The following is a 69,775-nucleotide window of genomic DNA, read 5'->3' on the forward strand; positions in this document are numbered from 1 at the left end:
AACTAGGTAAATTACCATATCGATAATATAATAGGTTACTCATTTTGTGGCGTATACAACGAAAGAGGATGAGACATAAGAGCAGAGGCAATGCGATACGAATCTATTGTGCATATTTACTTATGCTGCTTGCTCTTATTTGAGGTAGTACTTTTGAGCAAGTTGGGACATATACACAACACGTGTTAGATATGATTATTTAATTCTTGAATTAGTTTTAAGTCTCAGATGTAAATGAGCTGCGTGTGAATGAATTTGTTTTGAAAGACGTACCCTACATGGAAATCATAGTGTGCTAAAATACTTTTATTTTCGTGCAGTGCTTGAAGGGAAACAATTTGAATCGTTGTCATAATTTTATTACTTTTGTGTGCAAGGAGAGAGACTGTTCCGAGATTTCTGTTGGATGGAGACGAACCTATAGCAGCATTGATGAAAAGGTCGCAACGGATGGGCGGAGAAACAATGATCCCTGTTGTATGTCTGGACATTCATTTCTCATTATGGACTTAGTTTGCATCCCTTTATGTTTGGTCTCAATAAACAAGCTCGAGTATGTTGGTTAACTATCAAACAAACTCTTAAGCTAAGTTCGAGTGATGAGTGTTGGATGCGTTTATTATCGAAACATTGTGTTTGGATTGGCTACTTTCGGCAGAAAGTTGAACTTTGTGGACCTATATTCACTGGTATGTCAAATGGTTTGGTGGTATAGTTCTTAATCTTGAATGTTAACTAATTACAGGTTAAGTTGACAGAAATCAGGTACTCACTACCCGTCATCCGGGCTTTTGGGGGTAAGCAAGTTTCACATAAATTTCTACTAAAATTTTATGTTCTTACCATCAATCGCTTCGTTGTTGAGGTTATTTTTTAAAAACTTAGTTTGATTAAAGTTACTTTTCAAAATTTCAAATTAAACTTATATTGAAACAACCCCCGAGTAATTACGAGCGCTCGAATATGAAAGTTACTCATCATCTGCATCAAATTCTATGAAGTAACTCATATCTTTTTACACAGTTAATTTAATATTTTTCGTCATTATCTCTTTGGAATAGGAAAAGTAAAAATTAGTTGGTTTCGAGTGTGAAATAATTTGTTGAAACTTGCTGGCGTTTATGATTACATATAAATTAGACGGGTGGGAAAAGTTTTACGTGTTTACATAAAATAAGCCGATTCTTTTCTCCTCTCATTTTTTTCCCCAAAATGTGAAGGGGAATAATTATAAAACAAAGAATGGAACTAAAAAAAAAAATTACTAAAGTTTAGTACAACATGTTCGACCATAGAAGTGTTGGTAAAAAAAAAAATCGAACTCGTGACTATTTTGGTCTCTCGCTTACCTAAACCACCAACTTGAACCTCCCGAGAACAATAAATTATTGGTTTTAAAGAAATAGGTGATTGTTATATTAATTAGAATCGACCCTCAAGTGGATCTTTATTTTTGGTATCTATATATTGAAATACAAGGATTCAACTGAACCCAGAAATTCACATTTTTGCTTTAAGAAGTTAAATGTTAACCCCTTGAAAATAAAATTGGAGGTGAAAAGGAAGAAATGGGGATCCACCACCAAATAAGAGAAGTGTGGTAATGATAGAAAATTGGAAGAGATTTAAAGGGTTGATTTGATATTGAAAGGAAGCATTCATTATTATTGCATGGAATTCAGCACATACTTACATACATACCCCCATTTGCTTCAACTTGCAATATCTATTGCTCTTTTGAAATTTTAATGAATAATCATGAGATTGTCGGATCCGTAGGTAAACTTCTTTTTCCAATGCCACCAAGATTTATTCAAAGTGGAGCTTCATGTCCCATTTTTAATACGTAATTACATCGTAATAAATATAATTCACACGCAATATTAATTATGACGAATGATAATATTTCGTAAAAAATGGGGTTTCGACTTATAATTCGTAAATAATAACACAAAAATTATCAAGATCAATATATAGTGTTAGGACGAAATGATAGTTAAATCACATATGCAAGGATATTGTGCAAACGAGTCAAACTATTTGTGTACTCGATCAGAACTTGACTCAACTTGATTTAATCGAGCTCGAATAGATAAACTCTTCAGTGCAGTATAACACAAAAGTAACTTTTATTGATACAAGGATTTTGTAATGCTATGTAACCAGTGTTGCTACGGGTGAGGCAAGATAATTAAAAAAAATTTGATCTTTTAAACAAAAATAGTGTTCCGAACATATAATAAATAAATAAATAAATTCTAAAATTGATCATCGCACCATTTTAATAACAAATATTTATTGTGTGGATCTATGGTTCTCCTGCATTCATACATAATCAAACTTGTAAAATGGTATAAACTTTTGCTAAAAGACACACTATTTTAAGTGAAAGACTTAGACTCTTAACACTAACAAAATTTGATACCTACGTGACACGATTTGATTTTTAAGAAAATACACACCATCTTAAAAAAATAATATATTTTCATTTAATATATGCTTTCAAAAATGTATTCACACGTTGTTTGGAGTGTCAATTCGAGTGGGTTCGGATCATGTTGAAGCAAGAGAACTAAAAAAAATTCTCAATCTAAACTCGAACAATCCTAAAACTATGAACTCGAAACTAACCAACCCAACCTAATTTGGTTACTATGCAACGTTACTTTTTTTATTCTTTAACAAAATATTTGAATAAAAATTCAAAACATATAATAATACTATTTTAATTTAAACATGTAATAACAAAACTCGCCCACCGAATCCACCCTACCCACTCGAATCCACCCTACCCACTCGATATTTTTCGTGTCGAGTTGCCAGGTCAGGTTAATTTTTGACATTTCTACACATTTTCTCATACAAATTATGTGTTTAATATAGTTGCATCATTATTGTCTAAATAATAATTAACTATAACAAAATAATCACAAATCCTATATTAAAAAAGGATTTTTTAAAAATTTAATTTATCTTCAAATTAGTCTATTTACAAAAAATAAAAGTTGGAGGTCAAATTTATTAATTTAAAAAATAAATAGATCGACACGCATACATAACTTCTTTCATTTTTTTGAAAACTAAATCAACGTATATATAAGATATGTATCCAAATTCAATAAAAATAATAATAATGAGAAATAATAAAATAAAAAAACAGAAGCAGCGGAAGCTGCAATTTGCATTGTCCTCTTCTATTAGTGGCGGACGTTGCAAAATGTTCGTCAGGTGATGTTTTGCCTTAATTATGCAAAACTCTACCATCTACTTTATTTTTATAATTAATTTTTTTAAAAAAAATAATTATAGAAAAACACCTAAAAAATCAATTGTGTGCACAAAAGCACTAGTGTGTGTGTATAAAATTTGTCATTTCTATATTTTTCTTTCAGAACTTTATTTTTAATGTTTATTGAACCACCGCCTGCGTGTTACACACAGCACCATACGTATTTGGAACAGTTTGGAGTGGATAAACTTTTTTCTAACAATCNTTTCGATCATTTTATAGCTATTTTATTAGCAACGAACATAATTATATCCATATATTATTTCCTCGTTGCTAATAAAATAGCTATAAAATGATCGAAACGATCGAATTTGTGTTGATAAACACAAAAATTATATAGTAAGGTTCTTAAATCGTACATTACCAAAAAATTAAAAATTAATATTGCATTTTGATAGATTCATGTTTATTTTTAATTTATAAGTATCGTGCCCATTCAGATCAGGGAATTATTATTTTTATTTATTGCTTTTGTTGCAGATGATAATAATTATTTTCTAGCTTTTTTTAAAAAAAAATTTCAAAATGTATTACAATACCCACACTCTTTGGTGGCTTTGACGGTGTCAGAAATGTCATGTAATGGATGAAACCAAATGATTTTTAGAAAAAATAAAGAACAGTGTAATAATAGATTAAAGAAATAGAAAAACTTGGGTATGTCTAAATGATAAAGCATTGGCAGATTAAAATTTATATATATATATATACACTTTGAATTATATTTTTTGTGGGGATCACTTGGGGTTAATTTTTTTATTTTTTTTAATGTAAATGTAATTTCATTATCAAAATAATACGTCTACACGTACAACTATTGTAAAAAATAATGAAATCGTGTTACGAGAAACTAATTAAATTTCTCCTAAACTGAATACATCTATGAGCCATAGCATTCGCGACTTGGTCGGCGGTTCTTGAGCGATATTGAATTTTGATCTCCCGTTGGTTGGAGCGTCGGATTTTGATATCCTAAGGTCAAAACATTCTTCCAAAGAGAAAAGAGCTGAAGTGTGTATAGCCTGAACGACGGTAAGTGCATCTGATTCCGATGATCAAATTGATGCATGTGTTGGGACTGGATGGATGCCTCAATTGGCACCCTACTTACTTGGGAATATATTCTTTTACTCAAAAAACCTTTGTTCAGGCTATATATTTCTCGAGAATAGGGATAAGTAAAAATTCAAATTTATTGTGATGTTATAGCTAATGATTAATCCTCACATATTCCCTGAATATTTGTACTGATGGACTGAAAGTTGTTCCATTTTTATCAACTTTTTCAGTTGAAATTTTGACTGAATTTAAGAATAAAAAATACTTTGATGTTTTTAAACATGTATATGTTGGATCTCAGTTTTCTACGTGCCCAAACGCAGCGGAAGTTTAAAATTTTTATTTTATTTTGAAAACAAAATAATTCTTTTGGACACTCGTATGGTTTTCAGGAATTAAACATGCATAGGATGTTTAAAGAATTATACCTTTGTGAATTAAATCACTGGACTCCAACTAATCCGGTATAAACGGATTAGCTCTTGTTGATTCCCTACGAACTTTCTTCGATGAAATCCTCCTATCAAGTCCACGACTGGATGGTATGTTCCTCTTCCAAATTGCACTAGAAAATTTGGAAGAGATTTTACGTTGGAGACTAAAACGAGAGGCGGCTCAACCTTGGAAAGAAAAACCAAAGAGGCCAATTTTTGCCTTTTGAAAGTGGGAGTCTCGAAGGGGTGGTAGGTGGTGGTGTAGGGTTTTTCCTTTTTTTGTATTATTTATAATTAACTTAAACCCTAACTACATAATTAACATTAATGGGCTTGATTTAATTAATTGGGCTAGTCCAACTAGTTTAATTAATTTAATCAAAGTCCATTAAAACTTTAATTATTTAATATGTTGGACTTGTACCCCTACAAGCCTATTAAACACATTATCCACCATATTTAATTTATTAATTAATCAACTCAATTTTTGAGCTTAATAAATTAAATACATTATAAATTCAACATTTGAATTTATTATTTAAATTATAAATTCAACTCCTTGAATTTTTATCACCTCCAAAATTTAATATTTAATAAACCCAACATTTGAGTTTAATAAATTAAATTCTCAAATTTTATAAATTCAACTACTTGAATTTATTCTCTCAAAATTTAATTATCATAAATTCAACTCCTTGAATTTACTATATAACATAAATTCAACTTCTTGAATTTATTCTCTCAACGGGAACAAACGATCCAGTACTTGTGTGACCCTCAATGGTTCAGGTATACAGCTAGCCGTGGGTTCACAACTCTTTGTGATTCAGAATAACATTTATTCTTATTCGGGTTTACCCTAGTTAACCCCATTCTTTTCATCGACCCTTTGATCAAGAATGTCAGAACTCATTTCTGATTGCACCCATCGGATCATGGTAAGAGCGTCGAGTAGCATCGCCCCATGATCCCCTAGGTATCACTGATAGTGCCTGCAAGAACCCGTCGATTATGATTAACGTACAGTACGGTCCCTTCATCTCATATATCCCGATCGAATCTGCAACCATTGGTACATCGAGGGTTGCATATTAATTCGATAACTATGTGATAACTATAATAGTGGCAGCGCGTGTACTATTGGAGAACTCCTTCTTCAACGTACATCTCATACTCTGGCCAGAGATTCCATGCACTATTATTACATTAGATCACATAGGATATCCACACCCGTAGGTGAGCGGTGAATCCCCGACTACAATGCACTGGCTCCTATATGTGTCGCAACTATACCCAACCTCGCCACCTGATGACTCTCCTGGAGTCGGTAAACGAGTCAAAGCACAGCCCTAGCATATAGAGCCTCAGTGTTGTCCCGGGTCGTAAGGACTAATGGTGTACAATCATAACCACGGACTTATCCTCTCGATGAATGATAACCACTTGGAAAGTCCGAGGGAGGGTTGTTCGGTATAATCATCATATGACTACCCATCTGTATGTTTGGACATCTCTATGCCCTTACCAAGAAACGCAGTGCACAACATCACAGATGCTAGTCTCGAGCTCAAGCGACCTTTATCCATGTTTTAGGCGGTTGAATCGACTAGGAACGAATTTAGATCATACAGTGTTTACAAATGAGTTTCAACATCGAATTACGATTCATTTGTATTAAAGTATAATCAAGGTCTTTATCTATGTTTGAAATCATGGGTATACAGATAAAGAAATAACAAACCATGAAATAATGAATTATATTAAAATAAAGATTGTTCTTTACAACTGAGTCAATAAAATCTCTAGTCAACAGTTGACTTGCAGGGCATCTACTCTAACAGTATATACGGATTCAAGTCTGTCTCAAAATTAACATTAGATTTTTAGGACACATGCGTTGTTATAGGTCAAGAGCCCAGACGTTCGAGCTCAGTAGCCTGAGCCTAAAATTCAGACTGAATTCCTCAACATTGTTCCCCAGAAGACCGAACCTATCATGGTCGGGAAGTCCGAGCTCCAGTACAATTAGGCAATCGGAACACTTCTGACAAATCCTAGATTTGATCAAATATTATCAAGATAATACGAGAGTCCGCTGTCATGTAAGGGTCCTAGTACAATGGTCACTGAGTCTTATCACGTTAAGTTTCTTGCCTCATGCAGAGTTTTACCTTGACAAAAACTATACTCTTATAAAGTAATTATCCCTCCTATCTCTATAAATATAAGATATTGGTTGTGATTTTATACACTCACGTTCTCTTGTTCACTTGCTACTATCATATATCCCCTCTTAAATTTGTTCTCCCGAATGACTTAAACATCATAGAGATCACGTCTGAAAACTCTCAAACACCTCGTAACCTTATTTCTATCTATACAGTATCTCGAGTTCGACCCGATCTACTCAACTACAAAAATTTAAAGACTCTTTCTCCTTGTCGAACTGGAGTTAAAATTTTGATATCACTAAAATTGATTTATTGAATATTTTAATTGTATATTACGCTGTTGGTACATATAATATGAAAATATAGATAGTTTATTATTACCAAGGTGCACGCAAGGAGTGGTTGATATATAAACATGATTACTAAATTGTCAGAATTTCTATCAGTAACCCAATCACTTTCTGCGGACAGAATCTTCATTTCATGATTTTTAGTATTGAATTTATTTATGTAATAATTTACGAGAAAATAATTAATTTATACAGTATGATGTTTGATGATTCTAAATTAAATTTATTTAAAAATAAATTGATTTGGGTGACATGATTGGATATACATTGTCCTTCCATCACATCTCATATACGCAGCAAAAAGATTATATAATTTGGATTTTCATTATTGCTCGTTGAATTACAATACAATCATTAAAAATATATGTGAGAAGGTGTGATTAAAAGAACAAAAGACCAAGATAATGTTTTTTTTTAAAGGAAAACAACATATTTTGTCTCCTAACTTTTCTAAAAAATTTATGTTATATATAAGTCAATTTAGAGTTTTACTATATTGATTTGCACATTCTTTTCAATTTTAATCATTTTTTATCGTAATGCTAACATATAGTCAATATCTCATATCATCATTTTTCAATGTCATATTATTATTTTTTCGTTACCGCCAGGGGCGGACGTACAGCCCCTTGTACCCGGTATTAGTCCAGGTAGATCAATTTAAAATATTAAAGGATGTTAGAGTTTAAAATATTAAAGGATGTTAGAGTTTAATTTTGGATAAATTTGATATTAGCCCAGGTAGATCAATTTAAAATATTAAAGGATGTTAGAGTTTAAAATTCTAGCCCGGGTAGCGCCAGATTCCTGGCTCCGCCACTGGTTTACCGCGTCAGTATTCCGATGAAAAATTACCACAAATGAAAACAATATCTCATGTCATTATTTTTCAATGTCATATTATTATTTTTTCGCTACCGCGTCAATATTCCGATGAAAAATGACCACTAATGAAAACAATATGCAAGTTAGTGGATTAANTATATTGTGTACTGAAAGCAAACTAACACAAGCCTTATTCCATTAAAGGGAGGTCAATTTTTTAATACGTAAAAATTTAAAGTTATAATATCTGATTTTTTTATATATAAACAAATTAGAGTACTGTTGGTCTGTCGTATTCCTCAGAATCTAGTCGTGCTCGCCCTAATTTATGCTACTCTATGTAGCAAATCTTTTCAAAACAAAAAGGTAGATTTCTTTTTTATTTTGGGGGAAATTATTTTCAAATATTACTGCCTAAAGCATGATCCAATAGGCACCATGGCTTTGCGTACATCAATATTTAATAGGGAAAATTGATTTTTGGTGGTATATATTTATATTTTTGCGATTTTGATTATTTACGATATCAAATTTTAGTTTTAGTTTTGTATTTTTAAATTTTTGATAATTTTAGATTTTTCTTCTAAAGTGTTGTGTGACACTGCACACATCAACGTCACATCGCTGACACGTCGACGGCATATCAGAAAAATGAATAAAATCACAAATAAATAAAAATGACGAATTAAAATTGAAATTTTTCAACGTAAATGAGAGCGCGAAAAAATAAAAATATAACTTTTCCATATCTCATATTTGAAGCTTTTTTCCCCCCAAATTGAAGCAGAAGATTCTTAGGAAATAAATTGACAAACTATTTATGGTTTAAGAACAATGGTGTGGGTTCGTACCTAAGTTTACTGATCACAAGATTATACTGGGATATTGTGCCTTGTACTTGTATCGAATATATATAAATTTTCTTGACTCCTAAATATAAAATTAAAAAGCGCCCCGCGCGCGCGCACACATATATATATATATAACGTGGGTTTATCTCTAAAATGGACACAACTATAATAATATCATAGTATATAAATTTTAATATGATATCAAGCTCAATGTTGTTAAAAGCAAGACTAGGATTTTGTGATTGGAACATGAAATTTATGATTAAATTGAAGATAATAAATTATATTATTTTAAAATAATCACATTTATATTTGTTCATGGATCGAATTAAATGTTATAGCATGTAAAAAATTTAAGGGGAGATTCGCTAAAAAAAATAATAATGGTTTTAAATTCTTGAATTTCATTATTTTTTTTGTATATGATGATCAGTGTCAGGAGAGAGTGAACTTCTTTGCAATAAGATTAATCAAATATTGGAATAATTTGATTCATGGAATTTTTTATTTTTAGATTAATGAAAATAAATATATTTAATTTTTTTTTTATCTATATTCAACTTTTTAAAGTGTATTTATCACCCATATATATTTTTTTTATATTTTAAATATATATTTAGAGTATCATGCTGCACAACTTTCTGACTGCAAATTTGCGTTATCGATCTTATATAAAATTACAATTTTTTAGCTAATCTTATGAAGTCGAATATTCCATTAGTATTGATTTCATCGATTATAAAATATATATACGTATTTGTGTGTGTATATAGATATACATAGATATGCAAAGCCGATTTTTAACAATTTTTGGGCACGAGTAACTTTAAAAAAACTCTCTTAAATCATTATATGTGTTCATATTCTTTTAGTTCTATAACAACTTTTTAAAATTATATCAATACATTAAAGAGAATATAAGTAATCAAACAATACACAATAGTCAAAGTATTTCTATTTTAATTAAATAATATTAAGATCAAATATGTCCAAAATGATCACTAAAAAGCAACTCGCGTCTTTCAGTTTTAAAGCTAAAAATACGAATTCATTCTGTATAATCATGTTGTTCAGTAATTTTTTCAATCGATAACATTTTCAATCAATTCAATATTTATTATGACATGATTGATTGAAGAAAAGTTTTGATGAACTTTATATTCTATATTCAAAAGGATTTTATAAACAATGTGACCATCTGAGAACATCTAAACACTTTCTTAAGGTAATAAACTACATCAATTACATGTACGTGTGTGTGTAAGTTTTTTCCGTAACATGATTAGAATGATAATATAGTAATATAGTAATTATATCTTCATTAGACTGCATATTTTTGTATCGATTCGAATGATAATATAGTAATTATAACTTCATTAGACGGCATATTTTTGTATCGATTCGAATGATAATATAGTAACTATAACTTCATTAGACTGCATATTTTTTGGTTTTGTATAGAAGAAAATCACGACGAAATACATTGTTATGGTACTATAATTGTCTCTGTTGAGATAGCGATCAGACCGTGTCGCTTGGACTGTTATATAATTTAAAAGATTTGAGTTGTCTCATTACTACTAGCTATATCTTTTAGTAAAGCTGAAAACGCTTGATCATACAATTGGTATTGTAACTAAGGTCAAGTGTTCGATTCTTATTAATTGCAAAGAGTGCAATTACTGAGAGAGAGATTCTTGGGCTCAATAATAGTCCTTTCTGAGAGAGAGAGAAATCAAACCTTGATTTTAGCTATTGAGTAGGTCTCTTGTGAGACGGTCTCACGAATTTTTATGTGAGACGGGTCAACCCTACCGATATTCACAATAAAAAGTAATACTCTTAGCATAAAAAGTAATAATTTTTCATGGATGACCCAAATAAAAGATCTGTCTCACAAAATACGACCCGTGAGACCATCTCACACAAGTTTTTGCCCTAGCTGTTATATAATTTAAAATATTTAATTGCATCGTTATCACCGATTATATCTTTTGGTAAAACAACAAACATTTGATTCTACATTTATAATTCGTCTATTTTTTTCCCAGATAATACAATACATTTCTTTATTAACTATACCTAATAATATAGTATTGACATATCAATTTTCATAACATATAGGGTAATATTTAAGATTTCAAAAATATTATTTATACATTGGATTATAATATAAAGTAATGATCGAGTTTTTTTTTTTGAGCTGTGGAAGGTTTTGTTACAACAATTTTTAGAACTCAAGACCTCTCGTTTAAAATTTGGAATTTTCGTATCAAATGAGTTATAAATCATCGACAAAAATAATAGGTTTTAACAGAGTGATGATCAAGCAATACACGATTGCTACACAAATTAAAGGATTTATGGGCTGCAAATGATCGATCCAAATATACCACAGCTACGATTGAAGGCATGAAGCTGATTGTTTGTTCACGATTATAAGTAACAATAATCTCAAAATCCACTGCACAATATTCCATCCAGCGTTTACAAGTTGACCAAAAGAAAACAAAACACACCACCCCATTGAAGAAGCACAAATATAAGTATTACGCCCCCACACGTTTGTACTGTGAACATGCAATAATATCCCGCATTCCACTAGCAAATACAGCAGGGGAAAAAGGAAGAAGGAAAGAAGAGCAGCACAGAGAAATTGATTATTTTTTCTTCAACTGATCATCAATATTTTCTTTGAAAAAATAGCTAAGAAAAAGATCCAAATAATGGAAGGAGAAAGAGGGCTGTCTCCCATTTATGATCAGCTACAAGTTCCCTTTTCTGCGCCTCATCAAGAAATGGGGTTTGTACAGTTCGAAGATCATAATCAGGTCGTGAGCTTTTTAACGCCTCCGTCGTCGTCGCTGCAGTCTCCCTTAAACGGCGGCAGAGGCGGCAAAATTGCCGCTGAAACCGATAATGGTTCCTTAAGGTTCAATCATACTGACCAACTTGCCAACAGACCCTCATGGAATAACGATCAGGTAGTTGGATTCTTGTACTCATTTAGCTTTGGAAATCTTGGATACACTTTTAGGTTTTAAGTTGCTGTCATTACTTTTAGATTATTCGTTGCTTCAAGTCCAAGATCTTTTGTTATCTCTGAATTAAAAGAAAAATGTTTCTTTCTGAAATTTTACTAAATGGAGAAAATCTATATTACAGGTAGGAGCTCTGGATCCCAAAACCTTTAACTATCAAAATTGCAGTGCAAACAACAATGAAGGTGGCAATTCATGGTATCTTATTATTTTCTTGAATCCCTTGTCTTTTTCGTTGTTTTCGCACGAAATTGGTTCCACTTACTTCACCAAGAAAAGACTTGCATCTTCAAGTTCAACTCAGACATGGCTTCTTACTATTTAAGTGCAAGATCTGGGAGTTTCTCTTATCATGATCAAATTCCAATTATCGTGCGTTCATATTCTTTTTAGTGGGGATCAAAAGGGATCTGAATCACGTACGTACGTACACATTCATGTGAATGTCTTACAGTGAAACCCTACGGAGTTTTTTCATCAAGATCAGGCCGATATATACAATATTTGGGGGTGTTTGTAATTTTCAGATTCTCGTAACATATCAAATATAATATTTCAAACATTGAAGCTAGCTAGGTTTGTCGTTTACATTTTTACTGTACGTAATAATACAAGACAAGTGTCATTATATACATGTTCCGAAATAAAGAATTTTGGTCGGAAAAAAGCTCAGGCGTAAATAAATAAATATGAAAAATATGTTTAAAATATCGGGTTCGGATCGAATAAATACAGAATCGTTGTGATTTTTAAGGGGTCAATTCGCTTATATTTGGTTAGTGAAAGATCTTAATATATCGTAGAAATCCCGCGAAAGAATACTTTTTTGTCTCAATGATGCCTGCCAATGTTAATGTGATGAATGAATGAATGAATATATTCAGTGAAATCTGAGGAGGACAAGTGCTACTTCCACTATATATATATGCATCTATGTACACTCAGTGTTTGATTTTTATAATATTAGATATTGAATCTTGATCTAGATTTTTACAAGTCTATGAAAAATTATTCGATAAAATCGTGGGAGTTGCATAATATGTTTTGCAGGTGGAGGAATTGTTCATCGGATAAAAACAAAGTCAAGGTGAGGAGAAAACTAAGGGAACCAAGATTTTGTTTTCAGACAAGGAGTGACATAGATGTTCTCGATGATGGTTACAAATGGAGGAAATATGGACAGAAAGTTGTTAAGAACAGCCTTCATCCGAGGTACATGCACACTTAATATTAATTGCACCAAAACTCAAGAATCTTTTAATTAGTAATTTATTGTTTTAATTTTTTTACTTACAATCTAAAGAACTACACACACACACACACATATATATCTGTGTGTGTGTGTGTGTACACACACACATTACCTTACATTATATTTACATATGCAATAATGCAAATTAAGACTATAGTTTTGTGTCAAGCTTTCTAAATTAAGACTATAGTTTTGTGTCTAGATTACTCGCGTACATTGTCACACATCTAGGCTATACGTAATGCGTATAAGAAATATATCGGCAAATATTATTATTGGGTTTTATTGATGAAGATTATAATAAATATTTTTTACTTGATCTTGATGAATTTTATCTGTGAAATAGTTATTTTATTTGTTTTAGGAGAGTTATCGTAAATTAAATGAAGTTAATATAGAGCAGAAGTGATTTTTTATGGAAAAATAAAGTTTTAAAATTGAAATGAATAATCACATACAAATAAATAAAAAAAACTTCTAAAATTGAAATGTACAATTACAAATTCATATTACCTAATTTCTTATTAGCCATTCTTCTAATTTTTGTTTTACTATTTTTTTGAGCTACCCTTTTTTTGGGTGAAAATAGATATGAAAATATGATGAATAATTATTGCTATAATGGTGTGAAGAGTGGAGGAGAATGTTGATAGTACAGTACTCTTGCAGTCATATTTTCTTTCTTCCTTCAAATTCGATTCTTTTTTGAATTCTTTCAGACATAGGAGAAAGGGAATTTATAATTTAAATATTATACAATATATATCTTCTTTACGATGTCTGAACCTAACGGCTGACTGATGTAAGGCATAGCATCACATCATCATCCGAACATTATACCAACCATCACTGGAATTTTTTTTTAGCCATCCAAGGGATTTATTATAACTGATTTCGATTTCTAGATTTCGTCGTAAACTCGAGAATTTGATGTCATACAGGCCTATGAGTTATAACTCATCGGCGATTGTTCCTACATTTTAGTATTACATTAAGCTTATAAATGGAGTACAAAATATGGAAGCAAATATCTCAATTGAAAGTTTTAGTTGATATTAACTTCTGTCCACCATTTGAGGGCGTAAATTTGAGCTTCTCAAGAAATGATACAGGCAAGATTTATTTAAATGTTTATTTTGGAAAATTATTCTTTTTATTAAAATAATAATCCAGTCGACCTTATTTTTTAAATCTGTTTTTTGTATATGGAGGAGACTATATCATAGCCAAGACTATCCCTTTACCACTTCCACTGTACCACGTACCTAATTAACTCCGTATTGAGTTATATTTTGTGCTGTACATTTATCGTAAAATTGTAGTTTTCTTTTGATAAAAGCAAGTGCAGCCTATGCTCCTACTTGCTAGCCACACGTTGTTTGTCCTATTATTCAGAACTTTACGTTGTGTATTTGTATTTCAGAGTCATTCGCCTTTCTGAAAATAAAGCTGGAGTAAAATGCAGAATTTAAACTTTCCTCCTGTTATCATATGAATATTATTCTTAGACGCGGTTCGTCAAATTTTATTACGCAGAAGTTATTACCGATGTACTCACAGCAACTGCCGAGTCAAGAAGAGGGTCGAGCGGCTATCGGAAGACTGCCGGATGGTAATAACAACCTACGAAGGCCGGCACAACCACTCGCCTTGTGACGATTCAAATTCCCCGGAACTAGAGTGTTTCACTTCATTTTAAATGAACTCCATCTCTTATCATGTATACAACACATAGCATGTATATTAGACATGTTCTAAATTTCATTATGATTCATATATGTGTGAGTGTGACTTTAATTGTTTGTGTGACATAGCTTATGTTGTTTGCTCCTTTCTTCTTGTTTTGTTTGCTTTAACCAATTAATTTTTAGTTTTTAGAAATATGAGCTCATGCACTAGTGAAGTCTGGATGTGCCTCACAGAGCCAACATTCCTTTTTTCAGTCAGAATGTCATCATGAGTTCCCCAGTTTTTGTGCTTGGATTTTTCTACTTGAGAATTTTGATGAGCGTTATCTAGTGCATAATAGTAACTCCAGCTGATTTGGTAAGAAAGCATGCATGCCCCGTCGCTTTTCCTCGTATGCATAAAAAAAAAAAGATGATGAAAGAGTTTGATAAACGCGGCCCGTTGATAGATAAAAGCAAGATGTACATACACAGACGATGATTACAGTTGACATTCATGTTCAGGTGGATGAGTTGTTCAGATTAATTGAATTAGACATGAGCACATTAAAAAAATTTTATGTAACCACAATTAAACTTCGAGACTTTTAAGATACTTGGACTTGGAAACAAGTACATTTAAGGATGTAAATATGATGCTAACATAATTAACTACGCAAGAAGAGCCAACGATGTCTCTTGAGCGATCAAGTACATCGTCTCCATCGCCCTCTTCCTTATGCGAACATTAAAAAAAACACCTATGATATGAAGATAAACGAGTCTTTAAATTCACAAAGATTACAATAGAGACTGCATATCAGTACCACATACTAATTGGCATAAAACACAACTACCGTTTTCCAGCCGTTTTCTGAAATCTGCCAGTTCTTAGTATCCATCCATACCAGTTTCAGTCCTGAATATGATCCATCTTCTCCAGATGACGATATCAACTTTATCTGTTCTTAAAAAGACGGACTGAGAAAAGAAACAAACTCAATGTACAAGGATATATCAGCTCCTCCAGTTATTGATGTCTATCTGTAGCAAAAATTTTGTGTGAGACATCGACCCATCTGGGGACCAAATATTGTTTTTCGGCCAGCAAAAAAGATTTTGCACACATTCATGAATGCATCAGCAAAATAAAGGTGAAAAGGATAAACTGCGCAAGTGTTGAAATGAAAAAAACTTCACAAGATGGATGATGAAGATTGTAACAAAAGTGAATCGAAAATAACAACGTCAACCCATTCTTTCTCGTTGCATGGCATGAAAACACTTGATGCTCCTGGATTTCCATGTCAAATGAAAACCAAGATATCTCTTAGATTTTAATCTTGAGCTCATGCTCAAATTCTTAACATTCAAAGAATCGCCCGCAATTTCAAGAAATAGCAGTTTAGAAGGAGTGAACGAATATCAAACGGTAAATATGTAAAATTAATGTGTACATTTTCCCATTGAATAGTTTCACATCGTTCAAATGCATTGAGTCACCCCAAAAACCACTTTGCCCCCGTCTTACCTATCCCTTGGGTCCGAGTATCGTACTATATTGGTATTGTGTTTGATAAATGGCCCAGATAGATTTTTATTTCTGTAAAACGGAAGATTTATTTCCCTCTCACTTCTTAATCAATCTGGTTCATGTGGAACTCGATAAAAAGTGTGGATAGGATTGCTCTATTATTATAAACTTCGAAGATACATAAAACCATCCAAACAAATAGAATATAACTTATCCACAATCAAACACTTTTCTTCACTCAGAATTTTGATGTTCCAATGGCGATTTTCCAATCCAAATTACCACAATCTTTTTCCACTCCAAGCATTAAACTTAAGTTCAATAATTCTTAAGACATGTTTCCCCGAGACAAGCCAACCAAATTGTAGCAAATTCTTGATAATTGTTACCAACAATGGACACCTACTAGCCAGCCACATTCTTATCAGAATATTTATTTCAGCCCCATTTCTTGAAGATGGTGGAGAAAACAATCAAAATTAACGAAATCTGCGTTGTATAAGGCGTACAAGCAAGATTTAAAATGAATCTCGCAGCATATCTCATCCAAATTTGTAACAGAACATGACGGCAAAGAAAAATCCACGTCACGACCCACAAATGCTTCGGTTAAAAAAAAAATGCCCCACAAGTTCAAGGGATAACAATTTCAATGCTCGCAATCTATTACCCACCATTTCGTAAATAAAGACTAATTCTTTAACATTTTAAGCTGAACAAAATGAAGAAAATACACCTGAAAAATGATTTTACCAGATAATCATCATCAACCCAGAAATACTAAATCCTCGGCACCGGCTACGGTTATCCCACCAGACTTTACGCTTTCAAAAAATGGCAGTACCATTTTTCGATAATGAATCGGCCTCGACAACTCTTCTTGCGCATCAATTTGGACGCTCAAGACCCCAACTTCTTTGAGGCGGATGGCCATCTTTTCCCCGATTCTGGCAGCAACTTTGGAGCTCCAGAGGAACTGGTAGCGCGGGAATCGGTCGAGCTTCGCTTTGTAGTCAGCAATGAATTCTTGTTCCGCGGATGAAGCCATGGCTATAATGGAGTCGGTGCTAGGAGATATGACTTGGGCCGTGATTTTTCTGCAGGAGAGGACCAAGCGCAGGAAATGAATACCGCTCTGGGTCGGAGCCGCCATCCCTGGAAATTTTGCCAATGGGGGCCCCGAGGATGTGTGGAAATTTCTGTGACAAATTTTTTGTTTTGGGTCACAATCAAAACAAAAAATAAAATTTCATTTTTTTAATTTGATTTATGTATTTTGTGAGAATATCTCACGAATCTTTATCTATTAGATGAGTCAATATTATCGATATTCATAATAAAAATAGTATTCTTAACATAAAAAATAATACTTTTTCATGGTTCACAATAAAAAGTAATACTTTTAGCATAAAAATTAAAAAGTAATAATTTTTCATGGATGACCCAAATAAGAGACATGTCTCACAAACGATCCGTGAGACCGTCTCGCACAAGTTCCTTCATTTTATATTAACTTCTCGTATCTTTATTCATGATATTGATTAACTATGTCTATATTTACAATAATAAGTAATATTTTTTTATGATTTGTTCAAATAAGAGATCTATCTCACAAAATTGACTTGTAAAACTATTTCACAAAAATTTTTGTATTCATTTGAATATTTTTTTTCTTACAATCATAATAAGTTGCATTTATTTCATATATTAATATTACATATTAAAATATCTCCTTATTGTTTATATAAATAGCAAATAAAATGTAATTGAATCATACTTAATAGACCTAATGTCGCCTTTTGCCTCATAATATTCCAAACATATATAGATTCGTCCAATAACAAAATTTTCCCAAGATATAAACCAAAAGATAACATTATTTAACTATGTAATCCGTATGTATGTCAATAATACAATTCAATGATGGAAAACGTGTTTATCTAGTCTAGAAAAAACATAGAGAAATCCCAATGACTCATCCACCTAATACACTGGTTGATAGAGATATATATACAAATTTGTGATTAATTATATGATAATTATATAAAAACAATTCTTACATTACTGCTAGATTGACCTAATTAACTAAATAAATTTGATGTTGAAAATAGTTAATGATAATTATACAAAGCAATTCTCACATTGGGGAAAAAAAAAAGATATTTGCGGAATTGAATGGTGTCTATTTATTATGGATTCAAATGAAGAAATGTTTATTCCTAAAATATGTATGTCTATCCAGGAAATTACATCCTTTCGCAAAAGATGTTTCTACTTATAAATATAATTTTATTTCTGAATTGTGATACACTAATAAGATTTCATTTTTATTTCTTTTATGAAATCAATTTGTTCATAAAAAAATTATCTCAGACGCGATAAATGATTAAAATTTTAATATATATTCAAAATTAAATGATCAACACAATCTAGATATGCCATTGCAAAATCATTTTTTTTTTATTTCTAAAAAAAAAAGCTCGTATATAAAACAAATATTTGATAGATACTTAAACATTTAGATACGAAGCCGCATCCTTGGAAACCCAGCATGCGTCAATATGACTGGTGAAAGGTTGATAAAAGTCTAGAGTTGACTTGACTATGCATGAATAAGTGTTTTCTTGGTTCAATTTATAAATAAATTGGTTAAAACATTTTATTAAATATTATAGAATTATTTTAAAATTATACAAAATTTATTAAAAATTATCATACAAATTTTCATGATTAGATAATTCAGGCACATGAATTTTTTAAAATGCAAAATAGGTTAAGTAAACAAAATAATAAATAAATCTGACCTAGCGTTCTTCTGAGACAGAGAGCATCTTCCTGGAAAGTTCGTATGAAAGATCGATAAGTCTAGCATTGACTTTTACTAATTGCATTTCATTGGAATAATTTGTGCCATAAAAATTGTATATATGTACACACACAAAATTATACAAAATCTTTAAGCTACTAATTTCTTCATTTGAATTCCACTCAACTCAGCCATGGAAGGTTACGGCACCATCATTCAACGTCTATCCACCCCCACTCCGCCACCTTCCGGCTCCCAAGACCACCGCGAATCGAATGATTCGACAAAAACCCTTAAAACTTCCACTTTTTCATTCCCCTTCAACATCCCTTCAACTGATCAGGAATCAGCAGCAGCAAGAATCATAAAGAATCTAGGAACATTCAGCTTATACTACGGTATATTCGTGTGGACCGTTCTCTTCATAACCCTCGTGTCTGAACGCAAGGTCTTGATCGTATACTTGGTCGCCACCATGGAAGTGGGGCTCCTATACGTTCTTTTGCAGCGTGCTTTCCCTAGTCATAAGTTGCTTCACGAGATAATCGACTGGCGATTCGTGCTGTTTCTTCTGTTTGTTAGATGTGGGGTTGAGATGATTCTTAAGCGCGCGGGGATTCAATTTTTCGTGACGATTGCTGCGACTGTTCCTGTTGTTTTTCTTCATGCAGTGTTGAGCAAGACAGAAGGAGGTTCCGTGAATTGGGATGTTGCAAATCTTGAGGGTTTAGTTGATCACAGGGCTGATAACTTGGTGTAATATCTATGATCTATCTATAGGGATATGAAAATTTATGTTTGTTCATTTATTTAAAATAAAAATATATAATAACAAATATATTTTGGTTGCCAAAAATAGGAAATCAATGTAAATCGGTTATGACTCGGTGGAGATTTTAATTTGAATATTTTTGTTGTATACTTATATACTACGAAATTTGTAATAATAAATTGTATTTCATATTTGGCAAATTTTTATTTTATCAATGTGTGCTTGCTATGCTTTGAATTGTGTATAATAAATGTTTTTAAGTAATCATTTCAAAAAGCAGCTATTTTTATAGTCCAATTGTTATGTTTTTTGTTTTGGTCCTTCAATTTTTCAAAGATGTGTTATAGTCTTACTGACTTTATTTTTTTTTTTTTGTTTTTTGGTCTTGTTTTTTCGTGACCTCAGAAAATACTGATATCACATTGTAAATTGATGATGTATCCGGTAAAATAAGACTAAAGACCCATGAGGGCCATGATTAATCCCAGAAAATTTATATTTGATAATTTGTTTTGCACTTTTAAAAATATCTTTTTATTTTGGTTATTTGTTTTTATTTTATATATATTACACTTTTCGTCTCGCTAGCCTTCAATGGAAAGCACATGGCTACTTCCGGCAAAATTGTTGTCAATAGAAAGCAAAATAATGTATTTTTGGAATCTTTAAACCTGACAAGAGAATAAACAGAACAATATATAGGTTTCGTTTAAATTTTTTTATATACTAAATCAAATATCTCACTGAAATTAAACAAAAGATAAGTGAATAAACTATAATGTAATTAAAAATATGCGAACCCTCTAGTTCCATATCTGTTTGAATACAAAAACTTCAGTGAGTCGGTAACACGAGTTAATTTTGTGTGACCAATTTTCAATATGACTCGATCAATTAAAAAATTATTATTTTTTATGTTAAATGTATTACTTTCTACTTTAAGTTTGGATCTTGTTGATATATCTCATAAATATAAATGTGTGAAATTATCTCATAAGAAATTTACTATTTAATTAAATATATATTGAGATTTTTTCTTTAAAAAAAATGTGTTGGGATAATAAATGTGTTGAGATTTTTTCTTTAATTAAATATATATATTGAGATTTTTTCTTTAAAAAAAATGTGTTGGGATTATAAATGTGAAAAAAGCTATCTTTTTTATGTTCTAAAATGAAATCAATTGGCCCCTTGAATCTGTGCACCGAAAATCAAAAGTCAAATAATATCGCAAACCACAATACGTACATTACTGCTTCCATGTTCTTAATTATTGAAGGGGCCGGATTTGAAATGACAAGGCAACAGATTTAATCACTGTATTAGCATGAGCCATACAATTTAATTTTTCATATTTTTAACTAATAAAATATTTGTTTCATCATTAAGGCAGCAATTAAGGGTGCAATCAACTTTTTTTTTTTTTACCCCTTAGAATCAATCACAAGCACATGATGCTGCATTATATAGGTGTCTTAGTGTTGGATGCAATGATTGCTTGGTTGAGAAGATCGATCGAACTGTGATGATGTATTGTTTAAAATTTTAAGTTGTACCGTAACTTACCGCTATAATTGTTAGTAAAAATGATAATTGTTTGGTCATATGCTTGTTATAAATAATTATGTTTGAACTATTATACGATATAAAATATTTGAATTATAACATTATCATTATATTTAGTACGGAGAACTGTCTATAAATATAGACCTCTCTAGCACTTATATTTTGATACCTATCTAGCTATATTTCGGTATAATTAAAAAACGACGAGTATTTGATCGTATATTTAGTACGGATAAATAATTGTCTATAAATATAGACCTCTCTAGCACTTATATTTTGTACTTATCTAGCTATATTTTGGTATAATTAGATAGGCCTAATTTTACAAAAATATTATGGCTTGATTTTTTTGGTTTTCGAAAATAAAAGGATATATGTTGAAAATGGATGAAGATGAACTTTCCCCTCGTTCATTCCTATGATTAAAAATGTATATTTGTTCCTCAGGCATTCATATTAAAATTAACTTTTCGACCAAATGTGACATCAATTTGTTCCTATGATCAACTTGACAACATATTTAAGAAATATAANAAATACGACCCGTGAGACCGTCTCACACAAGTTTTTGCCCAATAATAATAGATCAACAGTTCTAAATTATCACTACTTTTCTCTGAAGTTTTTCCTTAATTCAAAAATAATTTTTACACACTTAGCTCAAATGCACATAAGTTTGTTCTTCAACTTGAGCCTTTCAAGAAAAAAAAATCTTGAAGTTTCAGTCGCTTTTTTTTCTATTTTTTATCGTATTAAATTTATTTGTGTAATAATTTATATTCTATTAAAATGTTATTTATTTATATTCTTATTTAATATAAGAGAGCATGGGTAAATTTTAATATTTCACAATTTAAAAAAAAAATCATCCTAGTAAATTTCATGTCATATTTATTTTTATAGAATATAATAAATAAAATAAAATTTTCGAAACAAAATATGTGCAATATATAATCATGTATGTGTTGCCCTTTAATTTTACATTACAATATCACACTCCAAAATTCAAGCTAGACAACAATGGCAGAATTAGATAGCCCGAACATGACTCCCAAGCTCATCACCTTCCTCTCTTCTCTTCTCCAACGAATTGCGGAATCGAACGACCTCAACCCTGAATTCCAACCCCAGAAAACCTCCGCCTTCCATGGCCTCGTAAGGTCAAATATCTCAATTCACAGTTATCTGCAAAGAATTTTTAAGTACGCAAATTGCAGCCCTTCTTGCTACGTCGTTGCGTACGTTTATCTTGATCGGTTCACGAAGCGCCAGCCGGAGTTGCAGATCAATTCTTACAATATACACAGGCTGCTCATCACTAGCGTCATGGTTTCTGCAAAGTTCATGGATGATAGGTCAGCACAGATTATAATTAATCTCGAAACAATTGTTTTTATTTATTTGTTTGTTTTTTGAGTTTTATTTTCAAAAATCTTGGTCGGTTTATGCATTGGGGCAGACCTAGCAAACGTGGGATGATCAGATGACCAAAAAAAAATCGATTTAATGTATATTTTTTCTAAGAATTTAAAAATCATGCAAGTTCTAGCTCTAAAATTTTTGAGGGAGTGATATATGACTAGTATTTATATTTTTAACATTAAATATTATTTTCATTGAGAAACTAATTAGTTATAATAATCTTCTTATTATTAAGTATAACTTAATAATTGTTGTGGCTAATTAATGAAGCTATCGGTAGCGTTTAATTTCTTGATTATTAATTATCGCAAAAATAATACAAGTTAGGTGCATGGACAAAATCCAGCTTTCACCTCATTCCATCATTTTTTTAAAGAAAAAAACTATCGTTTCAAATCTCAATTTTATGAGACGGATATCTGATCCTACCCGACTTATGAAAAATATTATTTTTTATATCAAAAATATTTCTTTTCACTATATATAAATCGGATCGACCCGCCTCACAGAAATAGATTTTTGAGATTGTTTCACAAATAATATACTTTTTTAAAAAACTTTAATAATTTGATTCTCGGAACACTAGCCACTCAAATATTGTGCGGATGCTATATATGATTTAGGTCTCAATCTAGCATTCATTTTTGAAAGCTACGGTCCAACAAAATGTTAAAAATTACATTTATGTCACATGATATTGCTTAATTTTTTATATATAAAAAAATTAATATTTTGTCTCAAATTAATAAATGACTGGAGCATATCACTTAAACTTTACTAAATGCGTGTTTGAAATGGTTCGCAAGTGCCTATTAATGTCAAATTATGTTACTAATGAATCTTTACGGGGTGATATTAAATTAGTTAACGAATCCATTTTATACATTAATCTCACCCAACTAAAAATTATTAGCAAGAACATACCCGACGACGGACAAAAGAATTTTCCTTGGATTAGATAATAAATGATGTATGACCACATATCAAGCAAATATGTGTAATCAACTGATATCTCGTCCTCTGCATCAAACGGTTAGGTATATATTCTTTTGATCATGATTCATATAATTTCAACTACATTATATATATTAAATTCAGCCCAAATAAATTTATTCATAATTAACAGACCCCCCCACCACCACCCCCCCCCCCTCTCTCTAAGTTTTGGATATTTAAACTCTTAATTAATTTTTTTTGTTTACGTAATTATGATCATTAAGTAGTTGATGTTACATTGTCAGGTACTACAACAATGCTTACTACGCAAAGATTGGTGGAATCAGCACAACTGAAATAAACTTTCTTGAAGTGGATCTCTTATTTGGTTTAGGGTTTCATTTGAATGTCAGCCCCTCCACTTTCCACGCCTACTGTTCTCACCTGCACAGACAAATTACAATTCTTCATTATATTCCTAAGCTTAGTTTTACAGAAGACCAACCCTCTTTCTGTACTGGAAAATCGGTAAACATTCAAGATGAATCGGCCCATCAAAAACAACACCAACTTACTGTATAACATTAATTAATGGTGGGTTATTTTTCAAAAAAGAAATTGGATTTTAATCGCCGTGGTTAGTTTATGGCTACGGATTCTGAATCTGTCTTCTTCTTCTTTCTTTCTTTCTTTTTTTTTTGAGGTTGTCGTGTAATTTTTTTGTTGTTTTTATTTTTAAGTTACAGTTTGTTGTTGAATTTCTAGCAATTTACAATGTATATTATATTTATTTTGTTGTGCATACAGATTTATTTCTTGCAGTTCAGAAGAATTTAGTGATCTAGTGGAGCTAGTTATAATTTATAAAATCTCACATGATTTATACATATTTACGTGTTTGTATGTGGATTTTTAAGTTTTCACGAAACTTTTTTTTTAAGGGAGAAAGTTTTCAAGAAACTTATGGCATTCTCATAATTATACATGTACGTACATCAGTACTTGTGTGTGACTAATGGCGGAGCTAAGAAGATGGTTATACTAAGGTTAGAATTTTAAACTCTAGAATCTTTTAATATTTTAAATTGATTATCTACCCGTATTAATATCAAATTAATCCAAAATTATATAAAACTTGCACATAAATTTTTTTAAAAGAAATTGGACCACCGGGCTCAAAGAATGTGGCGACACCGTGTGTTTCTTAATCACATGTTCTTCAGTTTTTTCAAATATTAATTACATATTTAATATATGTGTGATCGAAATGGAGCATGTCGTTAATTCTCATGCATCCATTGTAGCATATATGTGGGATCGAAAGTTTGTCGCTTTACTAAAAGCTATATCTGATGGTAGTTGTGCAATTCAAATATTTTAAATTGTACTGCAACACGAGCACCACATTTCAATTGCTCTACTAGCAAGGCCAATTATTGCACTAATTAATCTTGAAAGAGTGTTGTTGATCATAAACGAACATGAAATAAATTTCGATATGTGTATCAGAAGTTAGTGTTATGCTCTGGTGTTGTCAATACTAGCACACAACATGTAGTGTAAATTAATGATTAAATACACACGTTAACTATAGTAACCCAAATAAGACACATTTAATTATGTACAAATATTTATACTTGTATAAAACCTCGTGGCAAAAATTATTATTAGAAAACTTGTAAATCGTTTACAAAAATCAATGCTAGTGACAAGCATAAAAACAATATTCCTTAACGACCTAAGAAAATAAATTACATCTAAAACCACAGATGCAAGTCTTGTGTCGCATAAAACAAAGACCTTCGAGATTGTTCAAGCAACACTCTACACGAGTGTCGTCCTTCGAGTGTCTTCAACATGGATCAGTAACACAACAAAGTGATCAATCGATCACACAAAACTTCAGAGCAAATATGTGTTTTACTCTCGTACTTTCTTCTCTACATAAACTCCTATCTCAAAACCCCACACACACGGCCGTGAAGCTCTCCATATTTATATCCATTGCTTGACCTAAAAGTAATTCTATAAAAATCCTATAAAATATGGAAACAAACTCTTTTAAACAAGATATCATATTGTAGAGATGAATACTATATCAAAAGCAAATCTTCTAATATCTAGAGATAAATCAAACACAATCTTATAATATAAAAAGACAAAACTTTAAATAGATAATATCAATATCAACATATAATTAAAGAATAAAATATTCATTTCAGTTTTTATAATAATAATAAATTGACACATATAATTAAGCATTGTTATTGTTAAAAACAGTTGTTATATAATAATAGATAATAATAATATTAAATTGATAATAAATAAATTAATAACATTAGTAGGATACTAGTATCTAGTATAATAATTAATAAGTAACAATACCAGAATTATTTTTTTTTTTGGTGTAAAAACTTCATAAAATCTCATATGATATAAGTATGCAACGACACGATTGTGTAAATAATTTTCAATGCATAACATCCAAATCAGATTGTCCGATCTCTTAATTTTTACAATATCATTAACAGTTGACATGTGTGTCGCTTGTAAATAGAGAATATTGATATCTTCTGAACCTCGATTTTCCGTCATTCTGAAATAAAGCAAAAACTTGTGTGAGATGGTCTCACATGCTGTATTTTGTGAAACGGATCTCTTATTTTGATCATCTATGAAAAAGTATTACTTTTTATGCTAAGATAATTATTTTTTATTGTGAATATTGGTAGAGTTGACCCGTCTTACAGATAAAGATTTGTGAGACCGTCTCATAAGAGACCTACTCCTGAAATAAATTATCAAAATAGTAAGTTAGTACAAAATATTCTAATAAGAAATAAAATAATACTTATAAATATAAAATTTAAAAAGTTATTAAGTTTAAATTAAAAAAATAATAAAAATTTATTAAATGTACACAATAAAAAATTCAAAGCTTCATTTTACTTTTCATATGCATAAAAACTTTATTTATAATAAAAAAAATGCTCAATGGATGATCGAAATTATTGAACCGGCTGCTTACACTTACAGCTGATTGCTGCTCACGCTGCACTGGAAAAGCTGCCGCGGTCCTTTGCAGTTTGATCCAAAACGGGACCATCCACATTAATGAAAATTATTTTTTTAAAAAAAAAATTAATATAAAAAAACCCTTTGCCCGCCCCGCCGCTTGTACTCTCGATCCAGCGTGATCCATACCCCGGCCCGCCACCAAACCCGGCAGAGGCGGCGCTCGCAAAAATCAAGCCAGCCGTTCAAATTAGGGATTAAAAAAGCGCACGTTAACGTCCCTCCACCACCCTTGGTGCACGTTAGCCTTCCCACCCTAAGCGGTGGCCACTCGTCCATCTAGATCCCCAAGTCAGCCCAGCCGCCGCCCCCGCTCTTCTCTTTTAACATCCTTGCCCCACCCACCCTCTGTCATTCATTATGCCCTTACAACCACCCTCTCCTCCACTAACCTCCGCCACATCTATCATCCTACGCACATCTCACCATGGCTACCAATATATCCCCTTCCTCTTCCTCCCCCCATGATGATGACAATATCCCCACCGCCACTCTTGCCCTCCCCTCCATCGCTATAGCCGCCCCTACGACTCGCCGCCTCCCGCCGCCGTGCTGGTCACCGGAGGAAACTCTTGTCCTCATCGACGCCTACAAAGAAAAGTGGTACTCTCTGAACCGCGGAAACCTCCGGGCCAACCACTGGCAGGAGGTGGCCGATCATGTCGCGTCACGTTTCCACGCCAGCCCCTCCAAGACCGCCGTGCAGTGTCGGCACAAGATGGAGAAGCTTCGAAAGCGATACCGCGCCGAGATCCAGCGAGCCGCCGCACACGGAGGCGTCCGCCGCTTCTCCTCGTCGTGGGCTCACTTCCAGAGTATGCACGCCATGGAAAAGGGTCATTGTAACCCCACTCCACCTTCCTCGGACGATGAAGAAGATGATTTTGGCCATAGAAACAGCGTCAAGCGCATTAACGATCTGTATCGTAAGAATCAGAAGGGTGTCGATATTTTCGATAATCAAGGCCCTGCAGGTAATGAGTCTTCATCTGGGTTTCGGATCAAGATCCCCGGTATGGTATCAGCCGGGTCCGCCATATCCAAATCGTACAGTGGATTCAACGACATCGATGGTCAATATCATAATAACCCTAACCCTAACCCTAGATTTACTAATTCTGTTGCTACTGGCTACGGGACTACTAGTAAGTTTCTGAAGGATGGGTTTCTTAGGAATAGTGATTCTGGGAAGCGTGCTGCTCAGATTTCAATCGAAAAAATAGATGATGCTGCTGGTATTGGTGAGATTGTGGAGGCTATACAAGCCCTAGGAGAGGGGATTATGAGAACGGAGAAGGTAAAAATGGATATGGCCCGGCAGATGGAGAAATTAAGAATGCAGATGGAGTTGAAGAGGACGGAAATGATACTTGAATCGCAACAGAGGATCGTGGAGGCATTTGCTAAAACAATATCTGAGAGACGCGCAAAAAAGGCGAGGAAATTGTCATCTCCTGAGCACGAAAGTTGAGTAGGAGCTAGATTATGATTACTTTTGAAGATAATGATCTCTTTTGTGCTCAACATCCGAGTGGAGTTGATATTGTTTATTTATTGGTACCTTAGTGGTAAAAATGGATTTTGGAGCTAGAATTTGAGTTGCTTCTTTGCTAGGGATTTGGTATTGCTTAATGCACTGTACACTGGTTGAGTAAAGAGTGTCGAATATGTTGAACTATGCATCTCTTTATGTTGGTAACTGGAAAGTTCAAATTTCTTTGTTTCATTTTGCCTAGGCATGAGGAAGCCGATTAGAGATATGTTATGGCTTGTTCCTAAGTTGATTGGCTTAACTTTGCTGTGTCTAAAAGCTATGTTTTTATTTGAATGTGTACATTAGAGCCGGTCGTTCTTCAATATGTGAAACTCAACCGAACTTTAAGTTATGAATGTGTATTTCACGATCTTTGTGGGTAGCGGAGACCAAGACCCTTTTTTAGCATGATATTACCTACATTTCTGTCAAAGTGGAAGAAGTAGACAACTGTGTGAATGGGAGATATTTATAAAAGAACAGAGAGGTTGAAGTTGAAAAAGGAATTTAACTCCGGCCTGTTCCTTATAACAAGGTGGTCTTGAATGGTTTTTCCCCCCATATTTGTGGGAAAAACTTGTTACAAATGCTTCGAAAATTTTGAATCTTGCTTTAGAGATTGAAAATATAGAGGTTGCAGTAACTATTAAAGGATGCAGTTTTTAGACTTAACAAGAGCCTTGTTTGCTAAGGATTTGCATGTGTGCTACTTGATCTCACAGCTTGATAATCTTCATATTTTCAGATAAAGTTCGAGCTTAAATTTGATGGAGTCATTATGGTTTTGGTTTGAACTTGAAGATTGAAAAATGAACACGGCCTCCAGTAAACCAGTAAACTACTGTACTGAATTTTGGTCTTAAATTAAGTTCAGTTTGTAAATTAGCCTTTAAATTTATTAAATTCCCATCATGTTTAGACCTTTTTTATGTTTTTGCATTCTTAATTTACTTGGATTCTGTTCATTTTCGTTTTATCCCAGCCGCACTAGTTTTCTTATGTTGATTTGTTTTTCTGATTTCTTCTGTTAACCAAGACTTTGTAAGTTGTTTATGCTTTTATTATATCACCAAAATTGCAGGAGGGGAAGAATGTTTTTGCTTTAAATTTTTTAACTTTCCGATTTATGCCATTGAGACATATGTCTGAAAACATGGACTTGGATTAATCATTATGATTACGTGACTGAAGAATGGTGCCACTACAGATTTAGGCAGCCATGGGCTAATTAACTGGATTTTCCCGAATGATATTTTACTAATTTTCCATCAAAATTGACAACCAAGGAAAAGACAACCTGAAAAGTTTTCTTATCTTAAGAAAGAAAATAATGTAAATGAAATAAAACTTATTTCACCAAATTGTAGTAATTTAATTGAAATGAAGTTAGTTAAATAAAGGGCCATATTGCATCACCAAAATTTTAACTTGAATTTTAGTAAATTGAGAACAATTGTGCATTGCAGTCAATGTTTAATAAGCAGAATGAAAAACATAAGTTGAAGTGTTAAGAAAAATTAACTAGGATCTCATCGCAGGGGATTGAACCCGACGTGAATCGAACACGCAACCTTCTGATCTGGAGTCAGACGCGCTACCATTGCGCCACGGATCCTATTTGTTTCAAGAAAATCACTAAATTATTTAAATCGTTGACAAACCTAACAGCAATCTATTCGTTTGTTTTAACATTCAATTTTTTTTTTGCTAAAACCATTTCTTCATTTATCACCGCTTATTATGCATATAAACATTTCGGATAAATTATTGTATTTTATCGGACACAAAATTCGTCCGGTACCTGATTGATCCAAAAACTCACTCGATCGGGTTCGAATTTGGGTTGAGTAACCCGATCCGATTGCCCACCCCTAACCTCGGTTACCTTCTTAGTTAACCCAGAGTGAACCCACTTCCACTATCATAACATTAAAACCAAATGTTTTTGCACATGTGTGTCCAACATATTTTGCACACGTTAACGTTTCTTGCTATTTTGGTATATTCAATAAGTCGTAATTTTTATTATCAATGTTTCTGAATGAGATTCTTAATTTTTTAACTCTTATATTTCTAGTTTTTAACCCCAAATCGTCAAGAAGGAGATATCTTTACGTTTAGTCAATAATAATATAGCACGACCCAAAGAGCCCACAAGCCAGACCTAAGCCCACCTCTCGAGTAACTCAGAAGGCCACCTGATCTATCGTGAGGTCTGCCAACCATTTCCCGCGAGGGTTATTAGTTAGCTCTTCAACGTATATTGTAACGGTACCTCCCGACCTGATTTCGAAGGTCATCCGGTGGCAAACTTGATGCTCTATAAATGGCCAATCTCACGAGCTTAGCTCACGGATTTCATCACACGGATAACTTATTAGCTAGGTATCTCCGAGTGGAGCTCCTTGAATACGTGTCATAACGGTTAAATATCATAATTAAGGAAACAATATATTCGGGATATAATCCACGTAGATATGCATTTAATTCTCTAGAGTTCTACAAAGAAATAATTACCGAACATTATAAATTTTTTCCTATAAATACTAGATTTGATTATTTGTAGCTTCTCGATTTCGAGTCAATTATAAATTCAACAACGAGGAGATAGGTATTACTTTTTTTAGCTTCATCTCCGTGAATTAGTTATCAAAATAGAGTGCCGTAGTGAACAACACGCTTACTCTTACAACACTCTATTGAGTGTGAGACTCTTAGAGTAACTATCTTAGAGGACACCAAAATATTTAATTCCATAATTACTCTATTAAAAACATCTTCAAGTTACTCTATATTTTACATAGAAAAAAAATCTAAACAAAACTTCTATTTTAAATCGAACAACTATTCTAAATTGATTTTTTTTAATCATTTAGTTTTATTTCATCAAATTAAAAATAATAATAACACATATAACGTGTGTGCATATTTTATTATTACTTTATTAAGATAACCTTTCAAACGAGTCCAATATTAATTTTCAAAAATATTATCGGGCGCCGAATAATTAGGTGGGCCAAGATAGAGCCCAATTCAGTTGGACCTGTATTTATATTCTTACTCAAATTGAATAGCTAGATCTTTTGGAAGAAACAGAGAGTCCTGATGGCGACATCGAAAGCCGCATTTCCGAGTGCTGCTCGAATTTCCGATTCCGAATGCTATCCCGCTTACACTGCATCTCTTAAATGTAAGCCCTTTGCTTCTGTTGTCTCCTTTCTTTTGGATGCTCACTTTGATTTTTGGGTCTTTTCTATTCGACGAATTTGTCGTTTTTATGTAGAAATTGTGATTCTTTGCTCTTAAAAATCCATGATTTGTGTATTTTCTCGAATTTGAGTGGTTAGTTAGTATGGAATTTGATTGGAAGGAGTTCTGGGATCAAGGATTTTTTCAAGGGCACAAAATTTATGTGTTTGTTAGGCTAGTGTTTGGAAGGGGTGGATATCGGAGTGAAAACGATGATGGGATTATTTTTGGTTCGTTCAAATTTGTGTTTTGATTATGTTTAGTTGGCACAGACTGTGAATTTGTAGATTCACTGCCCATAATATCATGTCAAGCTGTACATACTGATTCTCTGTTGATAGTTGAATGGATTATGGATATACTCTATTTAAGATTTGAAAAAAAAATTGTAATTATTAAATTTTCTTCCGAGTGTTTTTTTAAAAAACCGCCGTGTCTCATAATGATTAAATAATTGGTACTTGGTAGTACAAATCCATGAGCGGTGGAGCACCGGTGTTCTTGCAACGAGCCCTCCAAACTATGGTTCGCCAGAACGGTCGCGGCGCGGCCGGAACGCCTGTTCCGGAACGAGAACGGGCACTGACGTTCCAAAGTTCCATGGCAAATCGGTGATTGTTTTGTGTCGTCGTTACGTAGATAGAAAACGTCGTGTTATCGGCGGAACGGCACGGAACGGAACGTTAAAGAGAAAAAATGAAATACGGAAGCGGTCATTAAAAAATATATGATCCATTTAAAATTGACTTTTTTAAATCGAGGAAAGCGTTGCGGTCTTAAAAAATTGGGTCAAGGTGGGTCGAACTCTTTTTTTGGGTCGGTCGAGCTCTTCACATGGGTCGAGTGTCGATCTAGATGCAACATATTTTTTCAAATAATGTCTCCAAGTGAACCTACATCTGCGATATATCTTTTCAAATAATGTACATTGCATTGCTATAAAGTAGTTTATAATTTGATTTGAAAGCACCATTTAATGCTTAAATTTATCATTTTCTTGATTTGCATATCACACACATATTTATACTCAATTTTGTAGCTGAAATTTTGCCACGCTTAGAATTATAAGGTATGAATATATTGTGTTTTCTTTTGAAGTAATACATTATATTTCTTTATCTTTTGTATTTATAATTTCAAAGTTGTTGAAATTTGATAAATAATAAAATAATTAAATTGATGGTAAAATATTGATTTTAGTTAATGTTAAATAATATGTAACTCTAAATTAATAATAAAATAATTAAATTGATTGTAAAATATTGATTTTAGTTGATGTATTTTAGATGATGTTAAATAATATGTAACTTTAAAGTAAGTTTTGAAAAAATTTGATTCCAATTTGGGTTAACATATGTACCTCCAATTGAAATATTTTCAAAAGTTTAATTGATTATAACCCAAACTTTTTTAATAGTATATTTCAATTTTGAGAGGGTTGTGAAAATTTCGATATATAACAAAGATATGCTTTGTGATTCAATAAGACGTGAATAAAATTTAAAAAATATATTTACTATATTGTTTTAATCAAATAATCTATTTAAATAATATTTATTTTGATTTGCATATTTTTAAATATTTTTCCAAAATTTTCAATTTATATTAATTTTTAAAAAATATCCACGCCGTGACCGTTCCGCGAAATGTCATGAGAACTGGAACAGTGACCTCCGCGACGGTCTCCGCGACCGTGATTGCGAACCATGCTCCAAACTAGTAATATTTGTGATCAACTGTGTTCTTCGATGAGCACTGATTTTTGAAGCCAAATTGAGGAGTCTACACAATCTGTGTCCATTATATCTCCCTCTTTTTTCTAAACTATTGATGGTGTTTGAGTGTTGGTGCAAACAAGTAATTGGTTCTGGTAGACCACTTATCAGATGGTGGAGAATTTAGTATAATTAGTGGTTCGATATGGTTTTCAAAACTCAACCCTTGGAACCCTTGCTTTCAAGGAGAGAAGATGGACAAATTTGCAAACATCACACTCCTTTAATCCAAGATCATTGGCATGTATGGCATCCTATAGAATGAAAATATTGTTTCCAAATGTCTAGATATATCGAAGGCGGATTACTTGATCAACTTCATGAAATATAATATTTCCATCGTTCTTCATGATAACTTTCTAGTAAACCCAAAGAAATATAAAGTTTCATATAGAAAAAGATGATTTGTTCTATTCGTTATATATGCAAGATAAAGAAAAGCATGGTTTACATACAATGTTTGAGTATGACTAACCACTGCCTCTTCTAATCATAAAACCTTACCCGACTAGTGAGTTTTTTTTCAACATTCTAGATTTTTTCCCTGGACTAGACTATGCAGATGGACCAATTATTTCCATGATTCCTCCATCACAGATCCTGCATTTTATACACAGACTTACTTGGAAAGTCTCCTTCAATTTCAAAATTATATCTCTCTTTCATCTCTATTGCAGGCTTAGAAATGTATCACACTGACAAGAGTAAATGTCAAGACCATTTTGACATTTACAAGGAATGCAAGAAAAAGGAGGTACATAGCTCAACCATAGTTGCCAACATTTTTACCTTACTCTTCTTTCTTGATAATTTCGTTTCAAAATTGGTTTTGTTTTTATTTCACCAAATATGCTTTGTGCTTTCTCTTTGCAGAGGGAAGCGCGTCTGGAACGCAATAAAAATCGGTCTTTATTCTCATGAAAGTCTGGGTTGGTTAATAGATAGTTACATGCATTTTTCTTAAGTTGGTTAATAGATAGTTACATGCATTTTTCTTAAGACACGATCACAATATCCAATTTTTGTCTTACAGCTCATTACTCCCTCCATAATTTCGAAATGTACGACGAAATTTCTATGTCATGATATTTAAAATACAATAAAATCCTTCAATTTGCATGACCAGCATACAGCATTGTTCAAATTATTCTTTGCAGATTAACTTGGCTATAGGATTCCTAGCTATATTTTCTTAGAAAATTTTAAATTCATCGCTTATTTGTAAACTAGTTTAGGTTGACAAATTATCCTTTGCAGTTGCTCAGAATTTCAAATCTTGCATGGTATTATGAATAATATTTTTGGGTCGTTTGTTTGATATATTATATTGAATGATATGGGTACAATGATTGAATTCCATGCAGTTGAGAGAATTTATTCAACACCCTAAACTAATAGCATCCGTTTAGATAAGTATTTTTAAAACATTTTTAGTATTCTATAAGCGAAAAAAACTCAAAATATATGTTTCCATTTTACTACATTTGATGTATATACATTCCATATGTAACATAATATATTATGATCAAATCCATAACCTATCTGATTGATATGTACAAATATTGTAAAATGACATAACATTGAACCAATCACTTATTAAATAGTGTTGAGCTTTATTACATATTACCGATCGTGAAACACACTATGTGTATTGTTTTGTAGAAAAATTAGACGATGAAGTAGTTTTTTATATTTCAAAATGAAAGTTATTAAAAAATCCAAATAGTACGAGAAAAAATAAAATGTAAAGAAAAATGTGATACATATAGTTGAAATGTTACAAAAGTGTTTTGGGTATTATTTAAAAAATTTCCCAACATTTAAATGTTCAAATTTAATAAACAATATAGATATCTATATATAATATTATAAGACAAAAAATATCTCAAGATACCAGCAAGCAGACAATAAATGGGAAGATATAGCGTGACAACATGTAATTGTGCTCTGTGTGTGTCTATCTATGCACAAAACAAAGCAATGTAAGGGGCAAAAAGAAAGCTCATGTTATAAGTTTCCTTCCCTAGACCGGCTAGACAAACACAATTGAATGCACACAAGGCATAATTGCATTCGAGCCCTTCAAAATTCAAAATTAGATAAAAGCCACTAGAAAATCGTCGTTTTAACTAAAATTTTTGAGTTTGTGTGTCAAATAATTGGGAAGTACGAGGAAGAAAAACAAATCAGACAGATTCAAAAGTTATACTGAGTTCGTGATTTTTCGTTTCATAGAATAATCAGTTTCACTGGTTTTTTTTTATTGAATCTTTTCTTAAATATGTTCGCTAGCTTGTGTTAATAGTATCAAGTATCTTGACAATAATAAAAGCTTGAATTGACGTGGATATTAACAAGGAAAACTCGTTTATATAATTTTAATCGTGATTACCATTCATAAAACTATCTCGAAATCTTCTTTATAGAGATTATGCTTCATCTATGAGATAACATTTTTGTATCATTAACTTATTTCGTACTTCTTAAAAAGCCTAAAGAAACAACTTCACTCATATATAATTACTTTTTCTACCTTCTCGATATCACATTATTCTAAATCAAAATAAATTAGAATTAAATATAGCTATAAATAGTTGAAATGATTTTAAGATAATATCATAGATCCTGATCGGAAACTTAATTGGATATTTAAAACAAGAGAAGATTTCTTGTATGACGTTCACACGAATTTTTATCTATGAAATCCAAACGGTGATCGCCATTGTATCGAAAAAATGCATAAAAAATGGATGGATTAATCAAGAATGAAGATGTTACACGGGCCAAAGTGCAAATTAGGCCCAAATTTTATTTTTATTTTTATTTTATTGGGGGAAAAACAATTTACAATATAAATTTTGAGGAAAACCAAGAAAAGAATCAGAATAAGAAAAATATGTATATGAATCGAGTTGATTTGTGAAAATATTTAATTCATGTTCGAGTTTATCGAATTTGAGTTGTTTTTGAGTCGAAATTAAACACAAATTATTTTAATAAATATATTATATTAATATAATATAATTATAAATCAAATAAATAAATTTGGAGACCAATCGTTCTGAAAAACAACGAACTCCACTCCAGGCTCCAGCTGAGCCATTCTCTCTCTCTTCTCTCGCCTTTGTGTAAGGAGAAAGAAAACCCTAGCGCGGCAAACGCACTGCACGAATCTATGCAGTTGGGTTGGTAGAGGGTTTGGTTATTTTTCTTCGGATATAGATGAATATGTACAGAGATCGCGGGGGAGGTGGCTCGTCCAAGGGCGGGGGAGATTTGCTGGATCGGAAGCGAATCAACGATGCGTTGGACAAACATCTGGAGAGGTCGTCTCCTTCTACATCTAGAAACAAGGGTGCTGCCGTTACCACCACGTCTACCTCCGCCGTCACCGCGGCTGCCGGAAAGGGTATCGACCACCGGGACAATAGATCTTCATCTACCATCAATACTAGCAAGAACAAATGCTCCGATGGTAATTTGGTTATTTTGTTGAGGTTGATTATTTTCTTTTTCGAACTGTTTTCCGTAGGTGGGTGATTGATGGAACAAGTTTTTTTTTAAAAAAAATTTTTTTCAATTTAGTGCATCTGTGGTTACTGTTTTTCATGATTTTCTCGCCTTTCTAAAGTATGTGAAATTCAAGTGATGAGCGACATATTTATTCTGCATTAGTAACTGTTATCTTGTGAAATCGGTAGATCTGGATCAGATGATGGAAAATTAAAGTTGTCAGTAAGATTGCGAATCCGCGGATATCATTGTTTGCAAATTGATTTCCTAAATAAAACTGGGCTTTTGTGAAGTTATTTATGTTTTGATTTAAACATGATTATTCCAGTGCATTTATGGTAATTAAAAGTGCACAAGCGTCCCTGAGTTTTAAGCGCAAAGCGAAGGGCAGTCTTTATGGAAGTAAAGAGCATAAACTAACATGTCTAAAAAATCAAATCAATTTTTTTTAAGAATATGAAACCTGATATGTCGAATGTCGGAGTTCTTTTATGTTCTGTGGGTTGGACAAGGACTGACCTAGAAATTTGGTGAATGAGTGAGAGTAATTTTATTTTGGATCATCATTTAAGTAAAAAGAGTACCTTTAAAATTTGAAATTGTCATTTGGGCCTAAAATACAGATTTAAGGAAACTTGTGATTGTAAGATCTATTAGTTGGTTATGTGATGATTTGATGTAGTATAGGGTATAACTGCATGAGATGCCTTCGCAATCTGTTTAATGTGAGCTCTCATTTTTATGATCTTAAAACTGAAGATATTTTTTTTTGTAATCTTGAGGTAAGGATTATGTTGTGGTCAAAGCATCATGTAGCGGTGCCTCATATATGTTAAGGATCGTTTGAGGCTTGTACAAGATAGCTGTGTTCATTGTAGGACTTGTACATTAATGCATTAGTGGGTCGAAATGATAATGAATGTGGCCGCTTAAAATGTGGACTGGTCAAGTTCACTTTTTTCCCCTTGCCTTGATTGGAGTAGTATTTCTCTCATTAATATATGAACCAATAAGATCTATTCAATCCTTAAATGGTATCTAAATCAAACTCTACCATATGGTAGGTGATTGCTCGGTCAAAGTTGGTAAGATGGTGATTCCTTAACAAGACACCTTTTTACTTTATTTTGTAATAGCCGTTATTTAAAGAGTAAGACTATCGAGAAAATAGAATGATTACAACGAGTCAGACAGACAAAAGAGAACGCCGTTTAGAATCTTTTATTTCCTTGCAATTAACACTAGATTTCTTTTTTTCTTCTTTCCTTTTTTTGTGCACCTCGCCACGCACCTTGCACTTGAGTCCAGAGTGAATGACATTCGACGTGATCTGCAGTGGATTCTTTTTCTATTCTTGCATATAAGAATTTGGTTTTGTACACTTGTGGACAGATATGTTTATGTTTTTGTTTGGGTGCTGTGTATGCAGCTGTATAGTGATTAAAAATGAAAAGAATGTGATTTTGTATTCTATTGTTTTCAGAGGAGTCTGAGACAGACAGTGAAGAGTCTGACGTCAGTGGCTCTGATGGGGATGATACATCTTGGATTTCATGGTTTTGCAACTTGCGAGGAAATGAGTTCTTCTGTGAGGTTGATGATGAATATATTCAAGATGATTTTAATCTATGTGGGTTGAGCAGTCAGGTTCCCTATTATGATTATGCGCTTGACCTAATTCTGGATGTTGAATCTTCTCATGGTAAGCATATTGGCGTCATTGCCTATTTTAAATTGTTGTTTTCATCATGGTTATAAATAGCTTAAGTCCAGTGCACACGATCACCATAAATTGTGATTTACCAGCATGTCGTAAACCCTAAAACCTTGCGATTAACCTTCCTTTCCCTAAATTTACTGGATGAAATTAATCCCCCAAATCTGCATTTAGTTTCCCACACCTACAATTGAAATTAATTTACATATGCCTTTGTATTTGCACCGAAGACCTAAAAAAATATAATTTTGGTGCCTCGTCCTTAGTCAACCGCAAATCGGTAACATTGTTATGCAAAGAGAACTCTAGTGATTTAGATGGTTGAAATTATTTTTTATTTATGTCAGGTATTGCTAATGAGCGTTTGATTTATATTATCATTCAATAACGTGTGAAATATAACTTTTGTTGCTGTTAATATTAATATTGTAGTAAAACGCACTTCATAAATACACATTCTAAAAAAATATGCATGGTGCGCCTCACTTCGATGAGGCGCGCGCCTTGCCTTGCGCCAAAGGCTGCATGACACCATTGCGCCATAGTGCACGCTAAATAATTGTGGTCTTGAGCCATTGACTGTCTTTTTAAGTTGTTTTATGTCGAAAGAAACATGATTCTGTTAGGTATGGTGTAAGCACTCAGTTGTATGAATTGCTTTAAAATGAAAAGGAGCTTTTTTCCAAACTGAACTGTTAGTCGAGGTTATGATATGAAGGATCATGATTCTATTTGGTTGTCAGGATGGACCTAATATACCAGTTACTCGACACTTTTTCGAGTTTTCCCAGTACTTTCTAGTTTCTTGAGTCTAACTCTTAACAGCTTTAGAACCATTTTGAGTTGAGCTTGAGCTTTGAAGCCTTAGAATCGATTATTTGTTCAATTCTGGAGCTCTAACTGTAGAACTGTTATTATTTTTAATTATTTTTTATATTATAAAGTTACTTCTGAATTTATCATAATTTACATATGTTTACAAAATACAAAGGTATTTTCGTCAGTATGATCTTCATGATGGCTTCATGTAGGTGATATGTTTACTGAGGAACAGAATGAATTGGTAGAATCAGCTGCAGAAATGCTCTATGGCCTGATTCATGTCAGATACATTTTGACAACCAAGGGAATGGCTGCAATGGTAACATGAATAAGTTTTTTCATTTATAGGTTAGCTACCGTTCTCTGTGTGTTGGTTTAATCTCCTATAACTTGAGTTTGAACTTAAAACAGTTGGAGAAGTACAAAAGCTACGACTTTGGAAGATGTCCTAGAGTTTACTGCTCTGGACAACCTTGCCTTCCAGTTGGACAATCAGACATCCCCCGCTCAAGTACCGTGAAGATATACTGTCCCAAATGTGAAGATATTTACTACCCCCGATCCAAGTACCAAGGCAGTATCCTCCTTACATTGTACTCTTGCTTTGATTCTTTAATTGTGTTGTTCCTTTGCATGCTAATATTGGGTGCATCTATCCATTGCAACTCTGTCCCTTCACTCTCTATCTGACATATGCGCTCAGATTCTTGGTATTCGTGTAGATGCCAGATTTGTGTATGATGCAATAACAAGAGAATTTTTAAGTGCCACGGTCATGGTCAAATTCACAATCTAATACCTCTGTGAATTTTGATCTATACAAGCTATATCTCTATTATTATGCACAACTTGCTGAATAAACACCCTCCTGAGTCTATTCCAATTATCTGATGGGATGGACAGTTCAATTCTCCCACAAGCATGATAGAAAATTTAAACAATTTGGGTATTGTATGTTGTGCTTTGGTGCAAAGAAGATTTACAACTCTTATGTTAATTCCGTTTTATACCCTTGTATTGACCGTGTGTACAAAATCTCTATAATAGCCCATGGGGAGGCACTCGATGAGGGAACTGTTTTTATAATGGTTTCTTGATTGATGGTGTTTCAAATAACTTCTTTATTGATGGTTTGAAACCAGTTAGCATCCTTTTACATCGTTTTAGATACAATTTCCTTGACTGTCAAAGATATCGATGGATCGTATTTCGGAACAACATTCCCACATCTGTTCTTGATGACTTATGGACATCTCAAGCCACAGAAGCCGACACAGAGCTATGTTCCCCGAGTCTTTGGCTTCAAGCTCCACAAGCCTTGACGAACAAGCTCTCACTCCTCCGCTATCGAGCTCTTAATTCATATTTTATTACTCATTTGGCCTCTACGACACACAAGGGAGTTTAAGCTCGCCAGCTGAAACGCACCAGCAGGTTTCAATGTGTCACATTACTTAACTGACGCTGAAGCAAAAGTTTATCTGTTGAGTAAATTCATCATTAAATTACAGGGCTCGTGTAAGTCTTTCTTGTTAACTTTCGTTTTCAGGTCGCAAACTGAAACCTTGTAAGCTACATTTTATTGTAGGACGTGAGTGCATACTTAAATTTCTGTCTGCCTTACGGTTTGGGCTTATCAAATTTTAAACACGGGTATATTTCACTAGTGGATGTCATATACTTATCTTTTTTTATCCACACGAAGAAAAATCAAACCAATCCCTTGAATTTTAAGATCTCAAATCATTTTCGTCACGTTTGTGGAATATTTTAATTGCTTCCTTTTTGAGGGATTAAGATACTTTCCATTTAACTTTAAAGAAAAATTGGGAATGGCGTGCTAAATTTGTCGCTTCTTTGTTATCAGCACTTGGTGTTTTGAGGAAATAAAATTATTAAAAAATTAAATTTTATTTATTATTACGTTTCTATAAATATATAATAGAATTTTGAAAGTAAAAGCATCTATTAAGTATGATGCAGTCGCCGTGCTCACCGTACAGTAAATTACCCCTACAATTAGTTTAAAAACTATTAATAGATTATTTAAGTTGTAATACAAAAATTTTTGTATTTGATATCCTTCTTATAAAATTAACTATCTAGACGATCTTATAAGTTTTTAGCAATTTTTGTTTATTAATAACTTATTTGAAAAGATATTATGTTTTCAGATCTATTTAATTTAATATACTGGAAAAAAACTTGTATATCTAAAACCACTCTTTCCAATAAAATTTGATGGGGTGGACCTGGCCAGGTATATAGGTCCAAAAGGTGATGTCATTTTCTGTGAATTAAAAAATGTCAGCCATTTTAGAAAGGTTGGGTATGTTTCATAGATATGTAATTATACACTGCAATATGATATTTCTTTATGCTTTTCAGAGTCAAAACTTTAAAATATTATGATTAGTTTATTGTACTGATCACTTAAAAAAATTATATTTCATTGATATTTTTTAAAGGACAAAGCCATTCCATTGTGTATGTCTCTCTCTATATATATATATAATTACATTTTTTTCCTTATCTTGATAATATTTCAGTAAATTAATTAAGTGGAAATGAATAATTGTCTTTAAATTTTGTGTTCTCTGAAACATATTTTCAATAAATAATAAAGCTATATTGTCTTTTAATATATTTCTAAATCTAATCCTGAATTTAAGTTGATGTTCAAAAAACAACTTCTAATCTATGTTGTTAATTTGATCTGACAAAGTAAACAATTTACGTAAGCCATTGCTATATTATTTGTCAAAACTTTAAAAACCTCAGAAAAAGAAAAATCAACTCTCTTTTTTCCCTCTTTTCAGACTTCTGTTTGCCTTTTGGCAATTGTCGTAATATGACACGGTCTAAATTAAAAGTGTGTGTGTGTGTATATATATATAAAGTGACATTCATTTTGAGAATTGGTCCAACAAGGAATCATAGATAATTAAAAATCTTGATTTTTTGAATAATAATTATATGATGTATAGAACATGGTCCATTTTTTTTTTAAAATCCTATTTAAAGTTGGAGGACTCTGAGTCATTATAAAAGAGAAACAAAGTGAGATCGTTGGAACTAAAGCTCGATTTCTAGAACATGGTCATTAAGACATGGTTAACGTACCATTTCTTTAAAAAAAATTTAAAACCAATTGCGTGTGGTCAACCATGATTGCAGCTCAAGGATTAACTTTTGTCAAATCTAATTATTATTCCCCCTCTATGGGCAAATATATAGATATTTTTGCGGCTATTTGGATATTAAAAATTATAAATCAAGATTATTATAGATTTTTTTTAAAGGAAGTAAAATTGGACTCAAATTTAATATTAGATTGAGTCATGATAAAATAAAATTGTTACCAAATTATAAAAACATTCTCGAGTAATTTTCTTTAAATTGAGATTTGAAAACATAATAATTGACATGAAGATATGATTTTGGTCGACCCCTTTTAGTTCGATTTCAAACATGTGGCAAATGATTATGAAAATTTGGTAATAAATCTAGCTATAGGCATATAGTTGACAAAGAAATATATAAAAATATTAATTCTTTTTTTATCAATTACTTGCATAACGCATCTCTGACAAGTTGTTACAACGGTACATGATTGATTTGGGTAATTTGGGATTATATTACATTTGATGGACAAATATTTTCCTCTTTTATATAATTTTTAGATGATTTTTTTTTGTATAATGTGATAGAATTTTCCAATATAATTACATGCAAATATATGGTGTCAGTAAAACAAATTATTTTTTGTTATTTAGTTTTCTAAAGAAAAATAAATAGTTTTTGACTGATGTCGATTAATGATTTTATTCGTTGTAATTAAATGATTTTTGGAATAATAGTTTATCAATATGTGATCGATTTAAGAAGTCACTTGTAAACGTTTGACACTATGATCTTTTGGAAAGGTAGCTTATGATTCGATGATCGAATTAAACAATCACCTATAGACGCTCGACGCTAAGCGTGATCGGATATGTGAATATATTATATATAATAAAGAGAGAAATGAGGCAATATTGTAATATAGAAAAGTAAAAGAGGCCAAAATGCAATATTTATAGAAATGTATACCCCTTTTATTTAAAAAGGCAGAGGCAATTTCCTTTCACGGCCGGCCGCCTCTGGTTTCAAAATCATCCTTCTCCATGCACCATTCCTTTCTCGGACTCTACGCTCCTCGTTTTCTCTCTCACGTACTCTAGCGCTACTCTCCGTACATAGGAACCCGCAATTACGTTCTTCCCCCCATTACTTTCCATTTCAAGAAACGGGAAGAGATAAGCTAATCGCAGAGGATAATAAAGGGAAAAGAAAAACGGATCAGGATCGCAAGGAATTGGGGAAAATATTGTTTTTCTTTGTTGAAGTTTTTTCCGGGGAAAAGATTTGGCTTCGTATATTTAATGCATCAGAAGAAATCTGAAGTACAGATCGGAACAGAAAGCAGCGGCGTCTCTTCCGATTTCAACCCTACCCCACCCCTCACCCCTTCTTATCTTTCCCAGAAACACCCCCACTTTTTTCATAATATCCGATCAAGTCCTCACCAGCCTTCTTCCGTCAATAATCCTACCCTACAGATTCTTATCGATGACGAGAATCAACAGCAGCAGGAGTCGAATGATGCGTTTTCCCTCAGGCCCACCACTCCTTTCAAGAGACCCCATATTCAGCAGCAATTCGCCGCTTCCCTTACCAAAACTCCGACTCTGTCGAATGCCCTCCATAGATATGGGGTTTCCGCGCAGAACCCACCTACAAGATTCAATCTTTTATGCACCAGGTCTCAGAAATTCTTGACTCATTTCCACCATCACCTCCGCCTACTTCGCCGTCGCATCCGCCTCCGCCTTCACCTCCGATTAATCCTTCTCCTCAGCCTTCCCTTCTTTTATTTTCTGGTCTCCCATCCTTCAAGTTCGTTCATTCTTGATTTCCTCTCCGCCTTTGCCTTCTCCGCGGCGCTTTTGTTTTCTCTGAATTTGGCCATTCCACGACTTCCCACTATAAGGTTGTTCCTTGCCCGATCGTTACCGATCAAGATTAGCTCGAAGGATCATATTAGTCGGTCGCATTTACCAGTTTTTTGGTCAATTGGGTCACGGATGAAGGCAGATAAGAAGTCAATATCGGGGTGTTATGTGCAGGCGTATAGCAACGGTGATGTGTACGAGGGTGAGTTTCACAAGGGCAAATGTAATGGGAATGGGGTTTATTACTATTACATGAGTGGAAGATATGAAGGGGATTGGATAGATGGCAAGTATGATGGTTATGGGGTGGAGACGTGGGCTCGTGGGAGCCGGTATAGAGGACAGTATCGGCAGGGACTTAGACATGGTTATGGAGTGTATAGGTTTTATACAGGAGATGTGTATGCTGGGGAGTGGTGTAATGGGCAGAGCCATGGGTGTGGTATTCATACTTGTGAGGATGGGAGCCGGTATGTGGGTGAATTTAAATGGGGTGTTAAACATGGCCTTGGACATTATCATTTTAGGTAATATAATAATCGTTTTTTTCACAATTGACCACTCTTACAGGCTTATTATTTGTTTTGATTAGCGCATTTCGGTGTTCGAGCTTGAAGTTTGAACATGCTCAAATGTTGTTCAGTTTTGATGTGTTTTAAGACATATCTAGACAAGTAAAGATTTTTTCTGAACATTATTTATTGTATGGATATGATTCAAATGTCCAGCATCTTTTATCGTTGTCTTTGGTGTTCTCTTCCATCTGAATTAACTGTGTGTTCAATTACTATAGTTTCTTTGTCCTTTACGTTTTGAGGTTGTCGATGGGCAGTTTTCGGTTGACGTTTGTTGATACCAGATGAAGCTTAAAAGATTGATGATTCCTTTAGTAGAATCCTCAGTGACTCTTTATACCTAAGAATAAGCCCATCCACATACTTCAACATTGGTTAATGCAAGAGTTGCAGATAATGGTTGTTTATCGTTTCTATATTTTAATTAAATATCTGATCCACCATTTCTCCGTACAGGAACGGGGATAGATATTCTGGAGAATACTTTGCTGATAAAATGCATGGGTTCGGGGTCTATTTCTTCGCAAATGGCCACCGCTATGAAGGTGCTTGGCATGAGGGTAGAAGACAGGGGCTCGGATTGTACACTTTCAGGAATGGAGAAACTCAATCAGGCCATTGGCAAAATGGAATTCTTGATGTGCCTAGCACTCAGAGCACCATCTCTCTCGTTTCTCCTGTTGCTGTTAACCACTCAAAAGTGCTTAACGTTGTTCAGGTAAAATTTTCACGTTCCACTGCCATTCTCCATTGTTATTTGTCAGCTTAAGTAATGTGTGATAGATAAGGTGGTGTGGGGCTTAATCTTATCACGGATTGTTAAATGGAAATTCTAGGGTACGTTTCCATCTTGTAGGAGGTTTACCAAGTTTTCATTAACCTTTCAGGAGGCTCGACGAGCAGCGGAGAAAGCGTATGAAGTGGCCAAGGTAGACGAGAGAGTTAGCCGAGCAGTATCAGCAGCTAATCGGGCAGCCAATGCAGCCAGAGTTGCAGCTGTAAAAGCCGTGCAAAAACAAATGCATCATAGAAGCAATAGCGATGAAATACCAGTTCCTGTCGCTTATAACTTTGTAACTGAAGACCAATCCAATCGTTAGAACCAGTGATGAATTTTAGCCGAAAAGATCGTTGCAGGATACAACTCAACAGTATTTGCGACACCCTTCAAGTTTACTACTTTTCTTGATCAAACATAACGTTGTTTCTTGATGAAAGCTGAGTTTTCGAGAAACTCGTGGCGAGAGAGGAGAGGGATTTCTCCCCCAAGGCGGTTTTAAGATCCTTTTTTCTTTCTTTCTTAATTTTTGTAAAGTTTAAATAGGCAAGGGTATGGGATTGGGTTATGATGGTATACAGGGGAACTCCTATTCCATCCGGCCCGGTCTTGTATATGCAGTAATGTGTACGTACTGAGAAAATCAAGAAATATATTTATATTATTAATCAAGTCGTTCTGTTCTATGTTTTGTGTGTGTCTGAACTCAGAGTAATTCTTTTCCTTTCGCTTGAAGTTGGAAGAAAGGCAATCTATATTGCATATTTGCATTTGACTGGAATCTATATTCAATACTATTATTTTTGGATAAGGAATTCAGTTTTTGCAAAGTAGATAAAAATGTCATTTTCTGCTTGTTCATTCAGAAAAAAAAATCGGATAAACACTAATAATTTTTCCGATCACAAAATATAAGTGTACTATTGGTAATCTCGTGCACCCTTGAGCTCCACTAATCCAATCATTTATCTATATATTTATTATTTATTGATGATTAATAATTCCAATCTTATCTTCCAACTCAAAAATGAAATCAGGATCCGACAAATAAGTGTTGTCAGGTTACTATCAAATTGTTACTAATTCGACGAATGTGCAATGTCCATTTTTCCACGGCTTAGGATATTCACCTCTAATAATAAGAACATGATAAAACTTCATTATTTACTTTTGAGGAAAAATTGCTTTAAATTTGGGAATAATATTTTTATATCAGAAAACTCTTGACGACAACATTTTTCCAATAAATTTTTTTAAAAAAAAAACTCAATTTTTTTTTATTACACACGATAGGGGGACTCGAACTAGGGGGCCAGTTAATCTGCCAGTAGTAAGGCCACTGGACTACAAGTTCGGTCTAAAAAAAACTGAATTTAACATAATCCATGATAGACCTGATCAGACTTCAGACACAATACAATAAAAATATTCAATCAACTTGGCGGAAAAAAAATTATTAAAATATAACCATTAGTTATCTAACAAGTTGTCTACTTGACGACAAAATTGTGGAATTTTACATATTTTTTTGAATGAAGACATATCGCGTAAACTTCGGCTACTTCCAAACATTACAAAAAAATCATTAAACCCTTACGGAATTTTAAGACGCTAAATTACTCTTGATTGTTTAAAATTTGGATCGTCTGTTCCATCTTATTTTATTTAAGATGTTTTAATTATTTGTAATTTTGTAATGACTTTTTTTTTATTTTAAAAGTTTGACATTTAGTATAATGTCGCTATTCTCATCATTGTTATTACCTTTTTTTTATTTAAAGAAAAGAGGATTTAGAAACAAAAACATAATCCCCATATCATTGCGGTCACAATTGCAAATCTTTTATGTCGTTCCCAAATTCGTAAGTGTTTGTGTTTTATTTCTCTTTCGTTGTATCGTTTATGTCAATCAATTTTGACGTACGATATGGAGGTAAGATATGGAGGAAAGTTTAAGCTTAAACCCAAGAGTAGTTATCCAAAAATAATTTACGTTCAAGAGGTAAAACACGAGTTTAGTTTAATTTTTCAGATTTATATGTTATGTACAAGTCGTATGATGGAAATAAGTTTAATGTTAATTTTTATTTTTACAAAATTCCTGATATAAGGATTGTACGTTGTTTGGTGAATACTCGTGGAGATTTGGATGTGACAAACATGTAGGCATCGTATTAAGATTCACACTTGGTACTATTTGGATTGAGGAGACAATCTGGAAGAGCACATATAGATGCTACAAATCTCACAACTATGGAGTCAGAACACTTCAATTAGGGATGAAAATATGAAGTAGGAAATCAACGCCAAGACAATCTATCTCACTGATTTAACTTTCAGTCTGCTCCCTCAGCCTCCGGATGGTACTCCGAACCGTAACAGCACTAGCAGTGCTGCAAGACAGAAAATATACATAGAAGTAAGAAAAGGAAGCATACATATCAAATGATCTACACAACACGGAGATAAGAAAGATTATTACTTCAATGTGTAGGCACCGCCTGCTTTCACTTTGCCACAGTCCTTGCATCCCCAAATGCCAACAGCCTTTCTTTTCACTGCATACTGTAACATAATTATCGCACTAAATATGCTCATAATCGACCAAGATCATGCTAAAAATGAGTTATGTAACAGAACTATCGCACTAAGTACCTTCCCGCAGAATTCGCAAAAGTACTTGCTGTGCTGACTTACTTCCATCTTCTTAATCTGCTTTCTCAAACTAGCACCATAACGGGTGCCTGCAAAGTTTTGACTTCAACATCAAAATGCAGCAGGCGTATCAGAATAAATGAAATTCTGACTCTACCACTAAGAATCCACATAAGTAGCACCCAATAAATGGCTAAAAATTGCAAATAACGAAGCATTGGAGCACTAACAAGGCTGAACTACCATTAGACTCATCATTCAGATCTACAAGTTTACGAAAGACCACTTTTTTGCAACACTAAGGTCACAATGTATCCACAACAGAGGTTAACCCATCACCACCTTCCTGCAAAGCAACAAGCAAGGAGCGTGGACCAACAATTACTACCCCTAGATGAAACTAAAATCGATTTTGCTTATTAGGAGTATAATCTTCCAGTTATTAAACGGAACGGCTATGCAAAAGAAGTGACCACACAAAATTCAACTTTCATGTCAACCTGTTAAATAAAAAGCACAAAAAACTATTTTCATGGTTGTAAGAAATTCATGACAGAATTTAAACTCATCATCCCCATCTCTCTAATAACAAGCTAAGGGCAAAGAACCTGACAACCAATATATACACACAAGAAAACAATCAAAGGATAAATCATAGATTGAGAAATAAAACATTCATAGAAATACAACTGACCGTATTTCCCAACAATGCCAACCTTCTTGGTTCTCTTGGCCTGCACAAAGCAAAGAACGGTAATGAATACACAGTTAACTGATGAATGTGGGACATGTTTGGTAGGGCTTCTTTTTCTTTCCAAGATAAAATTTTTATAGTACCTTCTGGTAGTGTGTTTGGTTTTAGTTTGGAACACCAAAAAAGTATCGTAAATTTTGAAATCATGTTTGTGGGGTGTTTCTTTCTTTGCAAACGAATGACATGATAGGGTAATAAAATTAGTTCCGAAAGCAAATGATATTAATATTGAAAATTGATTAAAGAGACATATACCACATTCCAAAAGACAAATGACCAATCCTCACTAGGGGTGTTAAACCGAATTAACCGACCGAACCGAATTATTTAAAAAAATCAGTTCGGTTAATTCGGAAGTTCGGTTTTGAAATTTTAAAAAATCGGTTAATTCGGTTCGGTTTTAATTTGAAAAATTCAGTTAAACCGAATTAGTATATATATTAATTTAAATTGTATATGAGTATTAAAAATACATTAAAAAGAAACTCAACTTTTCATGCATTAGAAGTAAGTTCATTCATCCAATGATTTTATCTTCAATATTTTTATTTATTATTGATATTTTTTGTTCAATGTTTTTAGTTATTTATAAGCTCTTCATTGTTTTCTTTTTTTTATGCGTTAGAATTCACATATTTCAAAAAATATCGGTTATTTCGATCGTTAACCGAAATAACCGATTTGAAAATCGGTTCGGTTATTTCGGTTTTTACGAATATTTTGATCGGTTCGGTTATTCGAAAATTAAATCGGTTAAATCGGTTCAGGTAAAAAGAAGTTTTTGCCATCAATAAAAACGAAAATTAATAATTATTCACCCACCTTAAATTTAAACACTCGTATCTCGACAGATTCAATTGCTCGTTGCAGTTGAAAAAAATACACTCTGAATGTAAAAGAGATTCGAAAACAAGAAAATCATTTCGATGTAGCTTGTGCGTTCGTGTGTGTGAGAGAGAGGGGGTGTACCATTGGAGCTGAGCTGCAGGCGGAGCAGAAACCCTAGCTAGACTTAGTTGCGGTAAAATGTATATTGCATCTATCCTAAAAAAAAAAAAATGTATATTGCATCATCGAGACAGAAATATAGTAAGAAATTCTGAAGTCCAATAGTTGGCCCATTATTTGCTTTTATTTAGGAAGCCCAAGCCCGTTATGGGCCTGATAAGCCCACTGTTTATTTCAAAAAAATAATAATAAAAAATGATATATTCATTTCTATGTAGCTCCAAATCATTATTACGAAAGCGATACAAAATCTACCTAAACCTCTCTACGTCGTATATGTTGACAATTCTTCCTCTCCAAACCGGCGATCATTAGAGCCCCTCCTACCGCCGCCGCTATGTTCATGTTAGTGAATTGCTCCCACTGTCGTACACCGTTGCAGCTGCCGCCTGGTGCCCGATCCATCCGATGTGCCATTTGTCAAGCTGTTACGCAGATAGGCGACCCTCGGAACGCTCCACCACCACAACATCACGCGCCTATGACTCAAGGGCCACCGCCTCCTCCCTCTCCTTACAACCACGCGCCTCCGAACCCTCCCCCGAATCCTCACGGCCGTAAAAAAGCTGTCATCGTCGGCATATCGTACAGGTTCTCCCGCCACGAGCTGAAGGGATGCTTAAATGATGCTAAGTGCATGAAATATCTCTTGATCAATAAGTTCAAGTTTCCAGAATCTTCGATTCTCATGCTCACTGGTAAATCGAGAAAGATTGAAAAGAATTCCCGTCTTTTTGCAATTTTCGTTCCTTTTGTATGTATGTGGCTATCTGTGTTTTCCTTTTCTCGAGAAATTTGGGAGTTGACACAAAGATGGCTAGTGCTTTGGTAAAACTTGAAGTGGCAATATCTTCTTTGTTTTCCCTGGAATCGGGTGTTTTGTGCTCAGGGTATTTAAGAGTGCAGGTGGAATTTTTGATGCAAACATAGTGAAGGTTAAAAATTCCTGGTAGTCAGTTATGCATTTCGATATGGGGCCTAGAAATGTTAAACAGTTAATCGTTTTGTTACAATTTATCAATTATTTTGATTCATAGTGTAATTTTTGCAGTGTGCAGAAGGTTTTTGAGCTACACTGTTGGAATTCTTCCATTGATAGACTACTGGGGTACTCTGATAATGCTTAATTGACACTCTGTGGTCTTGTCTATACTGAAATGTCATTCTTTATTTTTGGTATCGAGGAACCTCATTTGAACTGTTTCTTTCCCTCTATATAGTTGAATTACTTAAGAGGAATGTAGGTGGGAAGATATTATACTTTGATAGCTTCAGGAAAACAGCATTATCAAGCTCTGTCGTACCCTTTTAGCTGCCCCTTCTGAGGGGGGATTTTTATTATTTTTCTTGTGGCTGTAGGTGTAATTGGTTTTAATTTACCGTCTTTGTGGGCACAATTACTATGAAGTGAATACTTTTTCTTTGCTTTGGTTGCTACCACCATGTTTTCTATTTAAATGGTTTTTAGTCATTAATTGTCATGGAATTAAGGGAAGTTGACTATCATGGCGTATTCTGAATAAAAGGTCTCTCATGTCTTTCATAATCAATCCAAATGCAGAAGAAGAAAGAGATCCCTATAGAATTCCAACAAAGCAAAATATGCGAATGGCATTGTATTGGCTTTTACAAGGATGTCAACCAGGAGATTCCTTGGTGTTTCATTATTCTGGCCATGGTTCAAGGCAAAGGAACTACAATGGAGATGAAGTTGATGGATATGATGAAACCTTGTGTCCTCTTGACTTTGAAACACAGGGCATGATTGTAGATGATGAGATTAATGCATCTATTGTGAGACCTCTACCTCACGGTGTTAAGCTTCATGCAATAATAGATGCGTGTCATAGCGGAACAGTTCTTGATTTACCGTTTCTATGCCGGATGAATAGGTAGGCTTAAAACACCTTTTATTTATATTTTCAAGAGTGACATAATCCTGTGTTTTAATCATGTCTGATTAGAAGTAGGTGGTGTAGTTTTTGGAATCACGACTGGTATCTCATAAAATTTTAAGAATAAATGGTGCCAAAGTAAGATATAACATGATACTGATTGTCATCTGCCAAATATGTTAGACAAGTGTGGTGCTTAAGTTTCCAACAAATTCAAGTCTCTTTCAATGTTATCTATGTTTGTTTTACCCTCATTTCCCTCTCTACAGACAGCAACTAATCATCCTCATGTTTAGCTTTAGATATAATACTGCATGGGGTAATGGGTTTTAATTCTCAATCTATTATGTGGCCAAGCCCATTATTTCTCTAGATTAGGCTACTGACACAGGAACCACTAAAGTGGGAAAACAAACTGTGGGCACTTAGTTCCTAGACCTGGAATGTTTTCGGTGTTTTATATAAATGGGATCAATGGAATCAGTTGGCTAATCGAAAATTGAATTAGGTTGTTTCTTCAGTCACTTACATGGTAGGGTAATGTTATGTTCTCGTTGATCTTGTTTGGTATCCATTAGTTACTCATGTCAATTGAGCTGCACCATATAGTAATCCATTCAGTTATTCGGTAGCTGTTTTCTGTATAAAACTGAACCTTGGTAATGACCAGTCTGTTCCTCACTTTCACAAGTTAGTCATCCAAGAAAAAGCATGTTGGAAGAAAATATCAATGCCTTCACCACTTAAGGTGATGAGGTTCTATGATCAGTGTTACAGTGACCATCTCATTATTATTTATGAATCATTCCTTGAAGGGTCGTTACCATGACATAAAATGGAAGTTATCTGCTGTTTGATCAAAATGTCAAGCAATGGTGTTAAGCTTCTAAACTTTAAGAAAGATGTTTGGAGGCTGGTGTTTCCATAGATTTATAGAATAAGGGTTCTTGAAACTTTTCGATTCCTTTCATGGTGGCATTTAATCATGTAGACTCAAAATAATGATGACTCTCGTATCCTTCAGAAGTAGTACTAAATTGTCGTGTGGGTATGTCTGTCATTAGTATTCCTTTCTTGGTACTTGTGCCAAAAGAATGGTTTTCTTTTTGCTGTATTAAATATTATGGTTTGCTACTTATATCAAAACAGGAGTGGACAATATGAGTGGGAGGACCATCGTCCTCGATCAGGTGTGTGGAAAGGAACAAATGGTGGTGAGGTAATTTCTTTTAGTGGTTGTGATGATGATCAAACCTCAGCTGATACCTCTGTAAGTTAAGAATGTTGATAGGAACATTAAAATATCATGTTATGAAAACAAGAAACATGTTAAGGTATTATTTTCCTTCTATCTTTCGATTAGGCTCTATCAAAAATCACTTCAACAGGTGCCATGACCTTCTGTTTTATTCAAGCCATCGAGCGCGGGCATGGAACCACGTATGGGACCATATTAACTGCCATGCGTGCAGCTATCCGAGATGCTGGCAGTTCAGGTGGCAGTCTTGGTGATGGTGCTGTCACATCGCTTCTTACTATGCTTCTCACAGGAGGTAGTGTTAGTTCTGGCGGCCTCAGACAGGTATTATCATAAACCAAAACATATGTATTGGAATCAAATTTTGATGATGTTATGTGATTAGTTACTTTTTAGAAAAAATTTCTAGTTTATTCATTCATCCCAATATATTTTCACATTTATAAAAATTAAAAGTGTAATGTGAAATTCTATGGAAATAGAGAATAGATTAATAGAGTCCTAGCTATTAAATGTTATGTTAGACTTCTCGATACAACATATTTTTATTTCTTTAAACTTCAGCAATTATATTTATATAAAATTTTGTATATGTCCACGCTGCAGTGATACATAAACATGAAAGAACTCTAAAGTTCAAAACCACGAGTTGGGACCAAACTTTGTTACGATGCTATATTCCTAGTTCCTACATAGAGCATTCTATGGATGTTTTCTTCAACAAATGTGATCCTTTGATCAAGAAGCATTGTTATTAATGTTTTTAGAAGCTAGAAGCTCTTCCAATTCTACGCATCTTTTTGAATGTTTTCTTGGTGTCATAGCTACCGTTGATGATCTTAATTTTTTTCTTGTCAACAGGAGCCACAGTTAACTGCATATGAACCCTTCGACGTGTATGCTAAGCCATTTTCATTATGATATTCCGGTTTTATTTGGACGCCTGGCAATATCCGTATATCGGCTTGTTTGTGATTTATACTTCTACGTTGTACATTTTCAAGATACATTTTTAGAACTTTTTTCCTCTTTCGTTGATTTTCTGTTTTTTATTTATGTAGTAGGATGCAAGGGACATCCTTTGTTGATTGTGCGTATGTGTTTGTGGAGAAAAGGTATTGTGTAACGTTATTAGTGATGTACTGCGTACTCATTTGGTTTGCTGCGCCATTAGTGATGTATTGCTCATTTGATCTTTATAATTTTCATTTTGAATTCTTCAAATTTGAGTTGGATACAAGTTTTTATCCTTAGAATTAGATAGTTTTTTGGAGTTTGGGATGGATTTTATATGTCTTATGTTTGGTACATGGTATTTAATCTGTTGCTGTTGAATTATGACCCTTCGTTGCCCAGAATGGAGGGTACAAGATGCATTTTGGTTTGGTGTTGCAAGGCACTGACTGTGACATTCGGAGTAAAAGAACACAAATACTCGTTACGTGCACTATTGAAATTAATAAAACTATTATTATTTTAAAATTTATTGAAAAAATAATGGAAATTGAATTGAAGAATTGATTAAAAAGTTCATAAATTTGATATACGAAACAAGTTTGGTGTCGAATTCATTTTGTTATATATTATGTATGACACAAAATGTGGGTACCGAATATAGAATTCAAAATTTCAATTTTAAATCCATCTGCATAAATTCTACAATAAAATAATACAGTTCTCCAAAATATTTATTTCAAATCTTACATAAAAATATATTCTTAGAATAAATAAATTATTTATTATCTTTTGTTTAATATCTATTTATAAATTTAACAAAATAATTATAATTAATATTATTATAATAATATCTAAATATATTTTTTTTATTAAATTATATATAATACGAATTAAATCAAATCTTTTATCAATTATTTATAGTTATAAGAATTAAAAACATCAAAAATAAAATAAAATCAAAAACTAGAAATTTATTTATAAATTTTATAATATAATTATAGTTACAATTAAATTTTTTATGTTTGATTTTTAATTACAAATTGTATTATTATATTAAAACACTGTTTAAAACTATCTTATTTTGATTCAATAAATAATTGAGTAATCGAGTATACGTTGGAATTGGAAACGGGTATATCTTTCATTCTTCCATTGCCACATTGAGACGCAGGGGACATTTACTGATGTTGCTAAAATCAGTGATGGTAACTGGGAGGTCGGATATTTGCTTAGAGAGCTCGGATCGAACCTTGGAACGATGGCTGGGAGGTCGGATCTTCAGTTGGGAGCTCGGATCAGACTCTCGAAATCCGGGACCACAAATAAGAACGTTAGAAGGGGGACGGAAGGTTGTTCCGGCGTAGCCTCTCCGACGCTCAAGTCAGAGAATAGAAAATTGAGAGAGTAATGTGTGTGCTAAGAGAATGTGAATATCTGAATGAATAAATAATGAACGAAACCTCGTATTTATAGGAGAACAATAGAGTCCTGATTTTGGTAGATTTAGATCCTCAGAATCTTGCAAGATTTGGTTAGATTCTGTGAAAGATTTGGTCATATCTTCTAGATTTCGTTTATATTTTTGTGGGTTATCTTGCTGAGACGTGAAAACGCCGCCTTATTTCCTGGGAGGTCGGCTCGGGAGGTGGGCCAATCATGTCCAGTCGGTTCGATCGGACTACAAAGGAGGTCGGCTCGGGAACTCTTGGGAGGTCGGCCTTGGAGCTCGACATGGGAGCTCGGCCATATCTTTTAAGCCTCGATTATGGGTATTTGGGAGGTCGGCTTGGATGACCTCCCGAATGAGGTCCCGGCATGCAGCTAGCTTGGCACGAGTTCCTGGTCACTGGGTCTTCAGCTGTTTGGGCCACCGAGAGTAGGCCCGGGCCATCCCCGACCCGGGGGTATCACGAGTCCCCCCCTCAAGTCGAGCTGACGTCGTAGATTAGAAGCTCGTTGTTGTCCGAACTCGCGGTGGCCTAGGGCTATCCCGAGCTTAGAAATTCTTAGCTATGCTGTGCTTAAGGTGAACAAGTTTTAAAGGAGCTGAGCTGATCCGGTAGAGTTCTGGCACGTTCTGTTCTAATGGGTAGAACCCTCGGTTGAGCTTTGATCCCGCAGCTGTGCTGAGCTCAAAGACGAAGCCTGCTACTGGCTGGACTAGTCTTTCAAGTAAAAGCAGAGCTGAGATTAACCCTGAGGCTTTTGGGTATGCTGGCTCCCGTCCTAAATATGAAACGTCGCTATCATGTGTCAGTCCAACGGTTACTTTCACGCAACTCGAGACGATCCTAGCCGTCCAGCTCATCTGAAATCTACGGTCCGATCTTGTCCTGGTCCCTCTATAAATACTAGTCCCTCCCTTCAATCATTTTTTTTTATTTTCCATCTCTTCACCTCGGCTCCGACCCCCAGAATTCCCTTTCTTCCAATTTCCTACTCATTCTCCCGATCTTCCGAAAGTTTTCTAATCATGACTTCATATCGTTCTTCTTCGCCGACCTCCGAAGAGGTCTTCCAAGAGGTGGATCAGTATGATCCCCTAACGGAAATCTCAGGGTCAGGTGAGCACCCCGAGCACTTGGGGATCAGCGCCCGCCTTGAAGCTGGTGATGACGGCGCAGTCCTGAACCAGCTCGGTTTCACTCATCCTGAGGAACTAATTGGGGCACCTGATCCTTGGTACGAGCTCCACCCTTCGTGGTTGGACGTATCAGACGAGGTTCGGCTCCGAGCTCTCTCCCACGCCCCAGCCGATTACGAGTTTATCTTTCCCTATTCTGAGAAGAGAGCTAATAATCCCCCTCCTGGTTACTATACCTTTTACCAAGACCAGATAGAGGGTGGACTTCGATTCCCGATCCCCTCTTTCTTCCAGAAGCTCAGCCAATTTTACCAAATTCACCTCGGCCAGTTTACCCCAAATGCCTTCCGCACTTTGTGTAATTTTGTTGTTCTTTTCAAGGCCCTGGGTTACGAAGTGGATCCCCTGACCTTCTCCCATTTTTACCTCCCAAAGAGGTCAGAAGAGGGTCCCTTCTACTTCTCAGCTCGGCCAAACTGTCAATTCTTCGAGGGGTCCCCTAGCTCCAATAAATTTTGGAAACATCATTTCTTTTTTGTCCGACCCTCGGACCAGTGGGACATCTGCTCCCAATGGAGGGCTGCTCTCCCCGAGCTCCCCTGTCCACCTCCTGGCTTCCGCAAAAGTGCTACTTTCCTTGAGCTTTTCGGGGCTATCCGGGGTCGGCGTTTCCATACCCCAACCCTTCTAGCCGAGGACCTCTTGTGCTACTATGGGCTCAACTCAGCCAAAGTCTCCTCCCAGGGTCATGAGGGTATGGAACTCGGCTCAGGCCCCTTCTTTTCTTTTTTAACACGGCTCTCTTTTTCTTGCCTCAGCTAACAGAGTCATGAATGCGTTGATACAAAAAGTTGCAGCCCAGAAGCGGCAGCAGAAGACCAGCTCGGATGCCGCGAGCAAAGGCAAAGCTGTGGCCACCGAGGTCAGTGCTGAAGAGGTCACTGTGGTGGCGATCACTGAGACACTGCAGGCCACTGGGAGCGCATCCTCCCGAAAGCGCCGAGCTCCTAGCACCCCTGGTCCCTTAGGTCAGTCCGGCAGTAGTGGAGAGTTAGGACTTCCTCCCACCGATGCTGTGCCCTTGCGTCAGTTCAAGCCGGACCCTCGTTCACGGGTCCTCCGCTGCAGGTCTAACCCGGGATGACCTCCGGATAATAGGGACAGGGCCAACTCCTCTGGCAGGGGCCGTGCTGCGGGACGTTGTCTCTGAGGCTGATGCTGGCTTCCTCCAGGATCTCAACTGGTCCGAGCTCATTTCCCGGTCCATGACTGCCAGCGCCGAGGTAATGTTCCTCAAGTGATTTCCTGATACCTCCCCTGATCCTAACTGAATTTTCTGTACAGGCTGCCCTCCTGAACGCTGAGGTGGCTTTCAGGGCCACCAATTTTCGGAAGCAGTCCTCGAAGGATGCCAGGGCTTTCGAGGCTGGCAATGCTGAGTTGGGTAAGAAACTAGCTGACCTGATGGAGGCTTTTGAGAAAGAAAAGGCCAACTCGAAGAGGAGGGAGGATGACATGCGCCAAGGTTTTGCAGCTGAGGCCCTGAAATTAAAAAATGAACTGCGATTGGCTGAGGTCCGGCTTGAGGCGTCTCGAGAGGAGGCCAGGTCTTCTCAGGAGGTGGCCAGGGCTGCTCAAGCTGACCTGGAAAGGGGCTCTGAGGTTTTCAAGGAGGTCTGCTTGAAGTCAGAAGAGTTTGCCCTTGCTGTTGCTGAGAGGGCCCTCGGCTTTATACACGTGGGTTTTGACGGCGCCGTGGCTCAGTTCAAGGAGGCCGATTACCCTCCTGAGGGGGCCTCGGCTGATTTTATTGATGCCCAAAAGGTTGTGGATAACCTCCCTCCCGAAGCTTAATTAGTTTGGCCTCCCGCCCCAGCTCATTTGTATTTTTATTCTTTTTGCTTGTATTGAATTTTAAAGGACAATTTTACTTCATCATTTTGTCCCGCCTGAGGTCAGCAAAAGGCATAGTGAGCCAGGTCGACCCAACACTTAACATAATAATTTGGTAATATAATTCCAATAAAGGTCGGCTCCTCCAATTGAGCTCGGCCCAACACTTAAACATAATAATTTGGTAATATAATTTCAACAAAGGTTGGCTCCTCCAATTGAGCTCGGCCCAACACTTGAACATAATAATTTGATAATATAATTCCAACAAAGGTCGGCTCCTCCAATTGAGCTCGGCCCAACACTTAAATAATAATTTGGTAATATAATTCCAAAACAGGTCGACTCCTCCGAGGAGGTCATCCCTAGGGAGGTCGGCCGCGACGTGGGGGCTCGATTGTAGGAGCTCGGACCAACATTTAAAACAGTAATTATCATATGAGGTCTCGCTGAGTAAGGGGTCGGCTCGGCCATGGGAGCTCGGCCCAACACTTGTCACAAGCAACCGAGTGAATAAGTTCCTGCCGAGCCGAAATGATATATGGAGCTCTTGAGTAGAGATCGGGTGAAAAACCCTTATAAACTTGGCGTGGCCAAGATGAGGTGAGCTCTGGGCTCCTGAACTGACTTAGGGTGAAAACCCTTGTAAACTTGGCGTAACAATGATGACGTGAGCTCTGAAGCTCATGAACTGACTTAGGGTGAAAACCCTTATAAACTTGGCGTGACCAAGATGACGTGAGCTCTGAAGCTCCTGAACTGAGATCGGATGAAAACCCTTTGACTTGGAGTAACCAAGATGAGGTGAGCTCTGAAGCTCCTGAACTGAGATCGGATGAAAACCCTTATAAACTTGGCGTGGCCAAGATGAGGTGAGCTCTGAAGCTCCTGAACTGACTGAGGGTGAAAACCCTTATAAACTTGGCGTGACCAAGATGAGGTGAGCTATGGGCTCTTGAACTGAGATCGGGTGAAAACCCTTATAAACTTGGCGTGGCCAAGATGAGGTGAGCTCTGAAGCTCCTGAACTGAGATTGGGTGAAAACCCTTATAAACTTGGCGTGGCCAAGATGAGGTGAGCTCTGAAGCTCCTGAACTGAGATCGGGTGAGAACCCTTATAAACTTGGCGTGACCAAGATGATGTGAGCTCTGAAGCTCCTGAACTGAGATTGGGTGCAAACCCTTATAAACTTGGCGTGGCCAAGATGAAGTGAGCTCTGAAGCTCCTGAACTGAGATCGGGGGAAAACCCTTATAAACTTTGCGTAGCCCAGATGAGGTGAGCTCTGAAGCTCCTGAACTGATATCGGGTGAAAACCCTTATCAACTTGGCGTGACCAAGATGAGGTGAGCTCTGGGCTCCTGAACTAGCTTAGGGTGAAAACCCTTATAAACTTGGCGTGACCAAGATGAGGTGAGCTCTGAAGCTCCTGAACTGAGTTAGGGTGAAAACCCTTATAAACTTGGCGGGACCAAGATGAGGTGAGCTCTGGGCTCCTGAACTGTCTTAGGGTGAAAACCCTTATCTGCAATAATAATCTCTAACCAAAATGCATAATTTTATTAATGTCTAAATAAAGCATTAAAACCTGATGTCCTTGCAACAAAAGTAAATGACAATAAATATAAAAAAAACTAAAGTCCTAACACTATTTAAGCATAGTATTTGCGGAGGTGATAAGCATTCCATGGCCTCTTCAATTTCTTCCCTGTCCAGTCTTCTAAGTAATAAGCACCCGAGCTGAGCTTCTCCACCACTTTGAACGGTCCTTCCCATCTTGGATCTAGCTTTCCGACCTTCTCTTCTTGAACCTTCTTCCAAACTAGGTCTCCGACCTGGAAGCTCCTCTGAATCACTTTCTTATTGTAGGATCGGGCTATGCGTCTTTTGTAAGCTTCCATTCTTATGGCCGCAGCTTCCCTCTTTTCTTCTAGGAAATCCAAGTCTGATGCTCGCCTCTCATTGTTTTGCTCATCATAGAATATTACTCGGGATGTCTCTTCACCAATCTCTGCCGGAAGCACAGCCTCGTTTCCATAAACCAGGCTGAAAGGCGTCTCCCCCGTGCCAATCTTTGGGGTAGTCCGATATGACCACAGGACACTGGGGAGTTCATCCACCAAATTACCTTTTGCGCTCCCAAGTCGGGTCTTACGGCTCTGCACCAAGGATCTATTGGTGACCTCCACTTGTCCATTACACTGAGGTTAGGCCACAGAGGTGAAGTGCTGTTGAATCTTCATCTCTTTGCACCAGGCTTGTATCCGGCTTCCTTGAAACTGTCTTCCATTATCAGATATCAGCTTCCTCGGTACCCCAAACCTGCAGACAATGTTCTTCCAGAGAAATTTGAGTACCTCATTTTCAGTTATCTTGGCTAAAGCCTCAGCCTCGACCCATGTTGAAAAATAATCAATAGCAACAAGCAAGAACTTCTTCTGGGCTGGGGGAAAAGGTCTCACAATGTCGATTCCCCATTGGTCAAACGGGCAGGCTGCCACAATACTCTTCATTAATGAGGCCGGCTGATGTTGGAGCTTTGCATGACGTTGGCAACTGTTGCACGAGACAATGATGGCTAGAGCGTCTTTCAGCATAGTGGGCCAGAAATAACCGGCCAGAAGTGCTTTCCGTGCCAGAAAGTAAGATCCCAAGTGATTCCCGCAACAGCCTTCATGAATCTCCCTTAGCACGTAGCTAGATTGCTTGGGACCCAAGCACTTGAGAAGAGGTTGTGAGAGTGACCTCTTGTACAGATCTCCATTGACAACTATAAACTGAAGGCTCCTTCGCTTCATTTTGTATGCTTTTTTTGGGTCTTTAGGGAGCACCCCATTTTTCATATAATCCAATAACTCAGAGCGCCAGTCATTGTCCTCGGATTCGGGAGATGAATAGTACAGAGAAGGACTTAGCTCTACTTGGACTACCACATCTCTTGATTTCCAACTGTGAAGTGAGCTTGCCATTTTGGCAAGGGAGTCGGCCCCCTCATTCTCCTCCCTAGGGATTTGCTTAAACACGAGTTCCGTAAAGAGTTCTTTGGCCGCCTCCACTGCCTTTACATACTCCATCAGTCTTTCATTCTTGATATCATAAGATCCATTCATTTGATGGGCCACCAACTGAGAGTCAGAAAAAATGTGAACCCGAGCAGCCCCAACCTGCCGTGCCGCTCTTAGACCTGCTAAAACCGCCTAATACTCTGCCTCATTGTTGGATGCCCTGAAGTCTAGTCTCACAGCCAACTTTAGTTCATCCCCTTTCGGAGAGATCAATAACACACCGAATCCACTGCCTTCATTGGTGGATGAGCCATCCACATATACTTTCCAAAGATCTTTTATTTCGACATGTAGAGTTTCGGCAAGAAAATCAGCCAAGGCCTGCGCTTTTATTGCGGTCCTGGGTCCATATTGAATGTCGTACTCTCCCAGTTCCGTGGTCCATTTCACCAGCCTTCCCAAGATATCGGCATGAGTCATTATCTTCCCGAGAGGGCTGTTAGTGAGGACCATAATGGGGTGAGAAAGGAAGGATGGCCTTAGTCTTCGAGCTGTTGTGACCAAAGCTAGAGCAAGTTTCTCTACCACTGTATATCTGAGCTCTGCCCCTTTGAGTGCATGAGAGATGTAATATACGGGACTCTGTTCAATACCTCTTTGCCTGATTACAACTGAGCTTACAGCCGTTTCCGTGGCCGAGAGATAAACATACAGTTGTTCTCCTGGAGCTGGTTTGGCTAGTATGGGGAGCTCAGCCAAGTACTTCTTTAAATCATCGAAGGCCTTTACACATTCTTCATCCCACTCAAACTTCTTAGCTTTCCTGAGAATACGGAAGAAAGGCAGACTTCGATGTGCTGCTCTTGAAGTGAATCTCGACAAAGCTGTGATTCTCCCGGCAAGCTTCTGAACCTCCCGGAGATTCCCGGGAGGCGACATAGATTGAATGGCCTTCACTTTCTCGGGGTTGGCTTCAATTCCTCTTTCTGTTACCATATATCCCAGAAACTTTCCGCTCCTGACCCCAAAGGTGCACTTCTGGGGGTTCAGCTTCAGCCCATAAGTTCTTAGGGCGGCAAAGGTCTCACAGAGGTCTTTTATGAGGTCGGTGGACCCCTTGGATTTTACTAGAATATCATCCACATAGACCTCCACATTTCTTCCAACCTGAGCTGAAAAACCTTGTCCATGAGCCTTTGATAAGTGGCTCCTGCATTTTTTAACCCGAAAGGTATTACCACATAACAGAATGTCCCTTCGGAGGTGATGAAGCTTACTTTATCCTGGTCTTCCTCCGCTAGTGGTATCTGATGGTATCCCTGATAAGCATCCATTAGACACAAGTATTGATGACCTGCGGTGGAGTCGACCAGTTGGTCGATCCTCGGTAAAGGGTAACAATCTTTCGGGCAAGCTTTGTTAAGATCTCTGAAATCGACACACAGCCTCCATTTTCCAGAGCTCTTAGGGACCAGGACAACATTTGACAACCATGTTGGGAAAAAGACCTCTCGTATGTGTCCTGCTCTAAGAAGCTCGTCCACCTGCTCCTTTATTATCTTGTCTTTTTCGGGGCCGAAGTGCCTCTTCTTCTGTTTAACTGGTCGAGCTTCAGGAAGTATATTAAGACGGTGCTCCATGATTTCTGGGCTGACCCCTTGAAGCTCTTGAGGAGACCAGGCGAACACGTCTGGATTAGCTTTTAAACAAGCCAACAAATCATTCTTAGTTTCAGGATCCAGGTCGACTGCCACCCTAACGTGCTGCTGGGCTTCTATTTCCTTCATCTCTGGTTCTTCCTCTGATATGAGTTGAGCCTCATTTCTGGAGATCATTCTTTTTTGAGTTTCAATCATCCCTACATCAGTTCGGGACCTCTTCAATTCAACCTTTACCTCATCGACATAGCAGCGGCGTGAGGACTTCTGATCTCCACATACAACTCCCACATGGCTCCCCGAAGGATATTTTAACTTTTGATGATAAGTAGAACTCACAGCTCGGAAGTCAGCCAGGGCCGGTCGACCCAATATCCCGTTGTACAAAGAAGGGGCATCTACCACAGTAAAACAAGTCATCTTCGTGATGCGATGTGGTCCAGTTCCCAAAGACAAGGGAAGCATGATTTGTCCAATGGTTTGGACTGCGTGCCCCGTGAAGCCAAATAAAGGCGTAGAGATGGGGTCATACTCGAACCCTTCCACTTTCATTTGATCAAGGGTCTTTTTGAAAAGAATATTCACTGAGCTTCCGATGTCCACAAAGATTCTCGCCACATCATAATTGGCGACAGTGAGAGTTACTAGCAAGGCATCGTTATGGGGTGCCACAATACCTTTCAGGTCCTCGGGCCCGAAGCTGATGGTGGGATCGGACTTGGGAGCTAGGTCTACTCCCAGTCTCTCCAATCTCCTACCGTGGGCTTTCCGAGCCCTTCCTGAATCACCATCGGTTGCACCACCAGATATCATGTGTATTATACCTCGGGTCGGGTCATTGGCTATTTGTTCGACTTGAGGTCCCTGTTGCTGCTGAGGGCATGCTCGGCCCCCCTGGTTGGGTCGGTCCTCTCTGGGTGGTCTCTGATTTGCCCAGGGGGGTCCTCGACCTCTCCTATTGTGAGGCCCGGGGCCGAAGAGGGCGGGGGGTGATCGCCGGTGCCATCAGTTGCACGGACAATGAGCGGCTCCTGGCAGGCTTCTAGGTGGAGGGAACATGAATGAACCGATCCCACACGGGAATGAGAGGGATTCCGAGACTGTTCAATGTAATGGACTGTACAGTTGAAGAGGGCTTAAAAGATTTGATTTGTACTACTCATATCACGAAGGTGCATCTTCTTTTCGGTAGCTCATCACATAAGAACTCCAAAGTTAAGCGTGCTTGACTTGGGGAAATTTTGGGATGGGTGACCTCCTGGGAAGTTTCCCAGGGTGCGTGTGAGTGAGGACATAAGCACGCTGGAAAGACTCGTCTTGGTACAGTGAGGACAGTCGTCGAATCTGGGGCGTTACAGTTGGTATCAGAGCCGACCTCTCTTAGTACGGTGTGGTTCGGGGACGAACCAAGCGGAAGCTGGTGGGCATGTGAGGCCCGGGGCCGAAGAGGGCGGGGGGTGATCGCCGGTGCCATCAGTTGCACGGACAATGAGCGGCTCCTGGCAGGCTTCTAGGTGGAGGGAACATGAATGAACCGATCCCACACCGGAATGAGAGGGATTCCGAGACTGTTCAATGTAATGGACTGTATAGTTGAAGAGGGCTTAAAAGATTTGATATGTACTACTCATACCACGAAGGTGCATCTTCTTTTCGGTAGCTCATCACATAAGAACTCCAAAGTTAAGCGTGCTTGACTTGGGGAAATTTTGGGATTGGTGACCTCCTGGGAAGTTTCCCAGGGTGCGTGTGAGTGAGGACATAAGCACGCTGGAAAGACTCGTCTTGGTACAGTGAGGACAGTCGTCGAATCTGGGGCGTTACACCTATCCTCTCGGTACCTTCTTTCTGATCGGGCTAATAGGTTCTTCATGTGAGGATCCCTCTGCATGATCCTCTGCACCTCTTCTCCCAGTCTCTGGCAGTCATTGGTAATGTGACCGTATTCTTGATGGAATTCACAGAACTTATCCGAGGGCGGTAACCGTGGCCTTTTTTCGGCTTGTTTTGGGCGTTCTAACTTCCTCCTCTCTTCACAGATTTCCATGGCTCTTTCCAAACTCATAGCCAATGGGGCATAAGGGAAAGGTCCCGGAACTCGGCCTTGTTCATCTGATCTTTCCGCAGGCCTCTTCCTGCTCGGCTCAACTTTTTCCTTTCCCTTGTCTCTATCTCCCGGCTTGCCGTCCGTACGTTTTTGTCTCTGTGCATCCTCAAGGTTCACATATTTCTCAGCTCGGCTAAGGAGCTCATCATAGCTGTGGGGGGGCTTTTTTACCAAAGAATTAAAGAACTGTCCCCCACGAAGGCCTTGCGTGAAGGCATTTACCAGGGTTTCGGTGGCTGCAGCTGGGACCTCCAAGGCTGCGTCACTAAACCGTTTGATGAAATCCCTCAATGAGTCCGCATCACTTTGCTTCACATGGAACAAGCCCAGGGAGGTCTTCAAATATCTTTTGCTGGTGGCATATTGGTTCATGAAGACAATACTAAATTCCCGAAAGCTGGTGATGGAATGCGGTGGCAGCAGATCGAACCACCTCTGAGCCGGTCCCACCAGGGTGGTAAGGAAGACTCGGCATTTCGCCCTATCTGAGTATCTGTGGAGCAGGGCAGCATTATTAAACCTCTCCAAATGTTCTTCGGGGTCGGTACTTCCGTCGTAATCTCTAACTGTTGGCTGACGAAAGTTGGGCGGGAGGTCCTCGTTCAGTACTTCTGGAGAGAGCGGGCTTTCCCCGTCGTAATCTCTAACTGTTGGCTGACGAAAGTTGGGCGGGAGGTCCTCGTTCGGTCCCCATCGACCTCCCACTTGCCTGTCAAGTCTTCTGATTTCCTCCCATATGGCTTCTAGATGCTCAGGAGGGGGAGGAGGAGGAGGATTAGGTGGTTGTTGCGGTGGAGGTGATGGGGACCGATTCCGACGGAGGGCCTCATCCACGGATCTGTTAATCAGCTGGGCAAGTTGGTCTAGGGTAAGATCAGCCATTCCTCTACCTTGACCCCCTCCATGACCTCCTCGTCCACTCCTAGGGCCTGTTCTTAAACCTCTTCGTCCCCACATGTCTTACGTCTTCTCAGTATATTCCCACAGACGGCGCCAATTGATGTTGCTAAAATCAGTGATGGTAACTGGGAGGTCGGATCTTTGCTTAGAGAGCTCGGATCGAACCTTGGAACGATGGTTGGGAGGTCGGATCTTCTGTTGGGAGCTCGGATCAGACTCTCGAAATCTGGGACCACAAATAAGAACGTTAGAAGGGGGCCGAAAGGTTGTTCCGGCGTAGCCCCTCCGACGCTCAAGTCAGAGAATAGAAAATTGAGAGAGTAATGTGTGTGCTAAGAGAATATGAATATCTGAATGAATAAATAATGAACGAAACCTGGTATTTATAGGAGAACAATAGAGTCCTGATTCTGGTAGATTTAGATCCTCAGAATCTTGCAAGATTTAGTTAGATTCTATGAAAGATTTGGTCATATCTTCTAGATTTCGTTTATATTTTTGTGGGTTATCTTGCTGAGACGTGAAAACGCCGCCTTATTTCCTGGGAGGTTGGCTCGGGAGGTCGGCCAATCATGTCCAGTCGGTTCGATCGGACTACAAAGGAGGTCGGCTCGGGAACTCTTGGGAGGTCGGCCTTGGAGCTCGACATGGGAGCTCGGCCATATCTTTTAAGCCTCAATTATGGGTATTTGGGAGGTCGGCTTGGATGACCTCCCGGATGAGGTACCGGCATGCAGCTAGCTTGGCACGAGTTCCTGGTCACTGGGCCTTCAGCTGTCTGGGCCACCGAGAGTAGGCCCGGGCCATCCCCGACCCGGGGGTATCATTTACTTTCCACAATTAATTTCACGCACAAAGTGAAGATGGGGTGAGCTTCCAAAAAAGCAGCAAAATCCTGAAGTTGATCGCGGATCGTTAGGATCACTTCCCCAATCAGTATCACAATAACCCGAAAGGGAAAAATGCGAAGAAACAGACAAGCGAATCCCAAAATCTAGTGTCCCATTTAGGTATCTCAAAATTCTTTTGACGACCTTCCAATGATCAAGAAAGGGGATTGCATGTACTGATAGACTTTATTAACACTGAAAGCAATTTTCGGCCATTGTAATGCTCCTATTGTGCTGTGATAGAGAGTAACATCGAGAAAAGGTTCCAAATTTTTAGCAGTAAGTTTTAACACATGTGGACTTAGGTGTTGGCAGAGGTCGTGCTTGATCCTTCTTTGTCTTGAGAAGCAAATCTCGTACATAATTGGATTGCTTAAGACACAAAGATTGATCAGAAGATCTTTGAACTTCAATACTAAAAAAGAATGATAAATATCCAAGAAATTTTAAGGAAAATTGAGAGTCTAATGCATGAATAATCCGCAAGAGTTCAAGACGATAACTTGTTCTTATCACAACGTCCTCGACAAAAACAAGAACATAAAAGATCGATTTACCATCAAACCTAAAAAAATGGAGAATCTGCTCTTGGATTTGCAAATCCCATAGTATGAAGAGCACCCCCGAGCTTTTCAAACCACCCTCGAGGGGCTTGTTTAAGCCCATAGATGGCTTTGTGTAGCCTGCAAACCAAAGGCGTGGTTCTCTTTCTGAATCTCATAGCCCAGAGGTTGCTGTATATAAACATTTTCAGTAAGTGAACCATTCAGAAAGGTGTTATTTACATTGATTTGTTGAATGGCCCAGCCCCGAGACACGACTACATCTAAAAGACTAAAACCACACAAATTGTGGTCGGTCTAACTACTGGACTAAATGTTTCCGTGTAATCTAATCCAATTGTATGCGAATATGCCTTCGCAACAAGTCTTGCTTTATGACGAACAATGATGCCATCATGTTTCATTTTGAGCTTGTAGACCAATTTACACCTTATAATTGTTGTATCAGAAGGAGATGGCACTAAGGACCATGTTTTATTCACAATCCATTGCTTTGATCCAATCTGGACTTTGATTGGCCTCCCTAGCTGTTTGCGGTTCGAGAGAAGTAGATAGAGTAACACTAAGGACCTTCGGTTTAAAAGTTCCAACTTTAGATCGGGTAGTCATGGGATGTGAATTCTTAGGGAGCAGAGAAGATCTTTCATCTTCAATAGGAACACCAAATTCAGAAGATATATGTGCATGATATGAACTAGAGTTGGAAGAGATGGCAAAGGAAAGGTGAAAGAGGGAATAGAATGAAAGGTACATGCGGAAGTGCTAAGGAAATAGACATTCGGCAAATTCTGCGAAAAATCACGAGTCACAACAGGAATATATAGAGAAGAAGAAAACATTGTGATGGAGAGTTCTCAGTATGAGCCAAAGAAACGCGAGCATAAAGGAAATAAGATTCATTGAACCGAACATTTCAAGATATAAAAATGTGACCATCTCGACTAATATACTTGTATCTTTTGGGTGTGTTTGGTTGGGTGGATTAAACAAGATTAGATAAATAATCAAACATTTATCTAATGTTTGGTTAAAATTTTAAAATACTTTAATTTAATAATCATTTTGACTCGATTTAAGACCCAATTTTATGAATAATTATTTGATTATTAATCTAATAAAACAAGTGGGATATGCTATCAAAACTCATCAAATTACATATTTCTCCTCTTATTTCTTATTCCAAAACCTTGCTCACTTTTTATTTGACCACAAATTTCTAATAAATATAACAATAAAATTAATATTCAAAATATTATCACTATTTTAATTATTAATTAAATGCATATTTACAAACATATTTCTAATAAATATATTTAAATTAATTTTAATAAATATAAATTATAATTATAAATATTTAATTATCTATCAAATTATTTTAAGAATATTTATAATTATTTTAAAAAAAACAATAATATTGTAATTATTACTAAATTTTATTTAACATTAACATTAAAAATATTATTGTTATTTTAATTATTAAAGTAAATACATATCTACAAATTTATTTCTAATGAAAATATTTAAATTAATTTTAATAAATGTAAATTATAATTATAAATATTTAATTATCTATTCAATTATTTTAAATAATATATATTTAATTAGCACTTGAGGCATTTTGGTCATTACAATAAAATTTA

The 69,775-nt window shown here is 35.8% G+C and overlaps 10 protein-coding genes and 1 non-coding gene across 25 annotated transcripts in view; 8 read left to right on the forward strand and 3 right to left on the reverse strand.

The window, feature by feature from the left end:
* LOC140987693 (F-box/FBD/LRR-repeat protein At3g26920-like) overlaps positions 1-714 on the forward strand; it is a 13,555-nt gene extending 12,841 nt beyond the window's left edge. For 8 of the 9 annotated variants that reach the window (XM_073456320.1, XM_073456322.1, XM_073456317.1 and 5 more), the window contains one exon: positions 378-714. The gene's annotated coding sequence lies outside the window, so the exon portion shown is untranslated. The remainder of the gene's footprint in view (positions 1-377) is intronic. The other variant, XM_073456324.1, reaches the window with a different exon arrangement.
* A 10,741-nt stretch (positions 715-11,455) lies between these two features.
* Positions 11,456-15,116, forward strand: LOC140988397 (probable WRKY transcription factor 12). Its single transcript, XM_073457415.1, has 4 exons — positions 11,456-11,963; positions 12,145-12,218; positions 13,071-13,232; positions 14,809-15,116. Exons 1-4 carry the CDS (start codon positions 11,706-11,708, stop codon positions 14,969-14,971), a joined length of 657 nt encoding a protein of 218 aa, XP_073313516.1. The 5' UTR covers positions 11,456-11,705; the 3' UTR covers positions 14,972-15,116.
* A 333-nt stretch (positions 15,117-15,449) lies between these two features.
* Positions 15,450-17,692, reverse strand: LOC140987388 (uncharacterized). 5 transcript variants are annotated; one of them, XM_073455869.1, is made up of 2 exons: positions 17,227-17,692; positions 15,450-15,983 (listed from the first exon to the last, which is right to left on the reverse strand). In XM_073455869.1, the coding sequence occupies exon 1, from the start codon at positions 17,624-17,626 to the stop codon at positions 17,240-17,242; it is 387 nt and encodes a 128-aa protein (XP_073311970.1). In that variant the 5' UTR covers positions 17,627-17,692; the 3' UTR covers positions 15,450-15,983; positions 17,227-17,239. The 5 variants fall into 5 exon arrangements, with proteins under 5 accessions (XP_073311970.1, XP_073311972.1, XP_073311969.1 ...); XM_073455871.1 differs by having other exon boundaries at positions 15,451-15,920; XM_073455868.1 differs by having other exon boundaries at positions 15,454-15,901.
* Positions 17,693-22,572: 4,880 nt separating this feature from the next.
* LOC140988686 (cyclin-U4-1-like) lies at positions 22,573-24,815 on the forward strand. The gene is made up of 2 exons (XM_073457730.1): positions 22,573-22,972; positions 24,281-24,815. Exons 1-2 carry the CDS (start codon positions 22,638-22,640, stop codon positions 24,555-24,557), a joined length of 612 nt encoding a protein of 203 aa, XP_073313831.1. The 5' UTR covers positions 22,573-22,637; the 3' UTR covers positions 24,558-24,815.
* Positions 24,816-27,077: 2,262 nt separating this feature from the next.
* On the forward strand, positions 27,078-29,517 carry LOC140988621 (uncharacterized). Its single transcript, XM_073457646.1, has one exon. It carries the CDS (start codon positions 27,478-27,480, stop codon positions 28,519-28,521), a length of 1,044 nt encoding a protein of 347 aa, XP_073313747.1. The 5' UTR covers positions 27,078-27,477; the 3' UTR covers positions 28,522-29,517.
* Positions 29,518-30,127: 610 nt separating this feature from the next.
* Positions 30,128-30,199, reverse strand: TRNAW-CCA (transfer RNA tryptophan (anticodon CCA)). Its single transcript has one exon. It is a non-coding gene; the product is annotated as a tRNA-Trp (tRNA).
* Positions 30,200-31,639: 1,440 nt separating this feature from the next.
* LOC140988290 (cytochrome c oxidase-assembly factor COX23, mitochondrial) lies at positions 31,640-34,733 on the forward strand. Its single transcript, XM_073457321.1, has 3 exons — positions 31,640-31,774; positions 34,286-34,362; positions 34,482-34,733. The coding sequence occupies exons 1-3, from the start codon at positions 31,690-31,692 to the stop codon at positions 34,527-34,529; spliced, it is 210 nt and encodes a 69-aa protein (XP_073313422.1). The 5' UTR covers positions 31,640-31,689; the 3' UTR covers positions 34,530-34,733.
* A 1,951-nt stretch (positions 34,734-36,684) lies between these two features.
* On the forward strand, positions 36,685-41,271 carry LOC140988129 (casein kinase II subunit beta-1-like). The gene is made up of 5 exons (XM_073457077.1): positions 36,685-37,083; positions 38,605-38,823; positions 39,870-39,979; positions 40,072-40,237; positions 40,852-41,271. Exons 1-5 carry the CDS (start codon positions 36,831-36,833, stop codon positions 40,980-40,982), a joined length of 879 nt encoding a protein of 292 aa, XP_073313178.1. The 5' UTR covers positions 36,685-36,830; the 3' UTR covers positions 40,983-41,271.
* Positions 41,272-43,768: 2,497 nt separating this feature from the next.
* Positions 43,769-46,693, forward strand: LOC140988105 (uncharacterized). Its single transcript, XM_073457036.1, has 3 exons — positions 43,769-45,181; positions 45,686-45,947; positions 46,117-46,693. Exons 1-3 carry the CDS (start codon positions 44,085-44,087, stop codon positions 46,327-46,329), a joined length of 1,572 nt encoding a protein of 523 aa, XP_073313137.1. The 5' UTR covers positions 43,769-44,084; the 3' UTR covers positions 46,330-46,693.
* A 1,371-nt stretch (positions 46,694-48,064) lies between these two features.
* On the reverse strand, positions 48,065-50,471 carry LOC140988174 (large ribosomal subunit protein eL43). 3 transcript variants are annotated; one of them, XM_073457148.1, is made up of 6 exons: positions 50,386-50,456; positions 49,357-49,396; positions 48,893-49,008; positions 48,663-48,751; positions 48,490-48,572; positions 48,065-48,400 (listed from the first exon to the last, which is right to left on the reverse strand). In XM_073457148.1, exons 3-6 carry the CDS (start codon positions 48,918-48,920, stop codon positions 48,337-48,339), a joined length of 264 nt encoding a protein of 87 aa, XP_073313249.1. In that variant the 5' UTR covers positions 48,921-49,008; positions 49,357-49,396; positions 50,386-50,456; the 3' UTR covers positions 48,065-48,336. The 3 variants fall into 3 exon arrangements, with proteins under 3 accessions (XP_073313249.1, XP_073313250.1, XP_073313248.1); XM_073457149.1 differs by lacking the exon at positions 48,893-49,008 and having other exon boundaries at positions 48,705-48,751; positions 50,386-50,471; XM_073457147.1 differs by lacking the exon at positions 48,893-49,008 and having other exon boundaries at positions 50,386-50,471.
* A 177-nt stretch (positions 50,472-50,648) lies between these two features.
* On the forward strand, positions 50,649-54,785 carry LOC140988069 (metacaspase-1). The gene is made up of 5 exons (XM_073456960.1): positions 50,649-51,122; positions 51,986-52,316; positions 53,469-53,589; positions 53,683-53,901; positions 54,439-54,785. The coding sequence occupies exons 1-5, from the start codon at positions 50,762-50,764 to the stop codon at positions 54,496-54,498; spliced, it is 1,092 nt and encodes a 363-aa protein (XP_073313061.1). The 5' UTR covers positions 50,649-50,761; the 3' UTR covers positions 54,499-54,785.
* The last annotated feature ends 14,990 nt before the right edge of the window (positions 54,786-69,775 follow it).

Source organism: Primulina huaijiensis, chromosome 11 (genome assembly GCF_012295235.1).
Source record: "Primulina huaijiensis isolate GDHJ02 chromosome 11, ASM1229523v2, whole genome shotgun sequence".
NCBI classification, from domain to species: domain Eukaryota; kingdom Viridiplantae; phylum Streptophyta; class Magnoliopsida; order Lamiales; family Gesneriaceae; genus Primulina; species Primulina huaijiensis.

Excerpts from the sequence above, each read along its gene's own strand:
- LOC140988069 (XM_073456960.1), top strand. The coding sequence starts at position 50,762 with ATGTTCATGTTAGTGAATTGCTCCCACTGTCGTACACCGTTGCAGCTG. Across the intron at positions 51,123-51,985 it reads TTCGATTCTCATGCTCACTG|AAGAAGAAAGAGATCCCTAT; the intron begins GTAAATCGAGAA and ends ATCCAAATGCAG. Across the intron at positions 53,590-53,682 it reads AAACCTCAGCTGATACCTCT|GCTCTATCAAAAATCACTTC; the intron begins GTAAGTTAAGAA and ends TCTTTCGATTAG.
- LOC140988290 (XM_073457321.1), top strand. The coding sequence starts at position 31,690 with ATGGCGACATCGAAAGCCGCATTTCCGAGTGCTGCTCGAATTTCCGAT. Across the intron at positions 31,775-34,285 it reads TTACACTGCATCTCTTAAAT|GCTTAGAAATGTATCACACT; the intron begins GTAAGCCCTTTG and ends TCTCTATTGCAG. Across the intron at positions 34,363-34,481 it reads AGGAATGCAAGAAAAAGGAG|AGGGAAGCGCGTCTGGAACG; the intron begins GTACATAGCTCA and ends TTCTCTTTGCAG.
- LOC140988129 (XM_073457077.1), top strand. The coding sequence starts at position 36,831 with ATGAATATGTACAGAGATCGCGGGGGAGGTGGCTCGTCCAAGGGCGGG. Across the intron at positions 37,084-38,604 it reads CAAGAACAAATGCTCCGATG|AGGAGTCTGAGACAGACAGT; the intron begins GTAATTTGGTTA and ends TATTGTTTTCAG. Across the intron at positions 39,980-40,071 it reads CCAAGGGAATGGCTGCAATG|TTGGAGAAGTACAAAAGCTA; the intron begins GTAACATGAATA and ends AACTTAAAACAG.
- LOC140988397 (XM_073457415.1), top strand. The coding sequence starts at position 11,706 with ATGGAAGGAGAAAGAGGGCTGTCTCCCATTTATGATCAGCTACAAGTT. Across the intron at positions 12,219-13,070 it reads AATGAAGGTGGCAATTCATG|GTGGAGGAATTGTTCATCGG; the intron begins GTATCTTATTAT and ends TATGTTTTGCAG. Across the intron at positions 13,233-14,808 it reads AAGAACAGCCTTCATCCGAG|AAGTTATTACCGATGTACTC; the intron begins GTACATGCACAC and ends TTTATTACGCAG.
- LOC140988621 (XM_073457646.1), top strand. The coding sequence starts at position 27,478 with ATGGCTACCAATATATCCCCTTCCTCTTCCTCCCCCCATGATGATGAC.
- LOC140988174 (XM_073457147.1), bottom strand. Across the intron at positions 48,752-49,356 it reads TGGCATTGTTGGGAAATACG|GCACCCGTTATGGTGCTAGT; the intron begins GTCAGTTGTATT and ends AAAACTTTGCAG. Across the intron at positions 48,401-48,489 it reads GGCGGTGCCTACACATTGAA|CACTGCTAGTGCTGTTACGG; the intron begins GTAATAATCTTT and ends TCTGTCTTGCAG.
- LOC140988686 (XM_073457730.1), top strand. The coding sequence starts at position 22,638 with ATGGCAGAATTAGATAGCCCGAACATGACTCCCAAGCTCATCACCTTC. Across the intron at positions 22,973-24,280 it reads GCAAAGTTCATGGATGATAG|GTACTACAACAATGCTTACT; the intron begins GTCAGCACAGAT and ends TTACATTGTCAG.
- LOC140988105 (XM_073457036.1), top strand. The coding sequence starts at position 44,085 with ATGCATCAGAAGAAATCTGAAGTACAGATCGGAACAGAAAGCAGCGGC. Across the intron at positions 45,182-45,685 it reads CTTGGACATTATCATTTTAG|GAACGGGGATAGATATTCTG; the intron begins GTAATATAATAA and ends TTCTCCGTACAG. Across the intron at positions 45,948-46,116 it reads AAGTGCTTAACGTTGTTCAG|GAGGCTCGACGAGCAGCGGA; the intron begins GTAAAATTTTCA and ends TTAACCTTTCAG.
- LOC140987388 (XM_073455869.1), bottom strand. The coding sequence starts at position 17,626 with ATGGCGGCTCCGACCCAGAGCGGTATTCATTTCCTGCGCTTGGTCCTC.